The sequence below is a fragment of the Lolium rigidum genome, chromosome 7 (genome assembly GCF_022539505.1).
Source record: "Lolium rigidum isolate FL_2022 chromosome 7, APGP_CSIRO_Lrig_0.1, whole genome shotgun sequence".
Taxonomy (NCBI): Eukaryota; Viridiplantae; Streptophyta; class Magnoliopsida; order Poales; family Poaceae; genus Lolium; species Lolium rigidum.
The window spans coordinates 323,130,357-323,202,445 of NC_061514.1; the positions used below are offsets into that span (position 1 = coordinate 323,130,357).

At 42.6% G+C, this 72,089-nt stretch overlaps 1 protein-coding gene, 4 long non-coding RNA genes and 2 pseudogenes across 7 annotated transcripts in view; 3 read left to right on the plus strand and 4 right to left on the minus strand.

The window, feature by feature from the left end:
• The first annotated feature begins 5,809 nt into the window (after window positions 1-5,809).
• Window positions 5,810-9,892, plus strand: LOC124673310 (annotated as a pseudogene).
• A 2,765-nt stretch (window positions 9,893-12,657) lies between these two features.
• On the plus strand, window positions 12,658-33,049 carry LOC124673311 (annotated as a pseudogene).
• A 5,406-nt stretch (window positions 33,050-38,455) lies between these two features.
• LOC124674152 (heat shock protein 90-1-like) lies at window positions 38,456-41,220 on the plus strand. Its single transcript, XM_047210188.1, has 3 exons — window positions 38,456-38,721; window positions 38,842-38,983; window positions 39,165-41,220. Exons 1-3 carry the CDS (start codon window positions 38,569-38,571, stop codon window positions 41,003-41,005), a joined length of 2,136 nt encoding a protein of 711 aa, XP_047066144.1. The 5' UTR covers window positions 38,456-38,568; the 3' UTR covers window positions 41,006-41,220.
• Window positions 41,221-47,463: 6,243 nt separating this feature from the next.
• LOC124669748 lies at window positions 47,464-48,784 on the minus strand. Its single transcript, XR_006992310.1, has 3 exons — window positions 48,699-48,784; window positions 48,247-48,399; window positions 47,464-47,634 (listed from the first exon to the last, which is right to left on the minus strand). It is a non-coding gene; the product is annotated as an uncharacterized LOC124669748 (long non-coding RNA).
• A 15,246-nt stretch (window positions 48,785-64,030) lies between these two features.
• LOC124677625 lies at window positions 64,031-65,802 on the minus strand. Its single transcript, XR_006994150.1, has 3 exons — window positions 65,713-65,802; window positions 64,317-64,599; window positions 64,031-64,093 (listed from the first exon to the last, which is right to left on the minus strand). It is a non-coding gene; the product is annotated as an uncharacterized LOC124677625 (long non-coding RNA).
• Window positions 65,803-67,599: 1,797 nt separating this feature from the next.
• The window catches only part of LOC124677622, a 6,948-nt gene continuing 2,458 nt past the window's right edge, over window positions 67,600-72,089 (minus strand). Inside the window, exons 1-4 of one of the 3 annotated variants that reach the window (XR_006994145.1) lie at window positions 69,458-69,476; window positions 68,395-68,436; window positions 68,219-68,302; window positions 67,600-67,696 (exon numbers count right to left, since the gene is read on the minus strand). This is a non-coding gene — a long non-coding RNA (uncharacterized LOC124677622). Of the gene's footprint in view, window positions 67,697-68,218; window positions 68,303-68,394; window positions 68,437-68,541; window positions 68,808-69,457; window positions 69,477-72,089 lie in introns of those variants that run through there. The other 2 variants (XR_006994147.1, XR_006994146.1) reach the window with 2 other exon arrangements.
• On the minus strand, window positions 70,597-71,865 carry LOC124677623. The gene is made up of 3 exons (XR_006994148.1): window positions 71,790-71,865; window positions 71,341-71,484; window positions 70,597-70,703 (listed from the first exon to the last, which is right to left on the minus strand). It is a non-coding gene; the product is annotated as an uncharacterized LOC124677623 (long non-coding RNA).

Genomic DNA, 72,089 nt, shown 5'->3' on the forward strand with positions numbered 1-72,089 from the left:
TAGGGTCATTTGGTTCGGTGCAGGGCACACCAACTAAGAGCGAGATCACGGATGCCGACGGCACGGCGAAGCATGGCACCGGTTTCTCGGCACAACTTCGAGAAAAAGATCGGATAAAACATGAGAGCACCATCTTTGTATTAAGAAAGACGGACTTCCCATCTGCTCAAAGTGAGCTGGCCGCCAATAAGAAATCTAACAAAAACTGAAAAGTAAGTACCTACACATAGCTACTTGCGGAACGAGTGTCGTTGCCACAAGATGCATCTTGTTATCCTCTCGAATAAAGCCCGAAACCATAGCAGGAAGGCTTTCAAGCTACAAAATTCAAACGAAAGGCACAATTTAAGCATCTTTCGTCAAACCCAAAGAAATGTCTGCAACCAAAATTAAAATAAAAGCATAATTACGTCTCAAAATAGTAGAGTTCACTTCCTCTAGTTAATATCTGAACTTCTCGATGACCAAATCTAGAAAACATTATTCTGGAACTACGAGTCACACATGTTTTTTTTTGCAAGAAAACGAGAAAGAAAATCGCGAAAAAATAAAATGGAGTCTCGGGATGGAGCGACACACACACACTCCCAATATGCCAAGAATGTAATTCTCATAGACAGAGAATAAACCTCCCAAATAGTACAGGATGTTGGCATCTCATTAAGAATTTACGTTTATTGATCATATCATTGGAGTGCAACATCAACTCACATTCACAAGCATGGCGAGACAAACCGAACTTCTCGGGCAAATAAAAGTAAACTTTCTCGCCTTCTTTTTTGTTTAAACTACAAAGCAAACAAAAAGAACTCCCGAAAATAAAATACGAACTTGCCATGTGAACAATATGAGCTTCTTTTTCTTTCTACATCATAAATCATAGTACTTTTACAAATATAAGATATTGTGCTCAGCAATCATTTTTGTACACAAAAAATATGAAAGGACTTCGGTATTTATATATGGCAAAGTTCGGGTGTGGAACGGAATTCGGTATTTGTTTTCTCTCTCTTTATACAAAGTGAATTCTTTTATAGTAATGAACCTCTGTACAATTCTTTAAAAGTGTTAGAGAGAGCAAAGCTAGAACATTACACAATAAGAAAGGGGCACCCTCTGTTAGCATTAGCAATTCACAACAAACTACAAGAAATAGCTCATAGAACAATCTCTAAAAATAATAACTTCCTCCCACCATTCAATTTGTTTTCCAAATCAAAATGAAATGAATTTTCATGCGTGACACAACTGAACTTTACTGCATATTTAAAATGAATTACCCGACAATAAGATGATTTTTCGGCGAGACAAAGTGAAATACCGACGCGTTCATATTGAACTTCGGGCATACGGTTTGAGAAATCAAAGAAAAACACAAGTGACATGAGCGAGGGCAATTTAGTTAGTACCATACACCATGAAGAAGTACAATAAAAATTAGCAACAGATGCAAACTTCCAGATTTGAAAATAGTGAACTTCGTGACAACAAAATGTGAACCTTTCCCTCGTGGGTAAATTAGACCCTTTTTTGCTGAAAGAAATGAATATCTGCACTATACCAATTGAACTTCTAAAAAATAAAGTGAACTCTCCCGTAGATAAAAGCTGAACTTCGACAAAAAATTGACTTTCACAAGGAATTAAATAAACAAGTGCATATCTAAACCTAATGGATGAACTAAATAGCAAGTAGCAAGAGATGTAAACTTCATGAATTAGGGGAAGTGAACTACAAGGATTAGAAGAAATGAACTTCACATACTCGCACTCACGAAAAATATTACCTTGGCTCCATGAATCTTACGTTCCAATAAATGAATAACTACCTCATTACTAAATAGCTTGCTGATTATGAAATGAATTGTTGCGCTACAAAAACTGAACTCTGCCTTCGTACCAAGTGAACTCCCCTGGAAAAAAAGTAAAACTAATTTTCCCAGTGAAACATACATCATAGATAATTAAGTGAGAATCACTGAAATGCTGCACTTGGTTTCGTAAAAAAAAATTGTTGCAACGATATCGGAGTTCAGAGGAGGCAGCATACTAGTTACAAACAACAACAAACTGAATCTGCAGTACTTTTGGAGAAGCAAAAACTGAACTACACGAAAAATAGAAAATGAACTTCTACGACAAACAAAGTACAGTCCTGATAATTAAGAATAAAAGTATTACTATTTTTGTTGGACAAAAGTGAACTTCACATGTGTACAAACTGAACGTACTAACTAGAAATTGTGAAGTACCGGCACATCAATCAAAAAAGCTAAGGGCTAAACAACAGCAAGATCAATCGGCATGTACCGGCACATCGATCGGACTTTTGACCTGCCCTAAATACATAAGTGAACTGATAGGTGAACTTCCCCTCATAGGCGAAGTGAACTTTTACCCGATAAAATAGTGAATTTTAGAAGATAAAGAAATATTTATATGTTCTTTATATGTTTATATGTTCTGGATCTATAAAGATCCAAGGCCATGCTTCCTTGTGTATATGCACACCGATTTCGCAACATAGTAAATCATTATTTCAACCTTTTTATGCTAAAAAAATGGCATCAGATTAAGTAAATAGTATATATTTGTTTTTTATGTGCTGCGAGCGTCCAACATTTGCTAAAATACAAAGCTATCAACAATCTTTATGAATAAAATCACAAAAGGCAGCAGTTAAGCTAGCAACAATCTTTATGAATAAAATCACAAAAGGCGAACTTCTATGTGAGGAAGATTGTAACTTGCGAACACAATTAAAAAGACGAACTCCCCGATAAAAAAGGCAAACTTCAGGTAGAAGTGAACTCCTTGATTTAAAAATACTTCAGTTCACAAATTGTGGTTAAAGTGGACTTATTGTAGTTCACTTATTGAACTTCTGTTTCCCACATTTTAAAAGTGAACTTCTTGCCACATTTTGCTACCAAAAAAAGTGAACATCCTCCTCCCATGATTCGAACTTCAAGATTAAAAAAGTGAGCCTCTCCGAGTGAACAGCCTAAAATGAACATGTACTGCAGGTGGACTTTTTCATATACTGCAAATGCATATATTTCATATGCAGTAGTAAGCCATACCTTCTGTTTCGTTTCTTTTTCAATTCATCAATCCAAATGGAGCTCCAAGTGTTGTCATCACTCCATGGAATAAGATGCAGAGCATGCTTGTATCAATATAGTGCCATGTATAAATAATATAAAGACTGAGAATATGAACAGAAGAACAGAAAACTGAATACAAAGACCACCCCAAGTTTCTACTTGCAGTCACTATGTGCTCACTTCAATTGCTTCAGAGTGAAATATGAAAATAAATAAACTTCATACGGCATATTTAGATAATTTTCTGTCATGGTCGAACTGGACTTCCATGAAAAATGAACTTGCATTATTTTTGGAGAAGTGTACGACCAAGAAAAACTGATCTTCAAGTGGTGTGAATTTCTCAAAACTCATTGGGTGAACTTCCTATTGGAGACGAATCGAACTTAACAATGACAACAAGTGAACTTTCACTTTCTACAAATCTGGAGTTTATCTCAGTTAATATGAACCATGTAGCAATGAGAATATCAATCAAGCACAAATCGGAACTGTCGACGTACTGAAAACAAAATCTAAGACCTGGTACGAAAATGAAACACTCTATACAGTTACCTGATGACATAAGATAAAAGTTTAGAACTAAAAGGAACTTCAGAAACTGAAGTGAACTCCTACTTTGGTTTAACACATCAAACTCTACAAAACGAAAAGTTAACTTTAATTGTTTTACACATCAAACTCAAAAGTTTTTTTATAGTGGACTTGGGTAAATAATCATATGTCGCTTAATAAGTGGACTTCCTATTGTTTAGATTTTCTAAGTTAATAGGAATAATGAACTTCCACACAAAATAAAACCGAATTTTCACATTGAGATAAAGTGAACCTCGAAAGGAAAATGATGTGAACTTGCAGGCAAAAATGATTGACAGAGTGAATTGCGCGACAAAGAGAAGGTGAACCTTTTGGTGAATTCGAGATGAACTTCCTGTATTTTTAAAGCTGAATGGTTTCTTCAATCACCCCTGTCTATGTATAAAAAAGACAAATAGCGCCAGAAGAATGGCTGCAGCTGCTTGCCTGTTACATATTTTTTTGTAGCTTTCTTGAGCAAGCAAACTTCAATTGTTTTATACATAAAATTCAAAATATTTTATGGAGTGGGCTTTAGTTTTTCAGTAACGAACTGCCCTAACTTAACAAGTTGAACTTTTTATACAACAGAACATTTTCTGCTATTTTTAATCCTTTTTCCACACGTTGATGATGAAACAATATAAAGGTGGAATGCATTGCACATGAGAGCATCAACAGTAGAAGTTCAGCTCTGAACTAGTAGCACTTCTAAACTGAAAATACGTACCGGATGTTCAGAACTAGCAGTAGGTGATCACCTCGTGGATGCAGGGAAGGGCCGCAGGGTAAAACATGGACAGCAACTCTTGTCGCCGTCGCGAGACGACACCATGGATAGCAATGAATAAAAAGTAGTAGCATGTTTGGTTAAAAGTCGTCTCCACGTGTGTACAAATTGAACATCCTAACAAGAAATTCTGAACTATTGAACTGCTACCGGCACATCAATTAGAAAAGCTAAGGAATATACATCAGCAAGTAAACATCAGTAGGTTGTAGGCCGTTTCATACTGAACAAGCAGCAATTCAGTGCCGTCAGCAGTTGGGCAGAGTGTTTGCACTAGTGGTGGCCCTTGGCTCAATGACTTTATCGATGAATTCCTGTAAAGGAAAGGCGAACTTGTACCATGACATGACCGAACTTTCGCTTTTTTAAAGTTCTGAACCACTGAAGTATCTCCCTACTTATCAAACAAAGTTTGATCGTGAAGAACAGCTACTAACCAACTAGCAAATCAATCAGTACAAGAAAATGCATAGCAGTATGCACTGATATTTGCTCTTCTTCTTGTGGTAAGATGTGGAAGTTCGGCACACAGTTGACATAGCGCATGCTTTTAGCTAGATGACACGAGTTGCAGAATAAGATGTTCACGTCATACTAGGAAGAGGTTCGCCCATCTTCAGAATCGGAGATTCTCACCTGAGGCGAGCAGGACGTGGCTGAAGCTGTGCTGGAGAGATCGGCAGCAGTCCAATAGGTGTCTTCGCCAGCCCACCCGCAGGGATCCGAGCAGGTGCCAGCCGGTGAAGCAAGAGGTGGAGATGGGCCGCGCGTAGGGGTTGCAGCCGAGCGGTAGGGTTGGGGCGCGCCCAGATCGGAGCTGCTCGGTGGAGTTGGGGAGCGCCCGGATCAGAGCTGCGCGGAGGAGATCTCGGTCGGAGGCGCCCGGCTGGAGCACACGGCGGTGGGAAGCAGGCATGGAAGAGAGATCTTCCTGCTGGGGAATCTCGTCAGGCTACGTGTTGAGCTTCCTCGAACCTGCTCTCGCTTTCCCATGCCGACGCGAAAGAAGGTCTTCTGGCTGGGAAGTTCGCCGGACTCCGTCGCCGGCTCCCTCACGTCGGCTACCGCCGCCGCTCGCTCGCCGGCGCCGACCTGGTAGGAGGCACGGTCGGATTGGGGAGTGTTGTCTCGGCTAGAGGATGTGAACGAGGGGTTCACTTGCGCGGAGTTGGGGTTCACTTCGAGGCTACTGGTTTTTCCGGGCGGGTCGGGTCGGGATAAGATGGTGGTTAGAGGGGGTTCGAGAATAACTATTCTAGAACCACTCTTAAGGGGGGTTCGAGAATAGTTGGGCTCTATATATATATATATATATATATACACACATTTATATAGAAATGGTATTCAACACCTTCATTTGTACAACAGCACATGTTGAGAGGAAGTTGGCAGGACAAAATGCAAGCCTACAAAATACGGTATAAATGTCACCCCTGATTCTTTATTTTCATTAAGTGATTGGGCTTTCGATTCATGGTGTTATGTCATGCATCTTAGGAGCTGGAGGCTAGAATACGGACGAATCTGCAGAAACCAGAATTCCTGCCTTCTTCATATGAGACGGCGTGGGTGGCAATGGTTCCTTCTTCCACCTCCCTTCAGGCTCCATACTTCCCACAATGTGTTGAATGGATAATGCAGAACCAGCAGGAAAATGGATCTTGGGGTATCAACGAATTTGCCTCTTCAGTCAGCAAAGATATTCTCTTATCGACATTGGCATGTGTTATTGCACTAAAGAAATGGAATGTTGGCCTTGAGCAAATATGGAGAGGTATGGGCGCGCGCGCGCACACACACACACACATAATCTTCCCATGTTAAAACACTTTCCTATTTTAAATACTTTATGGGGATGGAAATGTTAATGGCAGGACTGCATTTTATTGGAAGAAACATGCCCATTGTTATGGATGAGCAGATCGCTACTCCAAATGGATTCAATCTCACTTTTCCCAGTATGATTAGGCTTGCCATTCAGATAGGTTTGGAATTTCCTGTTAGGCAAGCTGATGTTGATGAGATTCTCCGCCTCCGTGAGATGGAATTGAAAAGGTTTGGCAATAAAAACACTCACATTAAAATTTGTTATATTTCCATCATAATATCCAATTTCTTGCTTTATGCATTGATAAATATGGGTAATATTTTTGTTTGTATAATAAAATGACATTTGAGTGGGCACTTGTCATTCTTCTTCTAACGAGGATTATGTTTTTTCACAAATTTGCTTTATATCTTTTCCATATTTCTAAATACCATAATGTGCACGGACAAAAAAGGTTCTCATGTTGGTCTTGTTTTCATTTTCTTAACAATGAAATTGGCAGTCATAATTTGAGTACTACCAGCAAGTAACAACACGAAGTCTTTATACTTGATTTGTATTCAGACTTTCGGGGGAGAAATATTCAGCAAGAGAAACATATTTGTCCTATGTTGCTGACGGGTCAGTAAGCCTGCTAGACTGGAATGAAGTTATGAAGTTCCAGAGAAAGAATGGATCATTGTTCAACTCTCCCTCCACAACTGCGGCTGCATTAGTCCAGAAATATGATGATAATGCTCTCCAGTACCTACAGTTTCTTCTCAATACATTTGGTAGTGCAGGTGTGTCTTTATATTTCGTTACAAAAAATCTGCAAGGGTGTACACTATTTGAAATACTTAATGTCATTATACCTTTCTAGTACCATTGACGTACCCACGGAATATACACTATCAGCTCTCAATGCTAGATACGCTCCAAAAGCTCGGAATATCTCACCGTTTTTCTAGTGAGATCAATGGTATCCTTGACAGAACATATAGGTAACGATCATGTGTAACTATTTATATGTTTTTATTTGTTTGTAAAATTGATTATATTAGTTTTGCAGACTTTGGTTAGAAGGAGATGAGGAAGTCATGCTCGATGTAGAAACATGCGCAATGGCGTTTCGCATATTACGGATGAATGCATATGATGTTTCATCAGGTACTTCCACAGGCAGGGCGTTCCATACCTTTACTGCTCTAATTACTCAAACGAAAGTCTAACCAGCTCCTAAATAATGAAGCCACGATGGGCAATCAGACAAAATGGTATTGAAAAGCTCAACGGGCAACAAACAACTTTAATTGAACACGTATTGGCCATTAATGATTTTTTCCATCCTTTTTTTCAAACTTTAATTGAACAACTTTTTTGTCTAATGTTAACGATGTTCACCGAAATTTGAAGAAATTTTTTCGAACCCGGTAGATTTCTCGCCACAGAAACATTTGCAGCTCCAAGCCGGTAGGGAACCACAACTTTGAGTTGCCCTTGATGTACACTCGACTCGCTCCTGCGGGAGTGACTGGAGGTCGGGGATCATTATTATTATTTTAAATCATTATTTTTTATGTGGCATAGATGGGTTGTCTCATGTTGCTTCCTCCACTTTCCAAGACCGGGAGCACAAATATTTGAAGGATACAAAATCCATATTGGAATTGTACAAGGCTTCAGAAATTATTTTATCAGAAAACGAATATATCCTAGAGAATATAGGTTGCTGGTCAGGCATCTTATTAAAAGAGAAGCTATGCTTGGAAGGGATTCACAATATACCAAGTTTTTCTGAGGTACTTAACATCAAATTCAAAACTCAGTTTTCTCTGTTACCAGTTACAGTTTACGTTTAGTCAACTTCGTTTCATTTCAGGTGGAGCATGCTCTTAAGTTTCCTTTTTATGCCATAGTGGAACCTCTAGATCAAAAGAGGAACATTGAACATTTTGATGCTATTTCCTCTCAGATACTACAAACCAACTATCTGTAAGATTTTCATTTCTAAAAAAGAATTATTGCTGAACTCATGTTAACATTGGTGTTGGATGAGCAACCAAAAACAACAATAAGAAATATAGGTGTTGGAAAGAGAATTCAAATAATTTTCTGAATCAGGCCATCTCATCTCACCCAAGATCTTCTGGCTTTGGCTGTTGAGGATTTCAGTTTTACTCAGTCTATATACCAAGAAGAACTCAAATACATCGATAGGTAATTAATGTGACTACAATATATTTGATCCCATGTCTGCTGAGTTTCTCTTGCTCAGAAAGTGCATCTTTTTGTTCATGCAGTTGGGAGAAAGAGAATGGGCTGGACCAGCTTCAGTTTGTACGGCAGAGGCTGCCAATTTGCTATTTCTGTGTTGCTGCAACAATATCACCTCCTGAATTATCCGATGCTCGCATTGCATGTGCCAAAAATGTTCTTCTCACAGTTTTTTTGATGACTTCTTCGATGTTGGAGGATCGAAAGAAGAAACAGACAACCTGATAGAATTGATTGAGAAGTACAGTCCTCTAACTTGATGTCTGTCTCATAATTCTGCAGTAGTCATGGTGTGTTGCATATTGCTTATAAGTTAGCTTACATGTAAATTAGGTGGGATGAGCCTCGAGAAGATGCATTCCACTCCGAGCAAGTAAAAATACTATATACTGCTCTCTATAGTACAGTGAACCATCTTGGAGCAAAGGCGTCTGCAGTTCAAAATCGTGATGTAACACAACTCCCGGTTGAAATGGTGAGTTTCGAGTATGATCTCCTGGTGCTTGATTGAAATTATATTCACTATTGACATGTTAACGTCCATCTGCAGTGGCAGAAAGGCATGAGGTGTATGATGACTGAGTCAGAGTGGCAAAGGGCCAAATATGCGCCAACAGTTGAAGAATACATGGCGAATTCAACTGTCTCAATTGTAGTTGACCTCATGTTACTTCCAGCAAAGTATTTTCTTGGAGAAATGATCTCGGACTACATGGTCAAACATGAAGAGTACAATGAATTGCGTAGGCTAATGAGCACAATTTGCCGTCTCCTAAATGACACTCGATCCCTCGAGGTATTTAAAAAAAAACCATGACCACGAGCTAGTGATTGGCTAATTAATTTCTGACAAAATTTCTATTGTTTTAGAGGGAGTATGCAGCGGGTAAACTGAATAGTGTGACATTGCTTGCTCTTCACAGTGGAGGTTTCCTGTCCATAGAAGAGGCTCAAAAGGTGGTAAATAAGAGTATTGCCGAATGTAGGAGAGAGTTGCTACAGTTGGTTCTGAGAGAAGATAGTGTTGTTCCTAGATCATGCAAGGAACTATTCTGGAAGCACTGCAAGACAGCTTTCTGGTTCTACTTCCAAGTAGATGGATTAACATCTCCCAAGGAAATGGTCGCTGAAGTGAATGCACTATTCAACGAGCCACTGAAACTACAGACTAGCAACCCATCATTGTCTGATCAACCTAAGTAAGGCTTAGTGCCTCAAGTAGTTGTTTGAGCATTCTTGATGATGGAAGTACAGTTTCCAGCCTCTGGAATGGATTTCCTAAGTACTAGGTGTGATTTCCTCCCGCAGGGTTTAATTCTTTGCTGTCAGTCGTATTATTTTCCATCATCAAGATCTCGTACTTCGTTCGATTCATATTATTTGCCACTAATATGGATATACATAGAACTAAAATATGTCTAGATACCTCTATATTACTGGCAACTAATATAATTTTTTTCGATGATGGGTACTTTATTAATCAAAAGTATCTATCCTTCACAGGATTGCACAAATTCCGCTCTTGACACATGCGTCTCTACACATCCCATTGACATGCCTAAACACACCTTTATCACTGCCCTATCATGGTGTAGCGGTTGATGATATCAAAGCATCCGCAAAGATGGAGATTAAATATGATCTCACGGTCTAAGGATCATGACGGTATCACAATGTTGAACTTTGTGATATGATCATATTGCAATACCTTATGAGTGTGAGTCCACCATGTTCACCAACATGACTCCATTGTTAATGACTACATGTCGCATGATCAGGAAACTTTGATCATCTTATTAACCAATGGACTACATCAATAGGGACGGAGTTTGCTTACGTACCACACGTGTATTATTGTTCACGCTTAATACAGTTATAGCATGGTGTAAAACATATCATGAAAAAATACAAATATGATAAATAAAAAACTCTTTATTTATTTGCCACTAGGGCACATACCCAACAATACATAGAATCCATGGAGAATTTACCACTCTCATTTAGATTACAATGAAATGTATCAAATCCATGCGACAACTGAACCAGGCGATGTAACAAAACATTCCAAGATGTTTGTCTTGGACTAATGAGACTCTTCTGAATGACACATTTTGTGGGTATGTTTCCATCACCTTAGCGATTGTATCAGTTTTGTGGCGTACGATACTGTACAAAGCCGAATATTATTCTCGGAGTGTGGTAGTACCTTGCCATTTGTCCTCCTAGAACCTAATTTCCGATCCATTCTTAATCGAGAAAGGTCCATATGGACATAATAATTTCTTCGTTGTTATGAGGCCAGCCCACAAGTGTGCATCACCAAGTTTCTAAATAACCTGAGACAACGATCTTGAACCAACATACTTTCTCCTAAGGAGGATTTGCCAAACCCCTTCTTCAGTAAGAAGGTTGAAAAGCCATTTACCAAGGAGGACCCTATTCCTAACATCAAGGTCTTGTATCCCAAGTCCCCTTTGGTCTTTGGGATGACAAACTACACTCCACTTAGCCAATCGATATCTTCAAATCATGTTAACATACCTTTTGGAAGTTGGAAGAAGGAAATAATATACAATACCATATTGCTCAATACTGAATTTATGAGAAACAATCTTCCTCCCAAATATAATAGTTTGCTTTTCCAGCTAGCAAGTCTAATTTGCAGATGTTCCTCAACCAGTTTCCATTCAGCATTTGTCAACCTCCGCTAATGTATCGGAATGCCCAAATAATTAATAGGAAACTGGCCTTGTTCACAGCAAAATAATTTCGCATACAAGGCAACATCGTCTTTAGCCTTGCCAAAATAAAACAACTCACTTTTATTAAAATTTATCTTTAGACCCAAAAATTGCACAAAAGCCAAAATAATAAACTTCAAATTTCTTGCTTCTTTGATGTCATGTTCCACAAAAAGGATTGTATGGTCAGCGTATTGGAGAATGGATAGCCCTGTATCAACCAGGTGAGGAATCACAACATCAATTTGGCCATCATACTTTGCGCATTCAATCATGACAGTGAGCATATCAATCACTATATTAAATAGCATTGGCGATAATGGATCACCATGTCTAAGCCTCTTTTTGGTTTGGAAGTACTTGTCAATATCATCATTGACTTTAATGGAAAAACTTCCTCCCGAAACGAAGCTACATATTAAAGCACGCTAGGTGCGGATGAGATATCAGTTTTGCCAAAGGTTAGACTTGTCCAAAATGATGTGTCTGACGAGGTAATCGATCCCCAATTGCTCGATCCTGCTCCAGCCTCGATCCAGGTAGACCACTCCTCGGCCGAGTCCCCTACACCGTGTACCTGCCTCGTCGATGCTCGTGGTCGTGGTTAGTTGCCGTCGGCGGTCGTCATGGACGAGCACCGCCGAGATGAGTGTCTCGGCGCCTTGTCGCTGAGGCTATAAGCCGCCTATCAGCCTTGGATGCCGCGGCCGACCGCGCATGCTGAGGTGCTTCAGTGAGTTCTCTAAAAATGGATTCAATGTTTCAATTTCGGTGAAGTTGTTCTGATGTGCCGCGGGTGCAAACACCCCAACTTCTGATCTTTGGGGCACCTTTTCATCACTTGCTTCCACACACCGATTTGCCAGTCCTCTGCTCGCCAGATTGGTTATCTATTCTAGCACCGGATCTTGTTCTGATTCTGGTTCTGTTGAATAAAAATATTCAAGCACATACATACTGATGGTGTGTTGCTTTCTGCATTGGTCAGTTTCTAGCTTGTTATAGCGACATCAGTGAAAGGTTGGCGGGTCACTTTCATGCTTCAGTTGAAATGTTGAATACTGAATGTTGAATGTTGAAACTGCACACATGGAAGGACTTCATGCCAAAAGCCATCAAGTTTTTTGTTGTCTTGTGCTCCTTGCAGGCTAGCCTAGCTAGCCAAACTCACCAGGGATCACCATCTCCAAGTACTACCTCTCTCCATAGGACAGAGAAAGATGTCGCAAATTTGTATTTCACCAGTCTTATCTTCAACTCTTCAAGGCAAAGACGTCTTAGAATGTTGTTGCACGAATCCTGAGATGTTTTAGATATACATAGCTTCTCCTAGCTCCTGATTGCAATACACATTACTAAAACACCAGGGTTTCAAACACACATACATGGAGGTGATCTTTTCTGCTGCTGTGGGTGAGCTTGCCAGCAGATCCGTATCTTTCATCGTGGATAGATACCTCAAGCAGAAGGCAGCGCCAACCGAGGAGGAGAGGCTATGCAGCCTCGAACGACTGATGCTGCGGCTTCGCGTCGTTGTCGAGGAGGCAGATGGCCGGCTCATCACGAACCAGGCCATGCTGCATCAGCTCAGTATACTTATAAAGGAGATGTATAGAGGGTACTACACCCTCGACGTCTTCAGGTACCGTGCCCGTGGAGAAGACAGGATAAAAGATCACCAAGTCAGTAACTCCTTTGCTCCATCTGAGTTCAACCCTGCCAAGTGTGTATGTTTCTGCAGTGGCAACAACGAAGGTGCAGCGCAAGCTGACCTGCTGGAGCTAGTTCTTTGCAGCGTAAGGGACACCATCGAAGATGTGCGTGAGTTTGTCATGTTTCTATGCGGATGCCCGCGTTTGCACTGTCAACCATACAACATGTATCTGCTTCTGGACAAGTGCATCTTCGGACGCCAGATGGAGATGGAACATATCATGAATTTCTTGTTGCAAGAGGAAAGTGCTCCTGGTGTTGTTGAAGATCTGGCTGTCCTGTCGATAATTGGTCCAGGAAAAACTGGAAAGAGCACCCTGGTCGAGCACACTTGCCACGATGAAAGGGTGCGCAACCACTTCTCTCAGATTTTGGGTTTCAATGGCGATGATCTTGAAGATGCAAGTGTAGAGACCCTAAAAGATGGAGGTAGAATCAAGTATCAAAATCGTGGCATGGGCGGTGGAAGGACACTTATCTTCTTTTTTTTTGACGGAACCTCGTCAGAGGGCGGGGAGCTCCCGCATTGCATTATAGGAAGAGGGAAAATGGTCCAGTTAATAAGGACACTTATCTTCATTGAGCTAGCTTTTGATATCAAAGAGTCTGTATGGAAAAGGTTGTATTCAGCTGCGAGAAGTTGCATCATCAGCGGCAGTAAGATCATAATCGTGAGCCAATCCGACAAGATTGCATGCTTTGGAACCACGCAACCCTCAGATTACAGTTATTTACTCAGGAAGCATATCGGTACTTTTTCAAGGTGCGTACTTTCGGGAGCACCGGCGTGGAAGACCACCCTAAGCTCGCAGCAATAGTCGTGGACATGGCCAGAGTGCTGAATGGGTTCTTTGGGTGCAATCATCATGAGTGGACTACTAAAAGCAAACTTTAACCTCCAGCATGTCCCTTGCAACCATCAGGAATATCCACCAAAGTATCATCTTGCTATATGGGGATCGTTTAGATGATACTTGGGAGCTGACGGAGCAGGTATATCTTAGGAGAGTAACAAAAACTTCATCTGAATGCTTTGTAATTTTGTCTGAATATCAGACATGTTCTGTTGAAACTGAACTTGAACATCCCGAGATGATGAGCGTGCAAGACCTTTTCTTTGGAAGTTGATACGTCCAAAACGTATCTACTTTCCCGAACACTTTTGCTATTGTTTTGCCTCTAATTTGTGTATTTTGGATACAACTAACACGGACTAACGCTGTTTTCAGCAGAATTGCCCTGGTGTCTCGTTTTTGTGCAGAAACTCAACTTTCAGGAAAATCCCCGGGATTAATTCCAATGGGCCTATTTTCACAGAAGAATAACGGAGCCAGAAGACCAGAAGGAGGGGGGCCACGAGGCGGCCACCCCACAAGGCGGCGCGGTGGGCCCCTGGGCCGCGCCGCCCTATGGTGGCGACGCCTCGGGCAGCCCCAGGTGCCCCCTCTGGACTACTTAAGGGCTTCGACCTAAAAACGCACGGGGGTTAGACGAAATCGCCAGAAGCCATCCAGAACACCGCCGCCATCGCGAAACTCCGTCTCGGGACCAGAAACTCCGTTCTGGCACTCCGCCGGGACGGGGAATTGGAGGAGATCATCACCATCATCACCACCGACGCCTCTCCATCGACCAGTCATGTTTCCCCCATCCATGTGTGAGTAATTCCCTGCTGTAGGCTGAAGGGGATGGTAGGGATTGGATGAGATTGGTCATGTAATAGCATAAGATTGTTAGGGTATAGTGCCTAGTGTCCGTAATTGGTACTTTTATGATATTGTTGCAACTTGTTATGCTTAATGCTTGTCACTAGGGCCCGAGTGTCATGATCTCAGATCTGAACATGTTATCAATTCATGATGATATTCATTGCTTTATGATCTTACCTGCAAGTTGTATACACATATTGCTGTCCGGAACCCGAGGCCCCAAAGTGACAGAAATTAGGACAACCGGAGGGGAAGGCGGTGATGTGAGGATCACATGTGTTCACGGAGTGTTAATGCTTTGCTCCGGTGCTCTATTAAAAGGAGTACCTTAATTTCCAGTAGATTCCCTAGAGGCCCGGCTGCCACCGGCTGGTAGGACAAAAGATGTTGTGCAAGTTTCTCATTGCGAGCACGTACGACTAAATATGGAACACATGTCGATGGATTGTTTAGTACTTGGATACTGTTTTATTACTATCTGCAAATGCCCTACCTTGATTGTTACATGATTTCTCTCATCCATGCAACGCCCGTTCATCCATCCATGTGCCTACAGTATTTTAATCATGCTGTTTACTATAATCACTACTGCTGTCTTTGTTACACTGCTGCTGATATTTCACTACTGCTACTGTTGTCTTTGTTACACTGCTGCTGATATTTCACTACTGCTACTGCTATAAAACTGTTACTACTGATAAACTCTTGCGAGCAAGTCTGTTTCCAGGTGCAGCTGAATTGACAACTCCGCTGTTAACGCTTACAAATATTCTTTGGCTCCCCTTGTGTCGAATCAATAAATTGGGTTTTACTTCCCGCGAAGACTGTTGCGATCCCCTATACTTGTGGGTCATCAAGAGTATTTTCTGCGCCGTTACCGGGGAGCATAGCTTTATTTGGAAGTTCACTTGGATTGATATTGTTCGCTGCAAATTCTCCATCATGGGTAAACCTCGCGATCCTAAAGTCGCCATATTACCATCCACTACAAGAAAAGGTACAACTCCGAGTACCTCTCGCTGCTCTTGATTCACCATCCGTGATAAGTCAACTTGTTTCACCACCACAAGCTTCACATGCTTGGTACTTCGCTGAATCTGAAAATTCTTATAATTTTGATGATGCTTCTGATGTGCTTGATGATAGTGGTTCGTTAGGATCTTTTCTAGATGCTACAATTGCTAGGTCTAGACAAATTGAAAATACTGAAACTCCTAATGAAAATACTGCTACACCTGTTAATTCACCTAAGTCCGTTGAATAATCTAGTGATGATCCTGATGAAGATTATGTGGAACTTGATGATGATTTTATTGTTAAATGCAATGCTACTACTGATGCAAGTAAAATTAAAAAGCTTCTTGCACAATATACTGTTAGATATAAGCTGTCTCCTGATCCGAAATTTGCCACATCTCCTATAAACATTAAGGATAAGGATTATGATTTTTCTCTTGATTTATCTCATATATCTATTGTTGAGAAAACACCTTTTTGTGGTACTGAAAAAGAAAGTGCTGTAGAACACATGAATGAGCTTTCTACTTTGAGTAGCTTGTTTTCTGATGATATCAAGAAGCGTACTTATTTTGTTGCAATTTTTTTCCTTTCTCATTAAAGGATGATGCTAAAACTTGGTATAATAGTTTGCCTCCTAATTCTATTGATAGTCCAAGTGGTTTGCTTGATGTTTTCTTTCGGAAATACTTTCCTGCTAGTGCCCAACATATTGCTTTGCAGAAAATTTATAGTTTTGACCAGGAAGATGGAGAGAAATTGCCCGAAGCGTGGGCAAGATTTTGCTCTCTTATCAGAGCTCGACCTGGACATGATCTGGAAAAGCATGATTTACTTGATATATTTTATAGTGGACTAACCATTGAGTCTAGGGCATATTTGGATAGTTGTGCTGGTTGTGTTTTCAGGAAAAGAACTCCAGACGAAGCTGAAGAATTATTGGCTAAAATAGACCGGAATCATGATGATTGGACTACACCTGAACCAACCCCGACGCCAATATTGAAGAAGAGGGGTATGATTAAATTAAATGATGAAGATATGAGGGTGAAGGAGATATGCCCAAGAGGCAATAATAAAAGTGGTTATTATATATCTTTATGTTTATGATAAATGTTTATATATCATGCTATAATTGTATTAACCGAAACATTGATACATGTGTGATATGTAAACAACAAAGAGTCCCTAGTATGTCTCTTAACTAGCTTGTTGATTAATGGATGATTAGTTTCATAATCATGAACATTGGATGTTATTAATAACAAGGTTATATCATTGTATGAATGATGTAATGGACACACCCAATTAAGCGTAGCATAAGATCTCGTCATTAAGTTATTTGCTATAAGCTTTCGATACATAGTTACCTAGTCCTTATGACCATGAGATCATGTAAATCCCTTATGTCGGAAAGGTACTTTGATTACACCAAACGCCACTGCGTAAATGGGTGGTTATAAAGGTGGGATTAAGTATCCGGAAAGTATGAGTTGAGGCATATGGATCAACAGTGGGATTTGTCCATCCCGATGACGGATAGATATTCTCCGGGCCCTCTCGGTGGAATGTCGTCTAATGTCTTGCAAGCATATGAATAAGTTCATAAGAGACCACATACCACGGTACGAGTAAAGAGTACTTGTCAGGAGACGAGGTTGAACAAGGTATAGAGTGATACCGAAGATCAAACCTCGGACAAGTAAAATATCGCGTGACAAAGGGAATTGGTATCGTATGTGAATGGTTCATTCGATCACTGAAGTCATCGTTGAATACGTGGGAGCCATTATGGATCTCCAGATCCCGCTATTGGTTATTGGTCGGAGTGAGTACTCAACCATGTCCGCATAGTTCGCGAACCGTAGGGTGACACACTTAAGGTTTGATGTTGAAATGGTATAACTTGAATATGGAATGGAGTTCGAATATTTGTTTGGAGTCCCGGATGAGATCCCGGACATCACGAGGAGTTCCGGAATGGTCCGGAGAATAAGATTCATATATAGGAAGTCATATTCCAAGTTTGGAAATGATCCGGTGCATTTATGGCAGGTTCTAGAAAAGTCCGGAAGAAATCACCATGGAAAGTGGAGTCCCGGAGGGACTCCACCTTGCATGACCAGCCAACCCTAAAAGGGAGGAGTCCAAGGTGGACTCCCCAAAGGGTGGCCGGCCAACCCCCCAAGGAAGGGGTGGGAGTCCCACCTTGAGTGGGATTTCCCCCTTGAGTAGGTTTCCCACCTATGGAGGTTTCATTGTTGGGGTCTTATTCGAAGACTTGGATACCAACACTTGGGGATTTCCACCTATATAATGAGGAGGAGAGGGAGGGGGGCTGCCCACTCTTGGCCGCACCACCTAGGGCTGCCCTTGGCCGGCGCCCTAGCCTCCCCCTCTCCCCAAACCTTAGCCTCTCCTCCTCTACATAATACTCCCGCAGCGCATAGGCGAAGCCCTGCCGGAGTTCTCCACCACCACCGCCACCATGCCGTCGTGCTGCCGGATTCAAGGAGGAGCTACTACTTCCGCTGCCCGCTGGAACGGGGAGAAGGACGTCGTCTTCATCAACACCGAACGTGTGACCGAGTACGGAGGTGCTGCCCGATTGTGGCACCGTGATCAAGATCTTCTACGCGCTTTTGCAAGCGGCAAGTGATCGTCTACCGCAGCAATAAGAGCCTACTCTTATAGGCTTTGGAAATCTTCAAGGGTTAGTCTTGACCATCCCCTCGTTGCTCCCGTCTTCTAGATTGCATCTTGGCTTGGATTGCGTTCTCGCGGTAGGAAATTTTTTGTTTTCTATGCAACGAATCCCTACAGAGGGAAGCCGAGAAATCTCTTAAGGAGAAAGGTATTAAATCTGAAGATGTGAAGAATTTACCTCCCATAGAAGATTTATGCAAGATAACTCCCCCTTCATCCATGATTGAGGTACATTCACTTCAACGCTTTAGTAGGGAAGATATTCCGTATTCGAAACCTCCTGCTCAATGCTTAGATGAGTTTGATAATTATATTGTTAAGCAAGATAATTTTAATATGAGAGTAGAGAATCATTTAATGGAAAATTCTCAAGCTATTAGTAATTTGCATGATATTGTGGAGAGAACCTTCAATGATGTTAAGATGCTTGTTAAACATTTTCATATGGTTCAAACTCAAATTGATCAACTCACTAAAGTGCAAAATGACTTGTTAAAAAATAGTTCTAAAGAGAAACATGCTTATGAAGTAACAACTAGAGGTGGTGTTTCTACTCAGGGTCCTCTATATCCTGAGGGGCATCCCAAAAGAGTTGAACAAGATTCTCAACGAGTTGAAACTAGTGCTCCTTCTAAGAAAAAGAAGAAGAAACATAAACTGTTGAAGAATCCTCTGAGCCTGTTAATGATCCTAATAGTATTTCTATTTCTGATGCTGAAACTGAAAGTGGTAATGAACATGATAAAGATAATGATAAGAATGATGCTTCTGATAAAGAAGAGGGTGAAGATGAACCTGAAAAGCATGCTGAAAATAAAAAGTACACTAAAGAAGATTTTATTGCTAAGAAACATGGTAATGAAAGAGAACCTTGGGTTCAAAAGCAAATGCCTTTTCCTGCTAAGAAACTAAAATCAAAGGAAGAAGAACACTATAATAAATTTTGTGATTGGATGAAACATTTGTTCTTGCAAATCCCTTTGACTGATGCTATTAAATTGCCTCCTTATTCAAAGTATATGAAAGATATTGTCTCTAACAAAAGGAAAATTCCTAATTAGGAGATTTCCACTATGCTTGCTAATTACTCTTTCAATGGCAAAGTTCCAAAGAAGCTGGGCGACCAGGTATACCGACTATTCCTTGTTCCATCAAGAATAATTATGTTAGAACTGCTCTATGTGATTTGGGAGCAGGTGTTAGTGTTATGCATTTTTCTCTTTACAAGAGACTCTATTTAGATAAGTTGATACCAACTGATATATCTTTGCAAACGGCTGATAAATCTACTGCTATTCCTGTTGGTATATGTGAGGATGTTCCTGTTCAAGTTACTAATAATTACTTAATATTAACTGATTATGTTGTGTTGGAAATGCCTGAAGATGATAATATGTCTATTATTCTTGGGAGACCTTTTCTTAACACCGCAGGGGCTGTTATTGATTGCAATAAAGGAAAGGTTACTTTCAATGTTGATGACAAGGAACATACCGTTTATTTTCCCAAGAGGATTGATAAAGTATGTGGAGTTAATACAATTTCTAATGTGAGAACTATCAAAGTGGGAGTTATTGCTTGTCCTATATATGAGCCTAAAGAGGGATATCAAAATATTATGATTGGATCCATATCAATACAATACAAGGTAACATGATTGATTTGAGGTTTATTTCATCTTATGCCATGTAAAATTTATTTGGTGGCAAGACTTGATCAACCTTGTTAACAAGTACATTTTATATGCATAGAGGAACTAAACAACATTTCTTTCTTCCTCCAATTGTTCTACTTGCTGTAGCACTAATTGTTTTGCAAGGTTCCTTAGTTGTTTAGAGGTTTGAAAATCTTTTCTACGCCAATGAATAATAATTTTAACACCCAGAAATGTGCATTTTTCAAAGTTTTCAAAAATTCACAAATATTATACCGTTGGTCTTATTTTTCGAAAAGCTACCTGGGAGCACCTGGGGCTGACCTGTGGGGCACCCCAGGGCTGCCCCCATGTGCCGGCGCGGCCAAGGAGGGGGGCGCGCCACCCTGTGGTGTGGGCCCCTCCTTGCCCCACTAAGTCATATCTTCCTCCCATTCTACTCTCTCTCCCAAAAAAATCGTACCAACTTTCTCTCACTCGCGTTTTTGCTCAAGAGCTCAGGATTTCTCGATCTCTTTGCTCAGCCCAGATTTCTGTCTGAAATTTGGCACATTTGCTCTCCGGTATGTGACTCCTTCGATTATCCAAATAGAATTTTGTTTGGTTGAGTATATCATGAATATTTTGTTGTTGTAGGTAACATGTTATGTGAGTTGCATGCTTTTTCTAAGTTGTAAAAATTAGTTTTGATGCATGTTTAGTACTCTACCAAGTTCTTATAGTAGTTTCCCTCAATTATATGTCTCCAAATCAACTTTTATAATGTTTGTTGAAAAATTTCAGAAAATGGAGTGGAATAGGCACCAACTCAACCAACAAGAATTGGAGGTGCAACAAGTTATGAGAGTTCACCGCGAAGAGGGAGTATATACCTCTTACTACCCATGCACCGATTTTATGAGAAGCGCAGGAATCTTGCAAGATGTTCAAAATCTGATTTCCAGTGCAGGGTTGGAAAGTTTTGTTGTTGGTGAACCTTACCAATATGGAAAACTAACCATGTCAGTGGTGCAGGATTTTGAATTCAATTGGTCCCAACCTAACCACATGGTTCGATACAAAATTTATAATAAAACTGTCAACTTGCTATTTGATGATTTTTGTGCAGCAATTAGAGTGCCACAATGGGGATCATGTGAGAAAGTTAGGAGACTGCCGCAAGAGCTCTTGAGTTTATACAAGATGATCTGTCAAGGGAGAAGCTTCTCAGATGAGAGTGGTAAAATTCGTAGTATTCAACTCCCAGCTATTCGCTACTTTGCTTACTTCATGACCAAGTGCGTTCTTGCTAGAAAGAATGCAAATAAGTTATCTATCCAGGATTTGGCTTTCCTAGCTGCTGCATTGCAATGTGATAGGACTTATAATTTGGGTGCTTTGATAGCCTTTAGATTTTCTACTAACCGTGAGAAAGGAGGAATTTGTGGAGGTCTCATCGCCTCTCGTTTGCTAGCTATACATGGTGTAGAACCTCATCCTCTTGATGTTCAGCTCTCCATAGAGAGACCTGATATTGTTTCCATGATAAAACATGACTTTGTTTCTGAGTGGTCAAATTTGAGTAACCTGTCTTATAAGATAACCTTTTACAAGAAAACTGAAAAGCTAGTAGGATTGCCTGCACCTGTTTTGTTTAACCTTGATTCCAGGAAAAATTGGTCGGTCACAGAAGATGAACTAGATGCATACACAGAGGGAGATGACCATCATGCAGGGGACGGCACGGAGGAGGCCGAGGAACCCCTCGACTTGTCATCCGATGCAGCGAGTTCCTCACATCAACATTTTGGGCATGTGGAGCCTTCACCCTTTTCTTCTGCACAAGGACCTTATTATGACCACGCCATGTATAATCCACCGGCGCGGAACCCTGACCCTCGCTGGGGTTGATCTCCACTTAGGCCAAAAGCCTAAGCTTGGGGGGAGGTATGCTGGCATCACTCATTCATTGCATATTATAATTGCTGGATACTTGTACATACTTGTTTAGCCTCTTAAGGTGGTTGTTAATAAGAGGGAGATGATATTTGGGGAAGTGCTGTTTGAAAACAGATTCTGGACTGATACCAAAAAAAATCCCAAAAACAGCCAGAACATTATTTTGTGAAGCCAATTTTTTGCATGTTTCCCAGGTTATTATCTAACTTTCATTAGTTGAGCACATTTCGAGTTGAGCAGCGGAAGATTTTCTTAAAAATCGATTACTGTACTGCTGTCAAGTTTGACGAATTTCTGCTACTTTGTGTTTATGTGACTCTTTTAGTTTCCATTTTCTTGTTTTTGCTTTGTTTCTTTCCTAAAACACAAAAATACAAAAAATATTTCTGTTGTTTCTCTTTACCATTTGTTTATTTTGGTTTCTTGCTCCTATTTTGCTTTATTTGCTATCGTTGGTTTGCTATAGGAAAATCCAAAAAGATTTTGCTTTATTTGCTTGTTTCCTTTTGTTCTTGTTTCCAATTCGAAAACACCAAAAATATTTGTTGTTCTTCTTTGGATTTGTAAAGTTCATTATGGAGTTCAGCGGTCTCCGGTGGCTGGAGCTTGTTTTCATTCCATATTATTCAAGCTACACAAGTGAAAAGCAATAATGACGATCTACGACAATTCGACTGTGGTGAGAGTCTGGTATGAACTCTATTTGTTTTCATTTTTGTATATATACTCATCCATGTGAGCATGCTTAGTTGGTTCATGTGAGGTATATGTCATTTAAGAAAGTCCAGTAGTTCATGATCTCTCATGTTTAGCTCCAGTTTATTAATATGAGTAGCATGTCATAGATATTTGCTTGCATTGTTTTATTCATAAATAGGTATGACATTGTGGTATCCTCCTCTGAATAATTCACTTGAATCGACTTGGCACATGCTCACTGATAACCCACAAGTATAGGGGATCGCGGCAGTCTTCGAGGGAAGTAAAACCCAAATTTATTGATTCGACACAAGGGGAGGTAAAGAATACTTATAAGCCTTAACAACTGAGTTGTCAATTCAGCTGCACCGGAAAAGCACTAGTAACGGGGGTGATGTGAAAGCAGCGGTAATATGAGAGCAGTAGCAACGAGTATCACGGCAGCGATAATAGCAATATGAGAGCAATGGCACCAGAAAATAGTCGATACTACTTCCAATGACATGTAGAACGAGTATATGATGATGAGAGATGGACCGGGGTTCCCAGCGATCTACACTAGTGGTAACTCTCCAATAACAAGTGACAAGTGTTGGGTGAACAAATTACAGTTGGGCAATTGATAGGATTCAAAGCATTAAGAAAGAATATCAAGATCATTAATCATGTAGGCATGTTTTCCATATATAGTCGTACGTGCTCGCAATGAGAAACTTGCACAACATCTTTTGTCCTACCAGCCGGTGGCAGCCGGGCCTCAAGGGAATCTACTGGATATTAAGGTACTCCTTTTAATAGAGTACCGGAGCAAAGCATTAGCACTCCATGAAAACATGTGATCCTCACATCACCGCCATCCCCTCCGGTTGTCCCGATTCTTGTCACTTCGGGGCCATTGGTTCCGGACAGCGACATGTGCATACAACTTGTAGATACAATCTAAGCAATAAGTATAGAGCTTAAATCTAAGATCATGCCACTCGGGCCCTAGTGACAAGCATTAAGCATAACAAGATTGCAGCAACAATAACTTCACAAACTTTATAGATAGACTAATCATAATGTATCATCCATCGGATCCCAACAAACACAACACCGATTACATCAGATGAATCTCAATCATGTAAGGCAGCTCATGAGATCATTGTATTGAAGTACATGGAGGAGAGTATACCAACTAGCTACTGCTAGAACTCGTAGTCCATGGGGGAACTACTCACGGAGCATGATGGAGGCGGTGGCGTCGATGGAGATGGCTTCCGGGGGCACTTCCCCGTCCCGGCAGGGTGCCGGAACAGAGACTTCTGTCCCCCGAATCGGAGTTTCGCGATGGCGGCGGTGCCCCTGGAGTCTTTCTGGAGTTTCGTCAATTGGTACTGCGTTTTTAGGTCGAAAGGGTTTATATAGGCGAAGAGGCGGCGCAGGAGGGTCGATAGAGTGGCCTCCCCATAGGGGGGCGCGGCCAGGGTCTGGCCCGCGCGGCCCACCCCTCTGATGGCCCCCTGGCTCTCCTCCGACACCCCTTCGGTGTTCTGGATGCTTCCGGGAAAAATAAGATCTTTGGCGTTGATTTCGTCCAATTCCGAGAATATTGCCCGAACAGCCTTTCTGGAACCAAAAACAGCAGAAAACAGGAACTAGCACTTGTGGCATCTTGTTAATAGGTTAGTTCCGGAAAACGCATAAAAACATTATAAAGTGCAAGCAAAACATGTAAGTATTGTCATAAAACAAGCATGGAACGTCGAAATTATGGATACGTTGGAGACGTATCGGCATCCCCAAGCTTAGTTTACTGCTCGTCCCGAGCGGGTAAACGATAAAAAGAATAATTTCTGTAGTGACATGCTACTTACATAACCTTGATCATACTATTACAAAGCATATGAAATGAATGAAGTGACTCAAGGCAATGATCTATAGTTGCTAACAAATAGATAACATATAGCAAAACTTTTCATGAAGAGTACTTTCAAGACAAGCATCAAAAGTCTTGCACAAGAGTTAACTCATAAAGCAATAGATTCAAAGTAAAGGCATCGAAGCAACACAAAGGAAGATATAAGTTTCAGCGGTTGCTTTCAACTTGTAACATGTATATCTCATGGATATTGTCAACATAAAGTAATATGATGAATGCAAATAAGCAAGTATGTAAGAATCAATGCACAGTTGACACAAGTGTTTGCTTCTAAAGTGGAAGGAAGTAGGTAAACTGACTCAACATAAAAGTAAAAGAATGGCCCTTCGCGAGAGGAAGCATTGATTGCTATATTTGTGCTAGAGCTTTGATTTTGAAAACATATAGAGAGCATAAAAGTAAAATTTTGAGAGGTGTTTGTTGTTGTCAACGAATGGTAGTGGGCACTCTAACCCCCTTGCCAGACAAACCTTCAAAGAGCGGCTCCCATTTTATTTTATTTTTGTGTGGCACTCCTTCCAACCTTTCTTTCACAAACCATGGCTAACCGAATCCTTCGGGTGCACGCCAACAATCTCATACCATGAAGGAGTGCCTTTTTATTTTAGTTTTATTATGATGACACTCCTCCCCACCTTTGCTTTCTCAAGCCATGGCTAACCGAATCCTTCGGGTGCCGTCCAACAATCACATACCATGGAGGAGTGTCTATTTTTGTTAATTAATTTGGGACTGGGAATCCCATTGCCGGCTCTTTTTGCAAAATTATTGGATAAGCGGATGAAGCCACTAGTCCATTGGTGAAAGTTGCCCAACAAGATTGAAAGATAAACACCACATACTTCCTCATGAGCTATAAAACATTGACACAAATCAGAGGTAATAAATTTTGAATTGTTTTAAAGGTAGCACTCAAGCAATTTACTTTGGAATGGCAGGAAATACCACATAGTAGGTAGGTATGGTGGACACAAATGGCATAGGTTTTGGCTCAAGGTTTTGGATGCACGAGAAGCATTTCCTCTCAGTACAAGGCTTTGGGCTAGCAAGATTATTTGAAGCAAACACAAGTATGAACCGGTACAGACAAAACTTACATAAGAACATATTGCAAGCATTATAATACTCCACACTTGTCTTCCTTGTTGCTCAAACACTTTTACCGAGAAAATATCTAGACCTTAAGAGAGACCAATCATGCAAACCAATTTCAACAAGCTCTACAGTAGTTCTCCACTAATAGGTTTAAACTACATGAAAAAACTTAATCATGATCTACTTGAGAGCTCAAAACAATTGCCAAGTGTCAAATTATCCAAGACATTATGAGGCATTTTCTGTTTCCAGCCAAATAAGCATAAGTGCTGTCGCTTCCAACTTTTATCATTGAACATTAAAAGTAAAACGAAGAACAAGTGTTCATATGAAAAAGCGGAGGGTGTCTCTCTCCCAAACAAGGATTGCTAGGATCCGAATTTATTCAAACACAAACAAAACGAAAATAAACACACAGACGCTCCAAGTAAAGCACATATGATGTGACCGAATAAAAATATAGTTTCAATAGAAGAAACTTGATAAGTTGATGAAGAAGGGGATGCCTTGGAGGGGCATCCCCAAGCTTAGACGCTTGAGTCTTCTTGAAATATGCAGGGATGAACCACGGGGGCATCCCCAAGCTTAGACTTTTCACTCTTCTTGATCATATATCATCCTCCTCTCTTGACCCTTGAAAACTTCCTTCACACCAAACTTCTCATAAACTTCATTAGAGGGGTTAGTACTCAAAAAATTTGAATCCACCTTGGTCCTATAGTGACACATTGCAAGAACTCAATAAAACATTAGCTACAGCTCTCCACGTGTAGAAAGCCTTGCTTAAAGTCCACAAGAGACAATGCAAAAACGAGAGACAGAATCCGCCAAAACAGAACAGCCAGTAAAGACGAATTTTTAATAAATACTTCCGTTGCTCAAATCAGAAAACTCAAAACTAATGAAAGTTGCGTACATATCTGAGGAACACGCACGTAAATTGGGATATTTTTATGAGTTACCTACAGAGAAAACAGCCCAGATTCGTGACAGATAGAAATCTGTTTCTGCACAGAAATCCAAATCTAGTATCAACCTTCGATTAGAGGCTTCACTTGGCACAATAATTCAACAAAACTAAGATAAGGAGAGGTTGCTACAGTAGTAACAACTTCCAAGACTCAAATATAAAATAAAAGTACTGTAGCAAAATGAACACATGGGTTATCTCCCAAGAAGTTCTTTCTTTATAGCCATTAAGATGGGCTCAGCAATTTTAATGATGCGCTCGCAAAAATAAGAGTTGAAGCAAAAGAGAGCATCAAAAGGCAAACTCAAAACACATTTAAGTCTAACATGCTTCCTATGCATAGGAATCTTGTACACAAATAAATTCATGAAGAACAAAGTGACAAGCATAAGAAGATAAAACAAGAGTAACTTCAACAATTTCAGCATATAGAGAGGTGTATTAGTACCATGAAAATTTCTACAACCATATTTCCCTCTCTCATAATAATTTTCAGTAGCTTCATGAACAAACTCAACAATATAACTATCATATGCAGCATACTTTTCATGGTTTCCAAACACATAATTTTTATCAACCTCAAAAATAGTGGGATTAAAACTTTCGAACCCACTTTTATCAATAATATAATAAGGTGATTGATCAATCTCAAGAGATATGGGACTCATAGAATAAGTCAAGAACTCTCCAATCCCATTTTCATTAGTAGTGCAATTAATATTATCAAGTAACATAGGACCATCATCTAGAGCCTTATCATAAATATTTGCTACGCAAAACTCTTTAGTACCATGCATTTCGACATCAGGCACAAACAAAGCATTATCATAAGATTTATAAAAGTAGCATGGATTATCATATATAACAGTAACATGATTATTCTCACAAGTTTTACTCATAGGGAATATTTCAAGAGAATCCACAGGAACATAACATTCAACCTCTTTCGGTAAGCATGGAGGACAATCAAATAATGTAAGAGATAAAGAGTTACTCTCATTAGATGGTTGGCATGGGTAGCTAATCCATTCTTCCTCCTTTTGTTCATCGCTCTCCTCTTCTTTTTCATCCAATGAGCTTTCAGATTCATCAATTTCCTCCTCTTTTTCATCCAATGAGCTTTCAGGTTCATCAATTTCTTCTTCCACCGGTTCCTGCAAATTGTGAGTGCATTCTTGTGCATTAATGAGTCTCTCTTTATAATCAATGATATAAGGATTACCACTGTAGCATTCTATGCAAGAATTAAGGATACAAGAGACATAATCTTTAAGGTCCTTACAAGCAACACAAGTTTCATAATTCTTAACCATGAAGGATTCTATCTCGGAGGCTCCCATAAATAAGACAAATTGTTCTACCTCTTCGAACCCATAATGAATATAGCAATTCCGATTATAGTTCTTAATTAAAAATTCCTCACTAAAGCCACATTGAAATTTAAGATGTTTAGTATCCTGTTGAGAGCAACAGTTTATATCATGGCGTTTAAGCAAGATTTTAGCCATTGTATTCATTTTTTCTATCATAGCACTCATTACTTTACCAGTTCTTGATTCTCTATAATTATTATAACATTCTATAAGCTCCAAGTAGGTTGTTGGTTCTCCCATAACATCAGTTTTTTAATTTTTAGGTTTTTCAAATTTTTATGGATTTTTGGATATATGAGGAAAATAAAACAAGACAAAAAGAAACTAAGCAAAAGTAAACTAAGCAAAATAATACTAGACAGAAATAAACTAAGCACAAATAAACTAGACAAAAGTAAACTAAGCAAAACAAAACAAAATAAAATAAAAACAGAGAGAGAGGTAGAGTGTACTCCCCAGGTGAACTTATGAGTAGAGCTATGCCTCCCCGGCAACGGCGCCAAAAAACAGTCTTGATAACCCACAAGTATAGGGGATTGCGGTAGTCTTCGAGGGAAGTAAAACCCAAATTTATTGATTCGACACAAGGGGAGGTAAAGAATACTTATAAGCCTTAACAATTGAGTTGTCAATTCAGCTGCACCTGGAAAAGCACTAGTAACAGGGGTGATGTGAAAGCAGCAGTAATATGAGAGCAGTAGCAACAGTAACACAGCAGCAGTAATAGCAATATGAGAGCAATGGCACCAGAAAATAGTCGATACTACTTCCAATGACATGTAGAATGAGTATATGATGATGAGAGATGGACCGGGGTTCCCAGCGATCTACACTAGTGGTAACTCTCCAATAACAAATGACAAGTGTTGGGTGAACAAATTACAGTTTGGCAATTGATAGGATTCAAAGCATTAAGAAAGAATATCAAGATCATTAATCATGTAGGCATGTTTTCCATATATAGTCGTACGTGCTCGCAATGAGAAACTTGCACAACATCTTTTGTCCTACCAGCCGGTGGCGGCAGGGCCTCAAGGGAATCTACTGGATATTAAGGTACTCCTTTTAATAGAGTACCGGAGCAAAGCATTAACACTCCGTGAAAACATGTGATCCTCACATCACCGCCATCCCCTCCGGTTGTCCCGATTCTTGTCACTTCGGGGCCATTGGTTCCGGACAGCGACATGTGCATACAACTTGTAGATACAATCTAAGCAATAAGTATAGAGCTTAAATCTAAGATCATGCCACTCGGGCCCTAGTGACAAGCATTAAGCATAACAAGATTGCAGCAACAAGAACTTCACAAACTTTATAGATAGACTAATCATAATGTATCATCCATCGGATCCCAACAAACACAACACCGATTACATCAGATGAATCTCAATCATGTAAGGCAGCTCATGAGATCATTGTATTGAAGTACATGGAGGAGAGTATACCAACTAGCTACTGCTAGAACCCGTAGTCCATGGCGGAACTACTCACGGAGCATGATGGAGGCGGTGGCGTCGATGGAGATGGCTTCCGGGGGCACTTCCCCGTCCGGCGGGGTGCCGGAACAGAGACTTCGTCCCCGAATCGGAGTTTCGCGATGGCGGTGGCGCCCCTGGAGTCTTTCTGGAGTTTCGTCAATTGGTACTGCGTTTTTAGGTCGAAAGGGGTTATATAGGCGAAGAGGCGGCGCAGGAGGGTCGACAGGGTGGCCTCCCCATAGGGGGGGCGGCCAGGGTCTGGCCCGCGCGGCCCACCCCTCTGGTGGCCCCTGGCTCTCCTCCGACTCCCCTTCGGTGTTCTGGATGCTTCCGGGAAAAATAAGATCTTTGGCGTTGATTTCGTCCAATTCCGAGAATATTGCCCGAATAGCCTTTCTGGAACCAAAAACAGCGGAAAACGAGAGCTGGCACTCGTGGCATCTTGTTAATAGGTTAGTTCCGGAAAACGCATAAAAACATTATAAAGTGCAAGCAAAACATGTAAGTATTATCATAAAACAAGCATGGAACGTCAGAAATTATGGATACGTTGGAGACGTATCACTCACGCATGCATATGACTGAACAAAAGTCAATTAAGCCTCGATGATTTACTTTGCCTCAGAGTTCTTGTATCACTTTTATGCCACCGTTAATTTATTTTGCCGCAAGCATGATTATGACAGTTATTGCTCTCTTGATTGTCGCTTCCCAGTCTATTGCTAGCCTTCACTTGTACTGAGCGGGAACGCTGCTCGTGCTTCCAAACCCATGAAAACCAAGTTATTCCAAAGTGTCCACCATAAATACCTATGCATGGCATTTCAAACCATTCCAAGTAAATTCTCATGTGCTACCTTTAAACCTTCAAAATACTTCTCAATTTGTGTCGATGTTTTATAGCTCATGAGGAAGTATGTGGTGTTTATCTTTCAACCTTGTCATTTACTTCTGACAGATTTTCATCAATCGACTAGTGGCACATCCGCTTATCCAATAATTTTGCAAAAAGAGCTGGCAATAGGGTTCCCAGCCCCAATTAATTAACTTTCATCGATAATTCTCCTCACATATTTTGCTCTGATTTATCAGTAAGCAACTTAATTTGCAAATAGACACTCCTCCATGGTATGTGAATGTTGGAAGGCACCCGAGGATTCGGTTAGCCATGGCTTGTGTAAGCAAAGGTTGGGGGAGTGTCATCCATAATGAAACTAAAATATGTGTGTAAACAAAAGAGAAGAGGGATGATTTACCTTGCTGGTAAAGATAACGTCCTTCATGGGAGCCGCTCTTGAAAGTCTGGTTGACGAGGTAGTTAGAGTGCCCACTACCATTTGTTGACAACAACAAACACCTCTCAAAATAATTTTACTCCTGTTTTAAAAATAAAAGCTCTAGCGCATGTTAATCCCTACTTCCCTCTGTGAAGGGCTAATCTTTTACTTTTACATTGAGTCACCATCCTTTCTTTGAGCACCTTCTTGAGAGCACAACTGTCATTCTTAGTATAATATGCTTGTCCCAAAATGCGATTAACTGTGGTATAACTTTGATGCTTATATCTTTGATAATCTCTACTTTCAGTCTTTCCATGAACTTCAAAGGTGCCCGGACATTTATGTTTTGCTGTACAAATACGGGCAAGCGAGATACCACTTTATCATATCCTTTTATGAACATTGCAATCTTGCTGATAGACATGATTCATGATGCTTATTATTAATTTGTTGGTACCTTTTCCATGATTGACATAGCTATTAGATGACTTTATTTGCATGTATCTTATTATGAATTGCCTAAGTACTTGTCCATATCATGAGAATATTTACATCATATGAACAAATGTGTTCGTGAAACTTCTTTTATCGCACTCGGTTGTTAATCTGAATTGCTTGAGGACAAGCAATAAGCTAAGCTTGGGGGAGTTGATACGTCCAAAACGTATCTACTTTCCCGAACACTTTTGCTATTGTTTTGCCTCTAATTTGTGTATTTTGGATACAACTAACACGGACTAACGCTGTTTTCAGCAGAATTGCCCTGGTGTCTCGTTTTTGTGCAGAAACTCAACTTTCGGGAAAATCCCCGGGATTAATTTCAATGGGCCTATTTTCACAGAAGAATAACGGAGCCAGAAGACCAGAAGGAGGGGGGCCACGAGGCGGCCACCCCACAAGGCGGCGCAGTGGGCCCCTGGGCCGCGCCGCCCTATGGTGGCGACGCCTCGGGCAGCCCCAGGTGCCCCCCTCTGGACTACTTAAGGGCTTCGACCTAAAAACGCACGAGGGTTAGACGAAATCGCCAGAAGCCATCCAGAACACCGCCGCCATCGCGAAACTCCGTCTCGGGACCAGAAACTCCGTTCTGGCACTCCGCCGGGATGGGGAATTGGAGGAGATCATCGCCATCATCACCACCGACGCCTCTCCATCGACCAACCATGTTTCCCCCATTCATGTGTGAGTGATTCCCCCGATGTAGGCTGAAGGGGATGGTAGGGATTGGATGTGATTGGTCATGTAATAGCATAAGATTGTTAGGGTATAGTGCCTAGTGTCCGTAATTGGTACTTTTATGATATTGTTGCAACTTGTTATGCTTAATGCTTGTCACTAGGGCCCGAGTGCCATGATCTCAGATATGAACATGTTATCAATTCATGATTATATTGATTGCTTTATGATCTTACCTGCAAGTTGTATACACATATTGCTGTCCGAAACCCGAGGCCCCAAAGTGACAGAAATTGGGACAACCGGAGGGGAAGGCGGTGATGTGAGGATCACATGTGTTCATGGAGTGTTAATGCTTTGCTCCGGTGCTCTATTAAAAGGAGTACCTTAATTTCCAGTAGATTCCCTAGAGACCCGGCTGCCACCGGCTGGTAGGACAAAAGATGTTGTGCAAGTTTCTCATTGCGAGCACGTACGACTATATATGGAACACATGCCTATGGTTGTTTAGTACTTGGATACTGTTTTATAACTATCTGCAAATGCCCTACTTTGATTGTTACATGATTTCTCTCATCCATGCAGCGCCCGTTCATCCATCCCTGTACCTACAGTATTTTAATCCTGTTGTTTACTATAATAACTACTGCTATCTTTGTTACACTGCTACTGATATTTCACTACTGCTACTACTATAAAACTGTTGCTACTGATAAACTCTTGCGAGCAAGTCTGTTTCCAGGTGCAGCTGAATTGATACCTCCGCTGTTAAGGCTTACAAATATTCTTTGGCTCCCCTTGTGTCGAATCAATAAATTGGGTTTTACTTCCCGCGAAGACTGTTGCGATCCCCTATACTTGTGGGTCATCAGAAGTGTTAGGCCTTGAGGAGATTTCAAGATCCATGCATGGACATCTCACCTGCCGCCTCACTACAGCTACATGTTTCACTGTGGGATACCACAGAGGTCACGGCGTATGGTCAAAAAGAACAAGTGCTTTCAGAAGAGTACCAGCTGAGTGATTGTCTAGTCTTCCATTTATCCGCTGAACATGGTTTGTTTGCATTGCACTGATTGAGAACTCCATGATGATGCATGGTTGATGCTTGAGCAACGACACGAAGAGGTGCAAGTAGAGTGGATCGTGTCTTTACTGAAATTCCTTGGTTAGGTGAGAGTAGCCTGCTGGGTCGAGCACTTTTAGCCCTTGTGCTGAGTACTGAGAAGCCAAGGTATAAACACCTTCTCTTAGTGTTGAACATTGAGTAGTTATTTTTTCCATACATACAACTGTTTTCTACTCGTTTAGTTAGAACTGTATTCCTACCGTAGCATGTTGCACTTACTGAATATATGATTCTTGCAAGAAGACTATGCTGATGGTAAGGACATGAGCATACACATCCCTTCCTCCGGAGACGTGCAACATGTCTCGACACAACACAGGTGGAATTTGGACTATAGGTACATGGTACTTCCTCATTGGAAGCTGTGGCTGTAGACCTGGAGTTTGGGTTTGCTCTTGTTCAAAACCCAGAATTGATATTTAAGATTCATTCAGTGGCATTCAAATTCAACTAGGCATCCCATAATATTCCGCACTGCTATTAGTCCCATTTCCTTCTTGTGATTGGCCATGCTTTGGATGTGCCAATTGACTTGTAAGCTGTAGCCAATTTCTTTTAAGCATTTACCATGTTGCTCAGAACTGAATTGTGTGTTGTGACCAACATGTAAAAAAGAGGGGGTGGATACCTTACAGAACTGCAGATCAACTGAAGAAAATGACATTCAGATGGAATAATCATTTAGGATCAAGTCATCTGTCATATGTCTGGATCGAGGGGATATCTAGGAGGCACTGACTGAACTAATAGTTGAACCGAAGAATACAAAGCATATGTAGTTACATGTACTCCGAGATGTGGCAACATAGGGATCTATAAATATTGGTTAATCTGGATGTCCATGTCCTGATCTATCTTCTACCATCAATGTGGCATGCGAAGCGATTGCAGAGATAGTGCACGTACATGTCGAACGAAGCTTTGTTTGAATTACCTAGTATGTTAATACCATCTGCCAGTCACCTGCTGCGACAAAATTTCTTGTATGAAATTCCATGGACCGTAAAAAAAGGAATGATGTGTACTCTCCCTCTGTCCTCCACCATCCATCATGCATTTTTCACTTTTTTTTTTTCTGTTTGGAGTACTTTTTATTTTTATTTTTTGTTATTCTTTTTATTATTGTATCTTTAGAATAGATTTAGTATTTCGTAAATTGCACTCTTTCTTGGTTATCTCTCTTTTTAATCTCTTTTTTATTTTATTCTATCACGTTTTATCAATAGATACGACATTCTTGTGTAAATAATCTGATATTTTCACCGATATGGCTTTGGTACTTTTTTAGACGTAAAAATCAGGTAGAGCTCTGCTTTAAACTAATAAAGATATGATTCTTACATGCGAACAAATTGCGAGTAGTCATAAACAACAATGCAAAATAAGAAAACAAGGGAGGAGATACAAGAGACAAACACAATAAGAGCATCTCTAGTCGCATGCATCAAAAATCGTGTCTAGACGCATGCACTTCCGGACAACGTATCGAGGCTGACGGACAAACTAAAAAGTTGGGAAAATAATTTTGGGATAGAGAGATATATATTTGAGATCCTCAAAAATGAAATCTTAGTTCAAGATGAGCTTTTTGACCCTTCGGAATTTTCATAGGCTCTCTATATATTTCCATTTCTTTGGTTACTGCAATTTATAAAGGTTGTCTACATTCATAGCTCACATGAGATGTAGAATACCAATTAGGGTTTTCCTTTTTGAGAGAAATATCAAATGGGTGCCACTTTTGTTGGGAGAAGGTTTATATGATCTTGTATCACTCAAAATTGAGTTTAAGATACTTATAAACAATTTTGAATATCTGCTATAGCGGCATTACCACTAGCAGAAAAAAAATGGATAGGTGAGGATACTTGAATAGACATGATTTTCAGATGATTCAGAAAGGATCATCTTAACTAGAGTTGGGGTTTACTAAGGGCTTTTCCTAGGGTTTATATATTCTCAAGACTAGGGATCTTGCTTAAGGAATTCCTTTCCTGGATAGGCTAAGGTCTCATCTTACTCCCTCTAACATTCATGTGATCCACACAAACATTATACTCCTCACTTACAAGAGTTCAATCAACTTCTAATATTCCATTTATTAATCCAATAGGCTTCTCACTAAAGCCTTGTAAATTATCTTGCTTTGATATCAGGTGTCGTCTCTTTGATTGATCCCTTATGATCACTCCAACTATTGGAGTAGTGGTTCTAAGTCCCTAGGTCAAACCTATTTAAGATCATATGGTCACACTTCCTCCAATCATTCCTCAACGATCTCGCTGATTTCATAGGGTTGCCATCTAATATTATTCTCTGTTGAAGGTCGGAAACTCTTTCATGGGCTCAGCTATATATTGGCAACTCATTTAATTTCCACTCTAAGATTGGTTGTACCCACCAATTTGTGAGTATTTACTCATAAGACTTATTTCCCTTATGTATTTTCATCTATAGCGTAGCTACTTATTCTAGAGTTAAATGTGGTTCTTATATATGCCACTTAGTCATATGATCATGACTCTGAACTCTAAGGTTAAGTGGCATTTGAACAACTAATGTTGTGTGTCTCTTCCAAAGGTTCATATGCGCACTTGCTCTCACACTAGCTTGCCTATCCTTAGCTATTCTAAGGTTGTCTATTACTAGATCAAATTCTCTCCACCAATGTCACCCTTAGACTACATGTAAATCACTAGTGACTCAATCATGATCATTATAATCCTTTGATCATAATGCTTATAGGTTCCATCTGACTTGTCAAGGTCCCTTGTCTAATAGGTGGTTAAACTTTTTCTACACTATTCTCGTAGTAGGTTCATTTGGTTAAGAGAACTAGTTATTAGGTATCTTTACTTATATTTCCAAGATAAACTTTGGTATCCTTGGCTATAATATAACCTTAGCTTAAAGATTATATTCTCATTTAACTTGGAATAGGTTTCAGCTCCTCCAACTTCTAAATGGATCTTGATCCTAGGGTTTAAGGATGCACCAGGATTCTAAACCTCTTCTCTCAGAAGATTGGAATTGATAGTGTGTTGACTAGAAAGATTTCAATAGATCATGGTTTGAGATGATCATGGTTTGGAAATCCAAGACCTGGATCATTGACTTGATGATTTACTTGGTGATTGACAATTCTCAATCACAATTGATGGTAGATCAGATAATGACCAAGGTAATATAACATGAGATGTGATAGGATAGATTAAGGTAATAATAGAATGGATTTGGTGTTTCGTTGATGGATCATGTTCTAGAGAAATATTCAGCACATGTGTTAGCTGATGGTCAGAGACGATGATATAAGAGCATCTCCACTCGTGTCCCCAAAGCGTCCCCCAAACGGCACCGGATTGAGCGTTTGGGGGACGTGTTTCGTTCATGCCGCGTTTGGGGGACGTCGCTCCCCAGCCGCGTTCCCCAAACGCCGCCCCCAAACATTAATTTTTTTTTGTTTTTTTGCATTTTTATTTCAATAAAGAGAAGAAATATTCCACAAACTAATACATAATTTGGAACGCGGTTTACATGAAGATATAGTTTGGAACATGGTTTTCCACAAACTAATACATAGTTTGAACCATAGTGGACACAAATATAAAACATTGCAAAAAAACTAAACCTAACTAGGCCGGGCATCGAAGGTTTGGTGTGTTCGCTGCCAAGAAAGAACACTCGAGGGCACACCCAGTCACCCAAACTGGAAAATCTAGCTGGTGAGGGTGCCCCTGTTGGTTCTTCCGAGGAAGAACAACCAGAGACCTTCGTGCATATATTCGCTGCGAAGAAACAACACTCTTCAGTCGTCATCCTCGTCGGTGTTGTCGACGTGGTAGTTGAGACGACAACGCGTCTTGTCGAAGACCTTGACGCTCATGTCCCTGTCGCCAAAGTAGGAGAACACGAGCACGAAGCTGGCTTGGAGGCTGTGGTGGTACATCTTGCGGCGCGCGTCGTAGATCACGTCCACGATCCACCAGTAGTAGCCGCACGAATCCTCCCGCAGATGCAGCGTGCCGGGGCGGTCGTCACCGGCGACGAAGTCGGCGAAGCTGTCCGACAGCCCCTGAATGCCGCGTGGGTCGCTCTTGAGGACGAGGACGAACTCGATCAGCATGGGGCCCTTCGTGTCCATCTCCGACGATGAATACGACGGCGTGCGTGCACCTCTGCCACGGCCACGGCCGCGAGCTTGGCCTGCGCCTCTACCAGCCATGGCGTCGACTCTTAAGATGGTGGCGGCTAGGATTTGTGTGTGAGAGGGACGATGAGAGGCGGCTCTTTTTATAGGCCGGAGGGAGGCGGGGGAGCGGTGGAGTTCATTAACGCCGACACGCAGAGCAAGGCGCGACGAGGCGCTTCGATGCGCCTCTGCGGGAACTGCACCGTCGCTGCGCACCAATAACTTCTGTCGCGAGGTAGGCGACGGTTAGGTTAAAATTCAATGTGTCGCTGACGCATCGGCCCCGCCACTCCCCGCCTCGCATTTCGGTGCGTCCGGCGTCCCCGGTGGGTCTCCTGTGGGGCGGGGACGGGCTCGGGGCGCCGGACACCGTATCGGGGCGCGCGGACAAAAAGCGGCTTTGGGGGACGCGGCTGGGAACTTTTTTTTATCCGGCGCGCCCCAAATCCCTTTGGGGGACGCGACTGGAGATGCTCTAAGAATCAAGGTTTATTTGTTTCTTTGGGATGCGTTGTGTGTTGATTCACTTTTATTTACGAATCTTACTTGTACATTTCATAACATAAAATATTACCAAAGGTTATTTTAAAGTTTTGACACTTAGCCAGTGATCTAGTCCTAAATCATCTTCTCAAGTGAAACTTCAATCACTTTGACAAGTTTTACCAAAAGGTTTTAAATTTCCCATGATTTATAACATGCATGAATGCATTTTCCTTATCAGGGAGCCACTGCACCCAAACCCAAAATAAACTGAATTGCGGTCCATTTTACAGGTGACCAGATGGGCCAAGTGCCTACTGCCTGATGGCCATGGCCCATAGCGGGTGGTCGCACGAATCTCGCAGCAAACCCCACCCTCCTTTTGTTGGTCGCGGCCTCGCGGAGAAGCTTCCAGATACTGCTAGGACACCGCCTCCCGCTCCGCCGCTCGAGAATTGGCAGGAACCTTCGGGAACCCCCACGAACTCCAAACGCTTCCGCCGGGACCGATCAGCTCGTGCGCCCTGTCGAAGGCGCTAGAACATCTGCGCCGATCAACCCCGTCTCCGGGTATAAAAGCGCCACCAGTTCGTCCGACCTCTCCCCAAATCTCTCGCAGCGACAAGCAAATCGATCGCATTGCGCACAATCCATCCATCATCTACCACCACAACCAAATCCATCATCCCCCTTTCTTCTTCCTTCGACTGAGAAAAAAAATCCCCTTTGAGGTCGACGATGGCGTCGGACGTGCAGATGGGCGGCGCGGCGGCGGAGGCGGAGACCTTCGCGTTCCAGGCGGAGATCAACCAGCTGCTCTCGCTCATCATCAACACCTTCTACTCCAACAAGGAGATCTTCCTCCGGGAGCTCATCTCCAACTCCTCAGATGTACGTATGCTGCACTCCTCCCTCTGTTCCTTGTTTCCCCTGTTTCCTCTGTTCCTCTGTTCTTGTTCGTCGGATATGGACGGTTGGTTGCTGACTGATGCGGTGCCGAACTGATTGCAGGCGCTTGACAAGATCCGGTTCGAGAGCCTGACGGACAAGAGCAAGCTCGACGCGCAGCCGGAGCTTTTCATCCGCATCGTCCCCGACAAGGCCAACAAGACGCTCTCCATCGTCGACAGCGGCGTCGGAATGACCAAGGCTGGTACGTTGCTCTGCTTCACTCCCTTCCCCTTCCTCGCTGAATTTTGGAATGTTGAACTATGCGTGCCATAAAAATGCTGTATTTCTGAACCACTGAATCTCTGAATTAAAGGGCGATCTCTTCCGTACCATAAAAATGCTGAATTTCTGACGGGAAATCTCTGAACTGTTGTGGGTGGCAGACCTGGTGAACAACCTGGGCACCATCGCGCGCTCCGGCACCAAGGAGTTCATGGAGGCGCTGCAGGCGGGGGCGGACGTGAGCATGATCGGCCAGTTCGGGGTCGGCTTCTACTCGGCCTACCTCGTCGCCGAAAAGGTGGTGGTCACCACCAAGCACAACGACGACGAGCAGTACGTGTGGGAGTCGCAGGCGGGGGGCTCCTTCACGGTCACGCTCGACACCTCGGGCGAGCGGCTGGGCCGGGGCACCAAGATGACGCTCTACCTCAAGGACGACCAGCTCGAGTACCTGGAGGAGCGCCGCCTCAAGGACCTCGTCAAGAAGCACTCGGAGTTCATCAGCTACCCCATCTACCTCTGGACCGAGAAGACCACCGAGAAGGAGATCAGCGACGACGAGGACGAGGACGACGCTGCCGCCGACAAGAAGGAAGGCGACATCGAGGAGGTCGACGACGACAAGAAGGACGGCAAGAAGAAGAAGAAGGTGAAGGAGGTGAGCCACGAGTGGGCGCAGATCAACAAGCAGAAGCCCATCTGGCTGCGCAAGCCCGAGGAGATCAGCAAGGAGGAGTACGCCTCCTTCTACAAGAGCATCACCAACGACTGGGAGGACCACCTCGCCGTGAAGCACTTCTCCGTGGAGGGGCAGCTGGAGTTCAAGGCGGTGCTCTTCGTGCCCCGCCGCGCCCCCTTCGACCTCTTCGACACCCGCAAGAAGATGAACAACATCAAGCTCTACGTGCGCCGCGTCTTCATCATGGACAACTGCGAGGACCTCATACCGGAGTGGCTCGGCTTCGTCAAGGGCGTCGTCGACTCCGACGACCTGCCCCTCAACATCTCCCGCGAGACGCTGCAGCAGAACAAGATCCTCAAGGTCATCCGCAAGAACCTCGTCAAGAAGTGCATCGAGCTCTTCTTCGAGATCGCCGAGAGCAGCAAGGAGGACTACGCCAAGTTCTACGAGGCATTCTCCAAGAACCTCAAGCTGGGCGTGCACGAGGACTCGCAGAACCGCGCCAAGCTCGCCGACCTGCTCCGCTACCACTCCACCAAGAGCGGCGACGAGCTCACCAGCCTCAAGGACTACGTCACGCGCATGAAGGACGGCCAGAAGGACATCTACTACATCACCGGCGAGTCCAAGAAGGCGGTTGAGAACTCGCCCTTCCTGGAGCGCCTCAAGAAGCGCGGCTACGAGGTGCTCTTCATGGTGGACGCCATCGACGAGTACGCCGTCGGGCAGCTCAAGGAGTACGACGGCAAGAAGCTCGTGTCCGCCACCAAGGAGGGGCTCAAGCTCGAAGAAGAAACAGAGGAAGAGAAGAAGCGGCGCGAGGAGAAGAAGGCCGCCTTCGAGGGCCTCTGCAAGACCATCAAGGACATCCTCGGCGACAAGATCGAGAAGGTCGTCGTCTCCGACCGCATCGTCGACTCCCCGTGCTGCCTCGTCACCGGCGAGTACGGGTGGACCGCCAACATGGAGCGGATCATGAAGGCGCAGGCGCTGCGCGACAGCAGCATGGGCGCCTACATGTCCAGCAAGAAGACCATGGAGATCAACCCGGAGAACGGCATCATGGAGGAGCTCAGGAAGCGCGCCGAGGCCGACCCCAACGACAAGTCCGTCAAGGACCTCGTCATGCTGCTGTTCGAGACCGCCCTGCTCACCTCCGGGTTCAGCCTCGAGGAGCCCAACACCTTCGCCGCCAGGATCCACAGGATGCTCAAGCTCGGGCTCAACATCGATGACCTTGGCGCCGAGGAGGAGGACGCCGACATGCCCGCCCCGGAGGAGGACGGCGCCGAGGAGAGCAAGATGGAGGAGGTCGACTGAAGATCGATTGGGAGGAACAGAGCTGCTGCTGGTATCGTGTCGTGTCAAGTCTAGTCTGAGTTGCGTCGTGTTGATTCGGGTCTAGTCCAGTCCGTGCCTCTCAATTAGGGGGTCGTGTAATGTAGTGTGTCCGGCGTGAGTGAACTGAAGGGAGTTTCTCCCTGAGTCCGTGTCTTGTTCAAATCTGAAGAAATGGATTGAGTTTGAGAGTCTGATCAGAAAATGTCCACTAAAGATCGTGTCCTCTGGATAAGCATTTTCAACAATTAGGTGGTAACTGACATGTTGTTGCTTCTAGCTGACAGCTCCGGCTCATTTGTGCAGGAACGATTCTCCTAGTCCTGTTCGCTCTAGTCGATTTCAACATGACAACTCAAAGCTCTGAGCACAGTTCTTCGAGGAACTAATACGCATCTGACAATCTTTTGACAGTTCAGCTCATGTGAACGTCTACTTAGATGTTACAAAAGCTGGATTTTCTTACTCAACTCCCCCTTGGTAAAATTCAGAGCGATACCGAGATCTAATTAGTCATGATGACAGCACGCGAGAACTGAAGGAATAAATGAGAGTTGAGAAGTTCTTTTTGTGTTTTATAATATCATGTTGAATGTCCAAAATCTTTTTCTACACACTGTAACTGTTCACTTCACCAATTTAAATCTCGATCTTGTGATCTCTGTATCATGTTATTCCGGTTCTCTGACTCAGTGTTAACTGAAGAGAAAAGGATAACAGTCCATGTTCTGCGGAAGAAATGTGAAGAGTTGAGATTCTGATCAGAACATTCTATGTCATGTGATATTCTGCTAAATTGGATGTCTTGATCTTTACATCTCGATTACGAATGGAGATTGGGTGCACCCGAGCACTAGTGCTCTTGATTTTCGTAATATCTAAAATTGTACTTTCATGTTTCAAAAAATGGTAAGTTTTATTCTACGAATATATACACGTTTCTTAATACACGTGCAAAGTTTTGGTAGGAATTAGGTTGCATTTTGAGCTAGCAAGAAATAACAAATTTTTTGATGTGCATAGGGACGGAAAATTTTGCTTTTTGTTAAAAAATTGTCTTTTTAGTACAGCTCAAATACAACATATTTTCATCAGAAATTTACACCGTACCTTCAGAATGTCTATATGTATGTGCATATTTATATTCAGATTTTTTAGAATCGTAGAAATGTGTTCTTCGCTGAGTAGGCTTAGAACTGATAGAACGTTTTATATTTAACAGTAGGCTTAGTCAAATCATATTTCATGGCACAGCTATGTCAGGACATATTGTCGACTAGAGTTGACAACTCCAATCTTCGCTGAGATGTTTCAGAAACTATTGTAACTCGATCCATCCATGTTCTTTTCTTTCTAAAAATTCAACCAATGTTGTACAGGTGTGTACACTCCATGTTAGCTCGGATAACCAAGTTAATCTTCCCTTTTGATAAAATTCAGAGTTATACAAGATCAGAGTACTTAACCACAAAGCAAGTTTCTCCTAGTACCGTGGAAAAGTTTGCTCTGGTATAGACTGGTGCGTTTCATAACCGTCTCAGACTCTCAGTTACTTGTGTGGTTGTGTTGCTTAACCCCCTCTGAATATGTCAGGAGTTAAAAGAGCAACTAGATCACACACCCTTAAGTACAGAAGCGTTCAAACATTAACCTATGCACGATGTTCAGTGAACTCCTCTGCAGTGGCATCTCTATATAACTCATCCCAGGTCCCTAGCCCTCACGATGTGGTACGCTGCAACTTAAAACACATCTCTCCGATGGCTCGCTGTTCTCTTCTGCCGCTCCTGCTTGCCTTCCTCGTGGTCACCTCGAGCACAGTCTCCTTGTCTGGAGCCACACACCTAGCGGCGGCAGCTCGCCGTCCTCCGCAGGATGCAGTAGCAGGGGCACCAACATCGCCTTGTCCTTGTTCGTGTCCTGCTCCATCCCCGGCTCCGTCGCCTGCCGGCAAAGAACCTGACGACGGTGGGTTCGATATGTCGGCGATGGCGCCGTGGAGGAAGATGGGGCCACCAATCTCGGACGAGCCAAGCTACTACCGCGTGTCACCTGGCAAGATCAAGGGGCAGTACTAATTGATACGACATTTTTGAGTGCCATCACCGACCACCTGCTCTTTTCTTGATATTACGAATCTTGAAAATGAGGTCAGGAATTTATATAAATTTAAATTATCTAGACAAACATATTTTGAGTGTTCACCGCGGGAGCAAAAAAGCTCCCGCCTAAATATATCATTTCATCAATGGATCAGGTGAATGCCCGAGTATTGTTGACGAAGAGTGTGAGTTGTTGGAGATCATACATAAAAAAAACAGGCTAAAGAACAAATAACAAGTGGCACCATGAAAGAAACATGTTAAAGAAAGAAATAAACAAGTGCTACCATGAAGCAGCACATTTCATGCTGCCCAAAAGCGCAAAAGGGTATATTCAATAATCAAAAGAACCAAATATCTTAGCACTTTTTCCCCTTGTCTGTATTTTATATTCGAACCAGAACCCTTTATATACAGATGTAACGAGCAACGTCTCTACAGCAAGTAAATAACCAAGTTGCAAGCAGAGCTACATCAACATAGCCTAGAGAGAGAGAGAGACCGTAGCAAGGATGGGTCAATCCAGCTCTACCGGACAGCCAGAGGGAGGGTATATCCGCCATCCATTGGCAGCCGACGGCAGAAACAGGTGATTTCCGGAAGAGCTTGCTTTATATGTACATTCAAATTGGCTTTGTATCGATACTTGTTGCTGCTGGAAATTTTCAACTCCTACTAATAACCAAGTGCTGAGAACCCAGCTTCTTGTTTTCTTCGAGTTCAGTGGGTGTAATTACGAGGAGTCCGAGTTATATAGTGACAATTTTTTGTCTCCAACATTCAGGTACGAGCAGTTTGGCAAGTCAACAAAGGCCGAGAACAAATACTACAAAAGATCAACCAAGGACGGTCTTGTTCTGAGGGCAACACTAGAAGCTATCACAAGAATGGGATAAAACTACAAATTTGCAGAAAAGAGAGATATGGCACATTTTCTTGTTATTGTAGGCATCAATCCTGCATCCAGAAAGGCTATCAAATTGATGTGCTTCTCATCTTTGTAAATATTTATTCAATAAAAGGCGTCAGAAAATTGTTGTCAGAAAAGTTGTTATTGTAGGCGCCATGGATCTCTTGCACAATAAAAGGAACAGAGTTGGTGTCGCGTCAGTCTAGTCTGAGTTGGTTGCTGTCATCATTGTTGTCGTGTTACTTTTCAGTCTTTTTTTTAACAAGAGAGGGGTCTAAAAGACCCCAGAAGAGCTCTATTCGAACACGTGGCAGGTACAAATTACATAGGGCTCTTTACATCACTTGCCCTAATGAACCTAATATTTGAAGATAAGGCCTCTAGTCTTACAGAAAACCCCTTGAAAGAAACAAGAAAAAAACAACTAGGTACATGGGGTGCTCTGCCACATGTCGCTGGCGACCTCCAGGCATTGCTACCGAGATCGAAGAGAAGCTAGCTCGACATCTCTGTTTGGACGAGAAGATCCAGCCACCGGCCACTCCTAGGACGTCGGGGACGCACCACTTGGCTTCCTAGATGCAGCGAATAGAGCTCCCTGCTTTCTCGCTCCGGATGTCAAAAGGTAGGGACCTCTCTCTGAGCAAGCATGGGCATTGTACATTTGCCGCCAGAGGAGAAGGCTCCACGCAATTGCCTCGCCACGCCGCCATCCACAGACTTCACCTCCGCCCGCAGCACCAACCGCAACAAAGGAGACCAAGGTGTCGGGAGAAGACAGAGAAGATGCGGTGAAACCGCTACCAGCTACCTACCAGCCACCACCGAGCACATTCACCAACCCCGCTATCTCAAGGCGGCGCCTCCAACAAGGGAACGACGCCGGAGCGCCGCTGCCGCCCAAACCGAAGCTTTTGGGTTTTCACCCGAGATAGGTAGGTCATGGAGGAAGGGAATAGACCTCGATGTTGCCTTCAAGAAGTAGATCGGTGCCGACAATGTCGTCGACGTCGTGACCGCCACTGTCCTACCCCTTTCAGTTTATCAGAGCCACTAAGCGTTCCGCCTTTATTTCTTCTTCTTCCGCATCTTTCCGACAACTCTTTAGCTTTATATTACTCCGGATCTTCCAACAATCTGCTAGGAAAGGAGCCATAGTAGAGAAGGACCCCCATCCACCTCTACATCCAACCGTACTGCCGGCCAGAGGAGGAAGACGCAGTAGCACCGCAACACGAATACAAGGGCAGCAAGAACTAACCTGGACCTTATTGATGGAGATCCCTGGGGTGGGGAAGCTCACCGTCTCCGACTGCCGGAGCACGACGAGGAGGAACCACCAGCTTAGGATGCACAAGATCTAGCCCAAACGACCTTGTGCCCTACTCCAGAGAAAAAGAACGATAGAAGGAGCATCCATCAGCCTGAGTTGGAGATCAAAAAAAAAAAAACTCAAATTAGATCAACCAACAAGACACGCCAGAAATCACGTTGAGCTGGATAAAGAACTTTCCTGACCATGAGTCAACGCCACTCACCCAAGCGCCTCTGCCATGACCCCCGAACGCAGCCTCGACGCCTCGCCCTCCCCTCACCGAGCAAGAGTCAAAGTCTAAGTCATAGTCACACGCGCAAACCACACGCGGTGTTTGACAACGGGCTTCTACTTATAGAAGAGAGCTAGGAAGGTTTGAAACTTTTTAGAAGAAAATAAGGGCGGGAAGGAGAACGAAACTTTTCCTCTTCGTTGGCTGGTAGGTACCGTAGGAAGAAGATGCAATCTTTATCCTCTATTCTGTTTGTTGCTTGTTAAGGATGGACGACCGAGAGGCACTCGTGCCGTGGATCTCCAACGTGGAGGAAGGATTACTTGATATATCCTTAATTTTCTGGTAATTCCAAGCATGCGAGCGGATGTAATAATGGCTATGCGTTTAACGAGGAGGCACGAGCTATTTAAGGAATACGGAAGGGAGGTGGATTTTTAGATACAGAATCACTAAATGAAACTGAATGATTAGTTTCCTAAATTTTGGTGTATTAGTTTCCTTAATCAAAGAATGCCGGCGGACGTAATAATGGTGATCCGTCTAATGAGGAGCCACGAGGTAATTAAAGGAACATGAGGGGTGGATTTTTGGATACGAAATCACTAAAAATGGAACCGAAAGATTTGTTTCCTAAATTATTAGTTTCCTTAGCCTATACCGAAAACTCTGGCTGTCCATATATCCCAGAATAACTAGCACCTTTGGCGCTTGGTTTCCGGTGGATAACTCACAAGCAATAAGTTCAGATTTCACCGTACACCGGATCGTCTAGATAGAAATGAAGATGTTGCGAGCTGCGGCAAAATGCGTTACAAAAAATTCCAAATTTCTCTAAACAGATTCAGTTCGTACTCTATTCACACACTCTAGGGAGAGAGCAAAAGGGTGCTATTAATCATCGTAAAGATCAAACATCTTCACAACTTGGAAAGCCCATGGAAGTGGACTTTTTATGCCATTAATCATCGTACAACAAGCATCAAATTCATCTTCACTTTATATCCAAATATTATAGTACACAAATTCGTCTTCATTTCTATACAAAAGAAAGATTTAAGAAAGAAGCAAAATTTACATGTAGTATGTAGTATTAACCACAATGAGGCTAGGAACGCCATCATCATATCAACAAATATAATGGCTCCTCCCTCCTTAGCGGCAAGAATAATGACAATTCATCCGATGCCGGCAACAACATCCAACAAACCAGCCAAGATGAAAAGGCATCACATCCTTTCTTGCTACTCAGACCCTCTTCTCACCTTGCCATGGTCCCGGCTCCACCTCCATCAGTGACATGGTGTAGCCTCATGTCGCCTTCAGCTCCGACAACATGCTCTCAACCATGCCTAGCCACCAGGCGCATTTACATGTCCACCTTTGCGTTCTTCGACTTCACTGGCCGCCCTGCCTTCATTGCATCCAATGTATCAACACGATAAGGATTTCTAATTATTTAAATGACATGTACTCACATATGCAATTTCACACATGCAAGCATTTGAACCAAACTCATCACATCTCAATTCAATAATAAGTAAATATATTTGCCTAACAAAAGAAGTTTTAAGCAACACAAAAAATGTACAAACATCACTACTCCAGGTGGCTCACCAATGTTGTACTTGATCTCAACAGAATTTACGAACTCCATGGGCAAATGGTTGAAGCATGAAACATCAATATACATATAGTCCAGTCCACTTAATCGAAGTGAATTTCCGTGCGAAGGCATCCAATAGTCATCACAATGTTGCATCGGCGGTGAAAATAGTCTCAAGCATGAAAATAGTCGCGACAAAAACTCTAGCTTTGCCGATCCCGTGACATGTAAACTTATTTCTCAAGCTTACGGATCATTATTTATTCAAAGAAAAAACAAGACCACGGATAGCTCACTACCATTTTTCTGAGGCTTGTTGCTGTACAATGAGTTTCTTGGGTTTGGATTTCCTAACCTTCCTTTTCACCTTCTCGTCATCACGTGTGAGCTATCGATCAACTTGGTGCTTATCTGGATCGTGTGCTCAACCATGACAGACAAGAATCCTGAAATAGCATCACGAGTAAAAGTCGAGCATTAACAATAAAACCAAAGTATGTTCGGACAAATAAAGTGCAGGACAAGAGGAACAAGAGTAAGCACATAAGCAGACACTTCCATGTTTTAGATTCCTCCAAATACCTAAAATTATTGATAGCTAAGTTATTCCTTATAAACTTTCAAGCTGCTCGGTTGATAAAGTAAGATGCTAATATTAATTTGTCGGCCTAGATCGAGAGGATTAATTTCACGACTGATGCCAACACTAACGAAGTAGCTGCATATGACAATTACGGTGTGGCGGTGCCAAAGTTGATCGGACTTCGAGAATAGCAGTCCTGACAAGAGCTAGAGTAAAAGTGGAAAATGCGCAACATTTGATACTACATGAACCCTTGAAACCCTTAGTTATAACAAGCTCAAAAAAAATATTTGAGCTACCAGCGAACAAGGACCCTAACTGATAAAATCAAAGCTCCATGTTAATTTGGGTCTCGATAATTCTAAGCTTCAATGCAATTTGTAGAAGATGTCTTAAAAATATCCGCTGATAATCATGTTCAACACATACTCCCATCAGAAAAGCATCCCATCGTAGGTAATCAAAGATCACGCACCTGACCAATGGATGTATGCCCTAACACAACTAATTAGTATTGTTCAGCACATACTCCCATCAGAAAAGCATGCCGCCTGGCATGATCTGGCGGCCAATGCTCCCTCTAAGCCATATCAGAGGCATACTGCTCTGGTTCCACTACCTTAGACACCTGCGCAATCCAGAGAGAAAAATATCAGTAAGAGCTAAGGTGATGAGCTCGGTGATTATTCATTAAACAGTTTAGTAACAAACTTATACTTCAAGATCCAGGCGAGAATAGATAAAGCCAATAGAGATCAGAAACATGCACCTAGATGATTATCTAATAGACGTCAAAATCCTTGAGTTAATTTAGTTCAAATATGCACACACAGTTGATGATGAGATAGGACAATACAAATATACAACCATTTTATGAAATGTGGAATTGCCTATAATTCACTAAAGCTTTACACCATTACTACTCACCAATGAAACGAATAAAGTCACGAGATGAGATGACCATCCCAGCCATGTGGTGCGGGTTCCTTCTCCCACTTATTGTATTTTGCTTCGAGTCATGTCTTGTGTACCAAGGATGTAAGAGACTTTGACATATCCAGAAAATCGAGTCGAGCAGCTTCTTAATCTTCTTTTCCCTCTTTTCCACCGATTTCTCCTCGCCTCTTCTCTTGCCACAAAGCTTCATCCACATCAAGAAAAAATCATAACTAATTCAATTTTGTACTTTGCAGCTACCAAGAATAACCATTCAACTCCAGCGAGACAGGTAAGACTATCAAAACATATCTGTAAGCTCCATCCACATCAAGAAAAAATCTCAATCTACAAAGTCACAAACCATCAATAACCCGACTTTGATTAACAACAGAAACTTGGAACGGACATAGGAGACAAGAATTTATACCTTCCAATGGCACAAGCACCTCGATAAAGCCGGACAACATTAAACTAGGGTCATCCTCTCAGCTGCCGGTCCGTGATGTGGGAAGGCCACGAGCGAAGGGCACGTGGCATTGCGAGCATCACTCGGAAGCTCACTTCCATTCTCCCGAGGCTCGTTGTTGTTCAATGAGTTTCTTGGGCTTGGGTGTGCTAACCTTCATTTTCACCTTCTCGTCGTCACGTGTGAGCTGGTTGAACATCTTGCTGCATATCTGGATCATGTGCTCACCCATGATGGACAAGAATCCTAAAATAGCAACACGAGTAAAAATAAGGCATTAACAACAAAATCAAAGCATGTTCGGACAAATAAAGTGCAGGACAAGAGGAACATTAGTTAGCACATAAGCCGACAGTTCCAAGTTTTAGATTCAACCAAATACCTGAAATGATTGATACCTAAGTTATTCCTTATAAACTTTAAAGATGCTCAGTTGATTAAGCTAGATGCTAATATTAATTTATCAACCCAGATAAGAGGTATTAATTTCACAGTTGACACCAAGCACTAACAAAAGTATCTGCATACGACAGTTCTGGTGTGGCAGTGCCAAAGTTGACCAGACTTCGAGAATAGCAGAGCACGAACAGTACAGTTAGTACTGACAAGAGCTAGAGTAGAAGGGGGAAATGTGCAACATATGACATGACATGATACCTTGAAACCATTAGTTATAACAAGCTCAAAAAAAAAATTTGGGCTACCAGGAAACAAGGACCCTAAGGATAATTGATAAGATCAAAGCTCCATGTTGATTCAAGGGCCTCGATAATTGAAAGCTTCAAGACATCGAGTAGAACATGTCTTAAAAATATTCGCTGCTTATCTTGTTCAACACATCTCCCATCGGATAAGCATCCCATCCAAGGTAATCAAAGATGACCAACGGATGTATGCCCTCGACCCTTAGACCCGTCGTAAAAGCATGCCGCCCGGCATGATGTGGCGTCCAAGGATCCCTCTAAGCCACATCGGGGCATACTCGCTCCTCTTCCACTACCTTAGACAACCGTGCAATGCAGAGGGAAAGTCTTCATTAAGACTTAAAGTGATCAGCTCGGTGATTATTCATTGAACAATTTAGTAACCAACTTGTACTACAAGATTGAGGCGAGAACCGCCAATAGAGACCAGAAGCACACAACTGGATGATTATCTAACACAAAAGGTAAAAATCCCTAAGTAAATTAAGCTCAAATATGCACACACACACAGATACATAGTTGATTATGAGATAGGACATTACCGATATATAGCAATTTTATTTTATGAAATGTGGAATTGCCTATATTTCACAGAAGCTTTAGGCCACTACTACTCACCAATGATACAAATAAAGTCAGGAGATGAGCTCACCATCCCAGACATGTGGTGCGGGTTCCTTCTCCCACTTCTAGTATTTTGCTTCGGTCATGTCTTGTGTACCAAGCATGTGAGACTTTGACATATCCAGAAAAATCGAGTCGAGCAGCTTCTCAATCTTCCTTTTCCCATTTTCCAACAATTTCTCCTTGGATACGCCTCTTCTCTCGCCACAAGGCTCCATCCCCTTCTCCACAACCATGGACTCGCTGATTCAACTTCATAGTCGTTCCGGAAGCATATCAAACACAAAGGGGATAAATTTCGACTTAGTATGTGTGCCGGTTGTGTTAGAAATATCACCATTTCATCATACCATCTTAAGCTGCAAGCATAGACAAGTCATCAGCAGATAAACGGATAGGAACAATGCTTTGCTAAAATAACAATGAGAGGATCATGCAGCAAATTCATGCACGACTAGGTCAATTTTAGCTACAAGATAGATGGCAAGCAAAGAACTACTCCCTCTGATCCTAAAAAAGAGTCAGAAGTACGATTTTACAAAAAAACATCCTTGATCTTCTTGTCTTATGAACCCGCAGTCCCCTTTCTGCTGCTGCGCGCATGTGTAGTCTGCTGCTGCTGCGCGCATGTACGGAGCCACGGACACAGGTTGCATGCATAGAATTGGTTAATTCAGAAGAGGTTAATTAGAAAACTTAATTAGACTATGGTTTGGACATTTTTTTAGGATCGGAGGGAGTACATTTCCACAAAGCAACAAGAAACTATGCGGACTAACCAATTAAACGAGAGAAAAAAGGCAAAGGGTAACATGCATGTTCCTCAACTAAATTATTACTACTTCTACAGTAGTCACAAATCAGATAGTAATCAAACAGAAAAAACAAAAAACCAAGAAAACAACTTGGATCGATAACTCACTAAAAATCATTTTGCCCAAGAGATGGGCCAGCAAGCAAATAGATATTAGTTTGAACGTAGAAAAGAAAAGAACAAGTAAACAGTGAAGCGAAAGCGTAACAGACCAAGAAAAGGGAGGAAAACAAGGTACTCCATCTGCTAACAAGCAACAATATATGAACATCAATAGAAAAAATCTCCAACCAGCCTCTGGAAAAGTGGCCAGACAACCGTGTAACTAGGAAGATACAAATCTCCGAGCAGCACAACAACACCGATGACAAGAGAAATATAGGCTTGAGGGTATAACCCGGCACTTTACTAGGCTAAACTCTCACTACCTATACTTCTAGCCTAATCTGAATGAAATCAAAAGCAAGAACTACAAACAGGGAAGGAGCTATGGAGTTCACTTAAAAACATTCTCCCAAGAGAAGACCAATAAGCTAATCAGTGTTTCAAGCACTCTACGAATTCAGCTGAAACAAAAAGCATTACCAAAGACACCGCTCCACAACCACATAAACATACTTACTTTCCAGGTAAGTGTGGCTAGGGAACATGTCAAAGACTTCAAATAGTAGGTACCAATAAACACAAATGTTATGAACAAAATCAGTTATACACAAGCAGTGGATTTCTTTAGTCAGGTAAAAATATCACCATCCAGACAAGGAAAATGTAAAGTTTGTCATACATATCGATCTTCAAAATACTCGGAACATCACAAACTCTTTCCAGGAGGTCATGACATACACATCCAGACAACATAAAGCATAAAGCAACATCATTTCATGTACCTACGCAGAAATTTGCGGTGGAATTCGCTCCTCATGGGGTCGTTGATGAACCGTTTGGGAGTCTTGGTCTCTCCATGATCCTGGTTCTTGACTACAAAATCATCATCCCATCTGCAAAGGAAACATACAAAGAATAGTATTAAGCTCACCATAAAGCAGGGGACCTTCTTCGAAAAAAGTATGTAATACAGAAAAAACATCACTGGCTTAACCTTCTCTTCACATTGAAGGATGCGGGGTTATTCCAGTGGGTTTCCTCGCATCGGCTCAGCCTCCTCATCTTGGCCTCCTCTTCTGCTTGCTGGCCGTCTTGTAGAAAACACAGGGTCGAAGAACTTAACATTAATATTTAAAGCTAAAGGAAAAAAGGAACCTCAAAATGATAGCACAGAGAAGAAAACACAAACATTTCTAAGCATATCCTCAACTCTTTCTTTTTTTAATCCTTTTGAGCTCTGCGGTTAGAGCCTGAGTGTCATCATCGTTATCATTGCATGGATAAACTAGAATAAACTGAGATAATTAGTTCAACTAAAAAAGGGAGCGGAGGCTGCTGCTCACGGGGCGGAGGACCCCGTCCCCCACCTCAGATCTGAAGACGGTGATTTTCCTGCAGTGCGGTTCCGAACCTGGTGTGGCCGGTGCCTGGCGAGCTCGCCGGGTCTGCAACGTCAGGGCGTCGGGATTGGAAGCGCTGAGCCGGGGGAAACCCTTGACCGACGGGGCGGTCACGTTGGCGACGACGCCCTGCGCCGTTACCCTCCATGGAGGCGTCGACGAGGTTCATCTTCCTTCCCCCCCTCCTCCACCCGGGTGAAAACCCAATTCTTTCGGAATGGGCGGCGGCGGCGCGGTGACGCCGTTCCCTTGCTGAAGGCGCCGCCTTGGTTGGTGGAGGGGTGACGAGCTGCGTGTTCCGGGGTTGCCTGTGGCGGCTCCGCCGTGTCTTCGGTTGGCGGCTGCAGTTCTAAAGCTTGCGTCTTGTTCGTTGGTCTATGCGGCGGTTGTAGATGTTGTTCGTGGGTTCGCGCTCGGAGGTGCTCCTGTTGCTTCCGCTGATCTGGGCTACTGTTTAGTATGACCTCCGTGCTCTGGGGAGCTTTTCCCCCTCGCGACGGTGCGGTGCCCTCGATCCTGGGCGAGAAGGAAGGGTCCTTCTTCGGAGGCGGGAGCGGGTGCTCTTACTTCGACGGCTCGCCAAGTGATGACGAAGACTGGTGCTCTCCAATGGCGGTCCTTCCCGGCGTGTCTCCTCCTATGTTGATCATGCGGATGGACGAGGGTCTCGGCCACGATGTTGTGTTTCTTGTTGTTGCTTTCTTGTGGTGTGAGTTGCCTGTAAGCTGATCTTCAACACTATGTACTTTGCCGATGTGGCGTTATTAATTTAACGCAGGGCCTAGGCCTTCTGTTTAAAAAAAGGTTCGGATCACGATCGATCTTGTCCGTCCCCTCTTCTCATGTGCGCGGTATTAGATCAACGGTAACTCTTGGTGTAATAGTTATGATCCCCCTGAACTCTCTGAGCTACACTCGCCTCTGTCCTATAGCACAATGCAAAACCGAGAGTACATACCATTCAACATCGATGTGAGTGTCAACCCACATTCTTACAAGACGAGAATCACACGAATGCAATGCATGCTTGTGACGCGTGCGCTCATGCACGCAGGGCAGAGGTATAGTGATCTATAGTAGTCCACGACTCACTCCAGCACGTACCGTACTTTTTTTTTTTGATTAGTAGTACAAAACAACCCAACATTGACACTGACACTCGCTCAGCGCGCGCGCCCAGATCGACATGGCCCGTTGGAGATCGAGAGGCCATGTGGTATGTGGTCTCTGTTTGATGCGTGTGCATGCTATGCTGAGTCACAGGCCCCTGACACGTATTTATAGATGGAGAGAACAAAAAAAATGCACGCAAGGCCGGGGATCCTCCCGCGCGCTCCTTCTCGGAAGCTCTATGCCTAGCGCGGCCTAGCTGAGGCAATATGACGGAGGATGAAATTGTAAGGCAAGCAATCAAACTTGGCGTGCAGGACAGATATACACACTGGCCAGGGGATCAACCGTCACCATCTCCTATCACCCGTTTATACATGGACTAGCTATGGTGGCTAGACGTACTATATATACATATCTATCTATCGTGAGCAATCCATCATCTTGGGCAGTACAGGTGTGTTCGTGCAGCACTTGGGTTTCCGGATGGTGGCTAGACGAATAAGGCTTCACCAACGTAAGTACAGCTAGCTAGCTATGCTATGCTATCTATTTATCTCCTCCAGAATAGGGCTTCACCATGCATATCATGTAGAGTGAGTCTAGCACGCATCATCGGCCGTGCTTGAGAACAGGGCATTATTATTACCTACTAGGAGGACTACAGTGCAATCACGTCAGTGCACGTACATCAGTACATGCGTCAACATAATTATGGTCTATCTTGTTTCCCAAACAGGACTAAAACCACGACAATAACTATGAACGGAACACACACACAAACACAAACACACACACGTATAAGAGAATCTCGAGTAAAACACAAATGATAAGAAGACGAAACTCAAGCCCGCTTCCTAAGCTCGTCTAGTGAGTAGTCCAAAATCATTCTATTCTCGGCGTCCTGGTTCAACTGGTGGAAAAAGGGCCTTCCATCCAGCCCCATTAGTCCCCAAATATTTGGAACCGTGACTAATGGGACCTTTAGTCGCGGTTCGGGAGGCGAACCGCGACCAAAGGCCTGGGCACAGGGCGCTCGCTGGCCAGCTGGTGCAGGTGAGGGGCTTTAGTCGCGGTTGACCAGGCCAACCGCGACTAAAGGCCTTCGGGCACCTTTAGTCGCGGTTCCCCTTCCCTATATATACCCATCCAGCAGCCAGCACTTAGCCATTTGGAGCCATTCTCTTCACAAACTTCACAAGTGGGTGTTAGGTTTGCTTTTGGTTCATCTTATGCACACAAGGTGTTTGATGAAATGCCCCAAGAGCATGAAACAAACATGATATGAAGTGTCGGAGCCACACTTGAGCTTCCTCATTTATTTTTTCCTCCTCGATCGCGGTTAGCAACTTGAACCTTTCATGTGTCATTGATAAAATATGCATATGTGTGTAGTTCATTGTTTGATTTCTATTGTTTGTAGTTAGTTAATTAGTTTAACAAATGCATGATGGTTAATTATATATTTTATATTATAATAATGCAGATGAATCGGCAATGGATGTACGGTAACCGACTCTCCGGCGAGTTCACTACGGGTTTGAAAGATTTCCTCGTAGTGGCTAATGCGAACAAGCAGGGGGGGTTTTGTTATCTGTCCATGTGTTGCTCGTAAGAATCGGAAGGGTTACTCTTCCTCAAGAGATGTTCACATGCACCTGCTCGGCAGGGTTTCATGCCAAGCTATAATTGTTGGACCAAGCATGGAGAAAGAGGGGTTATAATGGAAGAAGATGAAGAAGGGGATGATTTCATCGATGACAACTATCTTGATCATTTTGGTGATACTTTCATGGAGGATGCTGAAGGTGGGGAAGGTGAAGGGGAAGGTCAAGGGGAAGGTGAAGAAGAGGCACGTGATGAGCCCGTTGATGATCTTGGTCGGACCATTGCTGATGCACGGAGAAGCTGCGAAACTGAAAAGGAGAGGGAGAATTTGGATCGCATGTTAGAGGATCACAAAAGGTCGCTGTACCCCGGATGCGATAATGGTCTGAAAAAGCTAGACTGCACACTGGATTTGCTGAAATGGAAGGCACAGGAAGGTCTATCTGACTCGGGATTTGAAAACTTGCTGAAAATGTTGAAGAATATGTTTCCAAAGAATAACGAGTTGCCCGCCAGTACGTACGAAGCAAAGAAGGTTGTCTGCCCTCTAGGTTTAGAGGTTCCGAAGATACATGCATGCATCAACGATCGCATCCTCTATCGCGGTGAATATGAGAATTTGAATGAATGTCCGGTATGCACTCGCATTGCGTTATAAGATCGGAGGCGATGACCCCGGTGACGATGTTGAGGGCCAGAAACCCAGGAAGAGGGTTCCCGCCAAGGTGATGTGGTATGCTCCTATAATACCACGGTTGAAACGTCTGTTCAGGAACAAAGAGCATGCCAAGTTGTTGCGATGGCACAAAGAGGACCGTAAGTCGGACGGGCAGTTGAGACACCCCGCAGATGGAACGCAATGGAGAAAGATCGACAGAGAGTTCAAAGATTTTGCAGCCGACGCAAGGAACATAAGATTTGGTCTAAGTACGGATGGCATGAATCCTTTGGCGAGCAGAGCTCCAGCCATAGCACCTGGCCCGTGACTCTATGCATCTACAACCTTCCTCCTTGGTTGTGCATGAAGCGGAAGTTCATTATGATGCCAGTGCTCATCCAAGGTCCGAAGCAACCCGGCAACGAGATCGATGTGTACCTAAGGCCATTAGTTGATGAATTTTTATAGTTGTGGGGCAGACCTGGTGTACGTGTGTGGGATGAGCACAAAGAAGAGGAATTTGACCTACGAGCGTTGCTTTTCGTAACCATCAACGATTGGCCCGCTCTTAGTAACCTTTCCGGACCGTCAAATAAGGGATACAATGCATGCACGCACTGCTTACATGAGACTGAAAGTGAATATTTGGGTAATTGTAAGAAGAACGTGTACCTTGGGCATCGTCGATTTCTTCCGAAAATTCATCCAGTAAGAAAGAAAGGCAAGCATTTCAACGGCAAGGCAGATCACCGGCCGAAGCCTGCGGAACGTACTGGTGCTGAGGTATTTGATATGGTCAAGGATTTGAAAGTCATCTTTGGAAAGGGTCCTGGCGGACAATCGGTTCCGCAGGGAGCCGACGGGCGCGCACCCATGTGGAAGAAGAAATCTATATTCGGGAGCTAGAATATTGGAAAGTCCTAGATGTCCGCTCCGCAATCGACGTGATGCATGTTACGAAGAATATTTGCGTGAACCTCCTAAGCTTCTTGGGCGTGTATGGGAAGACAAATGATACAAAGGAAGCACGGCAGGACCAGCAACGTTTGAAAGACCCTAATGACCGGCATCCGGAATGGTTTCAAGGTTGTGCCAGCTACGCTCTGACCAAAGAAGAGAAGGTCATCTTTTTTGAATGCCTGAGCAGTACGAAGGTCCCGGCTGGATTCTCGTCGAATATAAAGGGAATAATAAACATGGCGGACAAAAAGTTCCAAAACCTGAAGTCTCACGACCGCCACGTGATTATGACGCAATTGCTTCCGATTGCTTTGAGGGGCTCCTACCGGAAAATGTTCGAGTAGCCATTGTGAAGCTATGTGCATTCCTCAATGCAATCTCTCAGAAGGTAATCAATCAAGAAGATCTACCACAGCTACAGAACGATGTGGTCCAATGTCTTGTCAGTTTCGAGTTGGTGTTCCCGCCATCCTTCTTCAATATTATGACGCACCTTCTGGTTCACCTAGTCGAAGAGATTTCCATCCTCGGTCCGGTATTTCTACACAATATGTTCCCCTTTGAGAGGTTCATGGGAGTATTAAAGAAATATGTTCGTAACCGTGCTAGGCCGGAAGGAAGCATTGCCAAGGGCTATGGAAATGAGGAGGTAATTGAGTTCCGTGTTGACTTTGTTCCCGACCTTAAGCCGATTGGTCTTCCTCGATCGCGGCACGAGGGGAGACTAAGTGGAAAAGGCACGATCGGCAGGAAATCAACGATATGTATGGACGGCCATTCTATGACCGAAGCACACCACACGGCTTCCGACCAATTCCAGCTTGGTGGCTCCGTACTTTGAGAAACACAAGAATATTTTACGCGAGGACAACCCGGGAAGCCTCGAATCCTGGATTACGAAGGCCCACATGGAGACTTTCGGCAGTTGGTTGAGAAAACATTTAATTAATGACGATCATGTTGTAGATCAGCTGTACATGTTGGCCAAGACACCTTCTTCGACTATAACGACTTTCGAAGGGTACGAGATAAATGGGAATACATTTTACACGATCGCCCAAGATAAAAAGAGCACCAACCAAAACAGTGGTGTCCGCTTTGATGCAGCAACCGAGAATGGGCAAAAGGTCATATATTATGGTTACATAGAGGAGATATGGGAACTTGACTATGGACCCTCCTTTAAGGTCCCTTTGTTCCGTTGCAAATGGTTCAAGCTAACAGGAGGTGGGGTAAAGGTGGACCAGCAATACGGAATGACAATGGTGGATTTCAACAATCTTGGTTACCTTGACGATCCATTCGTCCTAGCGAAAGATGTCGCTCAGGTTTTCTATGTGAAGGACATGAGTAGCAAACCGAGGAAACAGAAAGATAAGAAAACGATCGAGTACATCATGCGATGATCCAAAGCGCCACATTGTTCTTTCAGGGAAAAGAAACATCGTGGGAGTGGAGGGCAAGACAGACATGTCAGAAGATTATAATATGTTTGGTGAAATTCCGCCCTTCAAAGTGAACACCGACCCAAGCATTAAGTTAAATGATGAGGATGCTCCATGGATACGGCTCAATCGTAAGCAAGCAGGGACACAAGGGAAAAAATGATGTGTAATAATTTATTGTACCAAACTTTGTTGATTGGATCATGTGAATTATATTATCTCGTGATGTGTTTGGTGTCCATTTTCGAATGATTCGATTGATTCGAGATACCACCGATGATACATGAAATTTGGAGTGACTAAGTCATACTCCCGCCTAGGCGTATAATGGGAAAAGGACTAGAGGAGCCGTAATTGCATGGGATTTGGTGGATCTAGCATTGCCGAAATTGATTGGCCATGCCATAAATACCACTGATGATACATGAAATTTGAAGTGACTTAGTCATACTCCTGCCTAGGCGTATAATATGCATACTCGTAGTCTTCATAGTCGCCGCCGTTGTACTGGTAGTCATCGCCTTCTAAGTTGCCGCCCTTGTCGTCGCTGGGCTGCCGTCGCCGCCGCCGTCGGCGGCGCTCGTGGCTCGAACCGAGGGTAGCGCAGGCGGGGGATATCGCCGGCCGTGATGTAGTCCATGACGCTCTGTAGAGTCCGGCCGTACCACCATAGCCGACGGCCGGCCTCGTGGAAGTTCCCAGGAGGAAGACCGTCCTCCTCATACCTGGCGAGCGCCTTGTCACGCCGATTGATGAAGAAGGCGTCCCAAGTATGCTGGTTATCGGGATGCCAGCGGGGATTCATCCGCTGCTCCGGCGTGAGATCGAGGTAGTAGTGGTTCGTGATGGCCGCCCGGCGCGCAGCACTCGAGGGACGGGAGGGACTGGCACGCCTCCGGCGCTTAGGCTTCAGCCGGCGGGGATGCGGTAACCCGGTGGGCAAGGGTAGTTCGAGGCGCAAAGCTCCTCCACCTGCTGGTAGGCTAGAGTGGGTGCGGTGGAAGCCATGAGAGAGTGATGAGAGATTGTAGAGATGTGATAATGCTGGCCAAGCCGGGCTACATATATGTAGTGAGAAATGGCGGGAAAATGGGAGCGGGAAGACAGGAGGCGGGAAGAAAGTGGCGGGAAGAAAGAGGCGGGAAGACAGGGAAGAAATGGCGGGATAAGGACGTTTGGGTAAGCTTTAGTCCCGGCTGGTGGGTGCAACCGGGTCTAAAGGTGGTTTTGTATCATCTAACAAAACTGTCGGTGGATAAGCACGTCTGGGTAAGCTTTAGTCCTGGCTGGTGGGTGCAACCGGGACCAACAAGCCAACCTAGCAGGTAGGGAGAGTTTCATCCCCATGGATGGAGTAAAGGGTTGGAAAATCTCCCGTGGCGCAACTTCTCGAAGATGTCGTCGGTGCACACGCCCTACGGCATCTTCGGAAGTTGCTCCTCGGGATTTTTTCCTGCAAACCCATGAAAGACAGAGGCGGGAAGATAGAGGCGTGAAGAAATGGCGGGAAGACATAGGCGGGAAAGAACTCGGCGGGAAGACAGACCGGGGAGAACTTGTGGGAAGACAGAGGTGACCGGAAGAACTGGTGGGAAGCGGGGGGCAGGAAGACAGATGAGGGAAGACATTGGATTTTTCTGATTTTTTTGATATATTATTTGTATTTTTAACATTTTGAATTGAATTAGTTTTATTTTTATGAATTTTTTTATATACTATTTGTATTTTTAACATTTTGAATTGAATTAGTTTTACTTTTCTTAATTTTTTGATATATTATTCGTATTTTTAAGATTTTGAATTGAATTAGTTTTATTTTTCTGAATTTTTTGATATATTATTTTTATTTTTAAGATTTTGAATTGAATTAGTTTTATTTTCTGAAGTTTTTGATATATTATTTGTATTTTAAAGATTCAGAAATGAATTAGTTTTATTTTTCTGAATTTTTTCATATATTATTTGTATTTTAAAGATTCGTAAATGAATTAGTTTTATGTTCTGATTTTTTTCATATATTATTTGTATTTTGAAGATTCAGAAATTAAAAGAATTTTGAAAAACATCTTTAGCGCGCGGGAACCGCAGGAATTCGCCGAAAAGACCTTTAGTCGCGGTTGGGTTGGCCATGAGTCAACGCCACTCACCCAAGCGCCTCTGCCATGACCCCCGAACGCAGCCTCGACGCCTCGCCCTCCCCTCACCGAGCAAGAGTCAAAGTCTAAGTCATAGTCACACGCGCAAACCACACGCGGTGTTTGACAACGGGCTTCTACTTATAGAAGAGAGCTAGGAAGGTTTGAAACTTTTTAGAAGAAAATAAGGGCGGGAAGGAGAACGAAACTTTTCCTCTTCGTTGGCTGGTAGGTACCGTAGGAAGAAGATGCAATCTTTATCCTCTATTCTGTTTGTTGCTTGTTAAGGATGGACGACCGAGAGGCACTGTGCCGTGGATCTCCAACGTGGAGGAAGGATTACTTGATATATCCTTAATTTTCTGGTAATTCCAAGCATGCGAGCGGATGTAATAATGGCTATGCGTTTAACGAGGAGGCACGAGCTATTTAAGGAATACGGAAGGGAGGTGGATTTTTAGATACAGTAATCACTAAATGAAACTGAATGATTAGTTTCCTAAATTTTGGTGTATTAGTTTCCTTAATCAAAGAATGCCGACGGACGTAATAATGGTGATCCGTCTAATGAGGAGCCACGAGGTAATTAAAGGAACATGAGGGGTGGATTTTTGGATACGAAATCACTAAAAATGGAACCGAAAGATTTGTTTCCTAAATTATTAGTTTCCTTAGCCTATACCGAAAACTCTGGCTGTCCATATATCCCGAATAACTAGCACCTTTGGCGCTTGGTTTCCAGTGGATAACTCACAAGCAATAAGTTCAGATTTCACCGTACACCAGATCGTCTAGATAGAAATGAAGATGTTGCGAGCTGCGGCAAAATGCGTTACAAAAAATTCCAAATTTCTCTAAACAGATTCAGTTCGTACTCTATTCACACACTCTAGGGAGAGAGCAAAAGGGTGCTATTAATCATCGTAAAGATCAAACATCTTCACAACTTGGAAAGCCCATGGAAGTGGACTTTTTATGCCATTAATCATCGTACAACAAGCATCAAATTCATCTTCACTTTATATCCAAATATTATAGTACACAAATTCGTCTTCATTTCTATACAAAAGAAAGATTTAAGAAAGAAGCAAAATTTACATGTAGTATGTAGTATTAACCACAATGAGGCTAGGAACGCCATCATCATATCAACAAATATAATGGCTCCTCCCTCCTTAGCGGCAAGAATAATGACAATTCATCCAAAGGCACAGCAACAACATCCAACAAACCAGCCAAGATGAAAAGGCATCACATCCTTTCTTGCTACTCAGACCCTCTTCTCACCTTGCCATGGTCCCGGCTCCACCTCCATCAGTGACATGGTGTAGCCTCATGTCGCCTTCAGCTCCGACAACATGCTCTCAACCATGCCTAGCCACCAGGCGCATTTACATGTCCACCTTTGCGTTCTTCAGCTTCACTGGCCGCCCCGCCTTCATTGCATCCAATGTATCAACACGATAAGGATTTCTAATTATTTAAATGACATGTACTCACATATGCAATTTCACACATGCAAGCATTTGAACCAAACTCATCACATCTCAATTCAATAATAAGTAAATATATTTGCCTAACAAAAGAAGTTTTAAGCAACACAAAAAATGTACAAACATCACTACTCCAGGTGGCTCACCAATGTTGTACTTGATCTCAACAGAATTTACGAACTCCATGGGCAAATGGTTGAAGCATGAAACATCAATATACATATAGTCCAGTCCACTTAATCGAAGTGAATTTCCAGGCGAAGGCATCCAATAGTCATCACAATGTTGCATCAGCAGTGAAAATAGTCTCAAGCATGAAAATAGTCGCGACAAAAACTCTAGCTTTGCCGATCCCGTGACATGTAAACTTATTTCTCAAGCTTACAGATCATTATTTATTCAAAGAAAAAACAAGACCACGGATAGCTCACTACCATTTTTCTGAGGCTTGTTGCTGTACAATGAGTTTCTTGGGTTTGGATTTCCTAACCTTCCTTTTCACCTTCTCGTCATCACGTGTGAGCTATCGATCAACTTGGTGCTTATCTGGATCGTGTGCTCAACCATGACAGTACAAGAATCCTGAAATAGCATCACGAGTAAAAGTCGAGCATTAACAATAAAACCAAAGTATGTTCGGACAAATAAAGTGCAGGACAAGAGGAACAAGAGTAAGCACATAAGCAGACACTTCCATGTTTTAGATTCCTCCAAATACCTAAAATTATTGATAGCTAAGTTATTCCTTATAAACTTTCAAGCTGCTCAGTTGATAAAGTAAGATGCTAATATTAATTTGTCAGCCTAGATCAGAGGGATTAATTTCACAGCTGATGCCAACACTAACAGAAGTAGCTGCATATGACAATTCTGGTGTGGCGGTGCCAAAGTTGATCAGACTTCGAGAATAGCAGTCCTGACAAGAGCTAGAGTAAAAGTGGAAAATGCGCAACATTTGATACTACATGAACCCTTGAAACCCTTAGTTATAACAAGCTCAAAAAAAATATTTGAGCTACCAGCGAACAAGGACCCTAACTGATAAAATCAAAGCTCCATGTTAATTTGGGTCTCGATAATTCTAAGCTTCAATGCAATTTGTAGAAGATGTCTTAAAAATATCCGCCGATAATCATGTTCAACACATACTCCCATCGGAAAAGCATCCCATCGTAGGTAATCAAAGATCACGCACTCGACCAATGGATGTATGCCCTAACACAACTAATTAGTATTGTTCAAGCACATACTCCCATCGTAAAAGCATGCCGCCCGGCATGATCCGGCGGCCAATGCTCCCTCTAAGCCATATCGTAGGCATACCGCTCCGGTTCCACTACCTTAGACACCGCGCAATCCAGAGAGAAAATATCGATAAGAGCTAAGGTGATGAGCTCGGTGATTATTCATTAAACAAGTTTAGTAACAAACTTATACTTCAAGATCCAGAGCGAGAATAGATAAAGCCAATAGAGATCGAAACATGCACCTAGATGATTATCTAATAGACGTCAAAATCCTTGAGTTAATTTAGTTCAAATATGCACACACGCTTGATGATGAGATAGGACAATACAAATATACAACCATTTTATGAAATGTGGAATTGCCTATAATTCACTAAAGCTTTACACCATTACTACTCACCAATGAAACGAATAAAGTCACGAGATGAGATGACCATCCCAGCCATGTGGTGCGGGTTCCTTCTCCCACTTATTGTATTTTGCTTCAGTCATGTCTTGTGTACCAAGGATGTAAGAGACTTTGACATATCCAGAAAATCGAGTCGAGCAGACTTCTTAATCTTCTTTTCCCTCTTTTCCACCGATTTCTCCTCGCCTCTTCTCTTGCCACAAAGCTTCATCCACATCAAGAAAAATCATAACTAATTCAATTTTGTACTGCAGCCTACCAAGAATAACCATTCAACTCCAGCGAGACAGGTAAGACTATCAAAACATATCTGTAAGCTCCATCCACATCAAGAAAAAATCTCAATCTACAAAGTCACAAACCATCAATAACCCGACTTTGATTAACAACAGAAACTTGGAACAGACATAGGAGACAAGAATTTATACCTTCCAATGGCACAAGCACCTCGATAAAGCCAGACAACATTAAACTAGGGTCATCCTCTCAGCTGCCAGTCCGTGATGTGGGAAGGCCTGAGCAGAAGGGCACGTGGCATTGCAGCATCACTGGAAGCTCACTTCCATTCTCCTGAGGCTCGTTGTTGTTCAATGAGTTTCTTGGGCTTGGGTGTGCTAACCTTCATTTTCACCTTCTCGTCGTCACGTGTGAGCTGGTTGAACATCTTGCTGCATATCTGGATCATGTGCTCACCCATGATGGACAAGAATCCTAAAATAGCAACACGAGTAAAAATAAGGCATTAACAACAAAATCAAAGCATGTTCGGACAAATAAAGTGCAGGACAAGAGGAACATTAGTTAGCACATAAGCCGACAGCTCCAAGTTTTAGATTCAACCAAATACCTGAAATGATTGATACCTAAGTTATTCCTTATAAACTTTAAAGATGCTCAGTTGATTAAGCTAGATGCTAATATTAATTTATCAACCCAGATAAGAGGTATTAATTTCACAGTTGACACCAAGCACTAACAAAAGTATCTGCATACGACTAGTTCCGGTGTGGCAAGTGCCAAAGTTGACCGGACTTCGAGAATAGCAGAGCACGAACGATGACAGCTTAGTACCGACAAGAGCTAGAGTAGAAGGGGAAATGTGCAACATATGACATGACATGATACCTTGAAACCATTAGTTATAACAAGCTCAAAAAAAAAATTTGGGCTACCAGGAAACAAGGACCCTAAGGATAATTGATAAGATCAAAGCTCCATGTTGATTCAAGGGCCTCGATAATTGAAAGCTTCAAGACATCAGTAGAACATGTCTTAAAAATATTCGCTGCTTATCTTGTTCAACACATCTCCCATCAGATAAGCATCCCATCCAAGGTAATCAAAGATGACCAACGGATGTATGCCCCTGACCCTTAGACCCGTCAGAAAAGCATGCCGCCTGGCATGATGTGGCGTCCAAGGATCCCTCTAAGCCACATCAGGGGCATACTGCTCCTCTTCCACTACCTTAGACAACCGTGCAATGCAGAGGGAAAGTCTTCATTAAGACTTAAAGTGATCAGCTCGGTGATTATTCATTGAACAATTTAGTAACCAACTTGTACTACAAGATTGAGGCGAGAACCGCCAATAGAGACCAGAAGCACACAACTCGGATGATTATCTAACACAAAAGGTAAAAATCCCTAAGTAAATTAAGCTCAAATATGCACACACACACGTATACATAGTTGATTATGAGATAGGACATTACCGATATATAGCAATTTTATTTTATGAAATGTGGAATTGCCTATATTTCACAGAAGCTTTAGGCCACTACTACTCACCAATGATACAAATAAAGTCAGGAGATGAGCTCACCATCCCAGACATGTGGTGCGGGTTCCTTCTCCCACTTCTAGTATTTTGCTTCGGTCATGTCTTGTGTACCAAGCATGTGAGACTTTGACATATCCGGAAAAATCGAGTCGAGCAGCTTCTCAATCTTCCTTTTCCCATTTTCCAACAATTTCTCCTTGGATACGCCTCTTCTCTCGCCACAAGGCTCCATCCCCTTCTCCACAACCATGGACTCGCTGATTCAACTTCATAGTCGTTCCGGAAGCATATCAAACACAAAGGGGATAAATTTCGACTTAGTATGTGTGCCGATTGTGTTAGAAATATCACCATTTCATCATACCATCTTAAGCTGCAAGCATAGACAAGTCATCGACAGATAAACGGATAGGAACAATGCTTTGCTAAAATAACAATGAGAGGATCATGCAAGCAAATTCATGCACGACTAGGTCAATTTTAGCTACAAGATAGATGGCAAGCAAAGAACTACTCCCTCTGATCCTAAAAAAGAGTCTGAAGTACGATTTTACAAAAAAACATCCTTGATCTTCTTGTCTTATGAACCCGCAGTCCCCTTTCTCGCTGCTGCGCGCATGTGTAGTCTGCTGCTCGCTGCGCGCATGTACGGAGCCACTGGACACAGGTTGCATGCATAGAATTGGTTAATTCGGAAGAGGTTAATTAGAAAACTTAATTAGACTATGGTTTGGACATTTTTTTAGGATCGGAGGGAGTACATTTCCACAGCAACAAGAAACTATGCAGACTAACCAATTAAACAGAGAGAAAAAAGGCAAAGGGTAACATGCATGTTCCTCAACTAAATTATTACTACTTCTACAGTAGTCACAAATCAGATAGTAATCAAACAGAAAAAACAAAAAACCAAGAAAACAACTTGGATCGATAACTCACTAAAAATCATTTTGCCCAAGAGATGGGCCAGCAAGCAAATAGATATTAGTTTGAACGTAGAAAAGAAAAGAACAAGTAAACAGTGAAGCGAAAGCAGAACAGACCAAGAAAAGGGAGGAAAACAAGGTACTCCATCTGCTAACAAGCAACAATATATGAACATCAATAGAAAAAATCTCCAACCAGCCTCTGGAAAAGTGGCCAGACAACCGTGTAACTAGGAAGATACAAATCTCCGAGCAGCACAACAACACCGATGACAAGAGAAATATAGGCTTGAGGGTATAACCTGGCACTTTACTAGGCTAAACTCTCACTACCTATACTTCTAGCCTAATCTGAATGAAATCAAAAGCAAGAACTACAAACAGGGAAGGAGCTATGGAGTTCACTTAAAAACATTCTCCCAAGAGAAGACCAATAAGCTAATCAGTGTTTCAAGCACTCTACGAATTCAAATTGAAACAAAAAGCATTACCAAAGACACCGCTCCACAACCACATAAACATACTTACTTTCCGGTAAGTGTGGCTAGGGAACATGTCAAAGACTTCAAATAGTAGGTACCAATAAACACAAATGTTATGAACAAAATCAGTTATACACAAGCAGTGGATTTCTTTAGTCAGGTAAAAATATCACCATCCAGACAAGGAAAATGTAAAGTTTGTCATACATATCGATCTTCAAAATACTGGAACATCACAAACTCTTTCCAGGAGGTCATGACATACACATCCAGACAACATAAAGCATAAAGCAACATCATTTCATGTACCTACGCAGAAATTTGCGGTGGAATTCGCTCCTCATGGGGTCGTTGATGAACCGTTTGGGAGTCTTGGTCTCTCCATGATCCTCGGTTCTTGACTACAAAATCATCATCCCATCCGCAAAGGAAACATACAAAGAATAGTATTAAGCTCACCATAAAGCGAGGGACCTTCTTCGAAAAAGTATGTAATACGAGAAAAACATCACCGGCTTAACCTTCTCTTCACATTGAAGGATGCGGGGTTATTCCAGTGGGTTTCCTCGCATCGGCTCAGCCTCCTCATCTTGGCCTCCTCTTCTGCTTGCTGGCCGTCTTGTAGAAAACACAGGGTCGAAGAACTTAACATTAATATTTAAAGCTAAAGGAAAAAAAGGAACCTCAAAATGATAGCACAGAGAAGAAAACACAAACATTTCTAAGCATATCCTCAACTCTTTCTTTTTTTAATCCTTTTGAGCTCTGCGGTTAGAGCCTGAGTGTCATCATCGTTATCATTGCATGGATAAACTAGAATAAACTGAGATAATTAGTTCAACTAAAAAGGGACCAAATAAACAACCGTTTACCAAAATAATTCAAAACCCTAAACATAATTTCAAGACACTCCAACTAGAATGAACTAAGCATGCTTGGGAGTGTATTAATATGTTATCTAATACCGAAGTTTACGGTAGATAGCACAGAAAGGACCATTTCATCTCAGATCCATGACACAATTTATTAGTGCAGTTAGAAGATGTAGCATTTAATCCTGACAATGCAACAGCGGGAAGAGTCTCATCAACATTTTGGACAAGTATGCTTTATTAATTACTGAGCAAGAAGTAAACAAACCTTTCATCGTCACTTCTGGGCTCCACATCAGAGTCATCTACATCAAGTTCCCGTGGAACTATCTTATCCTCGTCCCGTTTGAATCTGTGATTGCCAACAGAGTAAATGTTCATGCTGCCTTGAACATAAACAAGCACTAAACAGGCTCTGCTATAGCATTATTTAGTTTCACCGACCTTCTAAGAGCAGGCCTGAACTTTTTCGCCGGTCCCTCTCGTCTGCAAGAAAAAAGAGGTTTCATTTATTAATTACAATTCAAAGGTACAAGGCAACAACAGAAGACAATGTATGAGAGGGGTTTGATGCATCCGTTTAAGACATACCCCCGTAATCATCACCCTTAATCAGCTACATCTAATGATTAGGATTAGCCTAATGGTGTAATACCAATTTCCACACCCCACGCCCATGCCATTTGCCACCAATCCCCCACCGCACGGATTGTCCAAAACCTGCAGCATCCACTCAAAAAATAGAAAAACTACCCGTCATCAAGAGCAGGACCACGCTGCCGCCTCCCGAGTCCTGACCATATATCTCACCATGCCGCCCCAGGCGTCCCGCCGTGCACTGCCAACCCCGCAAGGTTCTCTGAATGTCACCCAGTCCGAGGAGATCCTTGCGCTCCTCGACTAGCAGCTCATCTCCGGAGAGGCCGGGTTTTTGCCGTGGGGAAGTACGCAGCCACCACCAACTCGGCAAGGCGACAACGACCACGACTTGAAGGAGGCCAAGCTCCACGCGAGGCTCCACTCTCGACCACATCTAAGAAGCCGACGGATCTTACGGTTCTCTCCCGATGTCCATCGGAAAATAGTCTATCAAATTTGTTCTTGACGATCGCAGTGGACGTGACAAACATGCAAACACCAAACTCGGGTGAAATTATCAAAACATTCGGACACCAATGAATTTTGTTCAACGCTGGGTTTCAATAACCAGAGTACACTATTCCAATGGGAGAATGCACACCATCCTCAACCTCTTCTCGTTTCACTAACATCGATCAGTCCAATTCTCATTTCTTACAATATGGCAAAGGATTGGTGGTATAGTGGACAATAGAAAGGTGAGGTTGAGATGAATGTACATGGGAAAGGGAATGAGATCCACTATCTACAACATAGTTTGGAGATACGTGGTAATGCAGCAACAGTTATAGGAAAGTAGACGAGGCTTAACATCACCGCCAATCATAGAGCACATGGGAGCCGGAACCGAAGGTGGACCGTAGTTTACCGGAGAGCGTAGTCGAGGCCGAACATCACCGCCGCCAAGCCGAGGAGGTAGTCCAAGCAGGGGGCCAAATCAAGCACACATCCTATCAAGTCGGAGATGAAAGAAAAGGCAGCAGGTGTCGAACTTAGAACGATCTAATTTGCTTTGTTCGCTTCATCCTTTCCTGTGACATACCAAACCTGAATTACCTATGAAGAAACAAGCTCATGTCAAACCGGGCTAGTTGCTTCTAATAATAATAATCTGAAGAAATGAATATACAATGCCACTTTACTCTGCCAAAAGAAAGATAAAATAAAATTCATTGTTCATGGACATAAGTTTCTTTCAACTTGGAAAATTTACTATTGTTTTGATAGCAACAATCATATCAAGTGTTTGGGTGATGTTGATGCCAACTAAGTTGTTATATTGTTGATTTAAGCACTGCAATATCCCCAATTCGGACAATCCACTTAGTTTGAAAAAATGGAAAATGTAGATGATAGCTAAAGTTATTTTGTACTATGGATGCTTCGGAGATGCTCGGATATTTATAAGAACAGAAATTAAGTCGTGCCATTGAGAACAAAACCAGACTTTCAACTATCATGCATAGCGAGATAGATAAGATAGTATATGTGCAGTTACCATGGACAAAAATTGCGTTGACAAGAATGGTATATGTTCGTAACATATATTTTCTCATTACGGAGTCTAAATGAGAATTGCACTACAAATTTAACGCCACACTAGTGTTGGCAATATTTCATGATTTAAAAAATAATAATTAATTTGTACCGTCAGACTACGAAAGAATAACCATTCAACTGTAGCAAGACAAGTAAGACTATCAATACATATCTATAAGATCCATCCACATCAAGAAAAAATCTCAAGCTACAGAGTCACAACCCATCAGAAACCTGACTTTGATTAACGTAATAAAACTTGGATCGTACCTAGGAGGCAAGAATTTATACCTTCCAATGGTCGAAGCACCTCGATAAAGCCGTACATCATTAAAACAGGGTCATCCTCTCAACTGTCGGTCCGTGATGTGGGAAGGCTCGACCTGTAAGGGCACGTGGCGTAGCACTTGCCACCGGGAGCTCACTACCATTTTCCCGAGGCTCACCGTCGTGCAATGAGTTTTTGGGCTTGGTTTTCCTAACCTTCCTTTTCACCTACTCGTCGTCGCGTGTGAGCTAGTCGGTCGGCTTGGTGCTTATCCGGATCGTGTACTCACTCATGACAGACAAGAATCCTGAAATATCATCGTGAATAAAAGTAAGGCATTAACAACAAAATCAAAATATGTCCGGACAAATAAAATGCAGGACAAGAGGAACGGGAGTTAGCACATAGCGAGGCAGGCTCCAAGTTTTAGATTCATCAAAATACCTGAAATTGTTGATACCTATGTTATTCCTTATAAACTTTCAAGATGCATGCTCAGTTGATTAAGCTAGATGGTAATATTAATGTATCAGCCCAGATCAGAGGGATTAATTTCACAGCTGACACCAACACTAACAAAAGCAGCTGCATATGACAGTTCTGGTGCGGCGGTGCCAAAGTTGATCAGACTTTGAGAATATCACACATATATTGTTGACAACAGCTAGAGTAAAAGTGGGAAATGTGCAATAATTGAAACTACGTGAATGCTTGAAATCCTTAGTTAATATTAGCATCTAGCTTAATCCTTAGTTGAGCTACCAACGAACAAGGACCCTAAGAGCAACCGATAAGATCAAAGATCCATGTTGATTCAAGGGCCTCAATAATTGTAAGCTTCAAGACATCGTAGAATATGTCTAAAAAATATTCAATGCTTAACTTGTTCGGAACATGGTCCCATCAGAAAAGCATCCCATCCCAGGTAATCAAAGATCACACACCTTCTGCTGCACCCAGCCAATGGATGTAAGCCCCTGACACCCATCCCCATCAGAAAAAAGCATGCCACCTGGCATGATCTGGCATCCAAGGCTCCCTTCAAGCCACATCAGGGGCATACTGCTCCGCTTCCACTACCTTCACACCTACGAAATGCAGAGGGAGAATCATCATTAAGAGCTAAGGTATTGAACTCGGTGATTATGCATTTAACAGTTTAGTAACAAACTTATACTGCAAGATCGAGACGAGAATAGATAAAGCCAACAGAGACCAGAAGCACACAACCGGATGCTTATCTAACAAAAGTCAAAATCTTTAAGTAAATTAAAAGCTCAAATATGCGGATACGGTTGATTATGAGATAGGACAATACCAATATATAGCCATTTAATTTATGAAATGTGGAATTTACTATATTTCATAGAAGCTTTACGCCACTACTACTCACCAATGAAACGAATAAAGTCAGGAGATGAGATCACCATCCCAAACATGTGGTGCGGGTTCATTGTCCCACTTCTAGTATTTTGCTTCGACTCATGTCTTCCGTAGCAATCACGTAAGACTTTGGCATATACGTAAAATTCGAGTCAAGCAGCCTTTCTTAATCTTCTTTTTCCCGTTTTCCAACAATTTCTCCTTGGATACGCCTCTTCTCTCGCCACAAGGGTCCATCCTCTTCTCCACAACCATCAACTCGCTAATTCAACTTCCTAATTGTTCCGGAAGCATATCAAACACAAAGGAG

Excerpts from the sequence above, each read along its gene's own strand:
- LOC124674152 (XM_047210188.1), top strand. The coding sequence starts at position 38,569 with ATGGCGTCGGACGTGCAGATGGGCGGCGCGGCGGCGGAGGCGGAGACC. Across the intron at positions 38,722-38,841 it reads TCATCTCCAACTCCTCAGAT|GCGCTTGACAAGATCCGGTT; the intron begins GTACGTATGCTG and ends AACTGATTGCAG. Across the intron at positions 38,984-39,164 it reads CGTCGGAATGACCAAGGCTG|ACCTGGTGAACAACCTGGGC; the intron begins GTACGTTGCTCT and ends TGTGGGTGGCAG.